The sequence below is a fragment of the Podarcis muralis genome, chromosome 6 (genome assembly GCF_964188315.1).
Source record: "Podarcis muralis chromosome 6, rPodMur119.hap1.1, whole genome shotgun sequence".
In the NCBI taxonomy this organism is placed as follows: Eukaryota; Metazoa; Chordata; class Lepidosauria; order Squamata; family Lacertidae; genus Podarcis; species Podarcis muralis.
Window position 1 is genome coordinate 78,892,639 of NC_135660.1, and position 72,089 is coordinate 78,964,727.

The following is a 72,089-nucleotide window of genomic DNA, read 5'->3' on the forward strand; positions in this document are numbered from 1 at the left end:
TAAGTGGCCCTCAGTGCCATTATCGCGCAGCAATGTGATTGGTGTATTTACCAATGCTGTTAATATCTTGCCTTGTTTTAGAATAAAGGAGAGTTAACAATATACAACAAAAAGTGGTAAAAGAAATCACAAGGATGAATAAAATCAAGCTTAGACATCAGAGCAACAGTTCCAGCTTTGCACCAGTCCCTCAATTAATGCATTTTAAAGTCCCCATATGGAGTAGTCACATGGGGGGGGGGGAATAAGCTCCCAGGAGATCTTCGACGGATATTTTTAATCCCCATTTTGAAGACATGAAGTCACATGAGTGAGGTTTCCAAAGGCTCAGACATGGGTATATCCCCAGCTTATATGTTACTTCCACCACACAGTTCTGACAGTGCTCTGTGTGAGAGATTGCTAAAGATATGAACCATGGCAATGTATGGGAAGAGCCACAGTATATTTTATCATTCCACCCATGCGTTCTGTGAGAAAGACCATACACAAACACACACACACACACATAAATAATAATCAGGAGGTGACTTCACTCTTCTGTACAAATGGGACCTTAACTTTCCCTGAGAACATCGTCGTGGTGTGCTGAACTCAAATTATTATTATTATTATTATTATTATTATTATTATTATTATTTTAAAAATTATGTACAAAGCTTCTGGGCTATACTTCAGCAATCATAAGATGCTGTTAAAATGTGGATTTATAGTATAATTAATGTGGCTTATATAGGGAGATGTGTTATTATTCTGAATGATATAACATACCCAGCACCACTGCTGTAAAAAATAATTGTCAACAGGATAATGGAAAGGTTGGTTTATAAAGAAACTTGGGAAATAAGTGATGAGCAAACTCTGGTGCCAGAAGTGCATTTGGCACCGGACACAACATATCCCAATAAGTGTAGCAAAGTGCATTCCAAGCCATTGTAGCCCATTATGCTGATTTAATTCAGATACCCCCATCTCTATTGGAGCACAAGGGGAATAGCATTTTGTTCCATTGCCACTGGTTGACACAATCCATTTCTTGTTGGATAGAGAAGATATGCAGCATTTAAGTCCTCAATTTCAAAGCTCAACAAGCAACTGGAGATAGTAAGAAAAAGTGGAGAAACAATAGGGAGCTAGATGAACCGGTGGTGTGACTTCCTGTGTTCTATTTGTTCTATTTTCCCCTACATCATAGGTGGAATCTAGACACATATAAAAACCATTTTGAAAATGCTTCTTTAAACAGCATTTTAAGAAATACATTGAATTTTCCATAAGGCTCACCAACGCCATCTAGTGTTGCATTGTATATTGCACTTCAAACACACTTAAAACATTTTATTTGCAGCTGAGTAAAGGTAAAGGTAAAGGTACCCCTGCCCGTACGGGCCAGTCTTGACAGACTCTAGGGTTGTGCGCCCATCTCACTCAAGAGGCCAGGGGGCAGCGCTGTCCGGAGACACTTCCGGGTCACGTGGCCAGCGTGACATCGCTGCTCTGGTGAGCCAGAGCCGCACACGGAAACGCCGTTTACCTTCCCGCTAGTAAGCGGTCCCTATTTATCTACTTGCACCCGGGGTGCTTTTGAACTGCAAGGTTGGCAGGCGCTGGGACCGAGCAACGGGAGCGCACCCCGCCGCGGGGATTCGAACCACCGACCTTTCGATCAGCAAGCCCTAGGCGCTGAGGCTTTTACCCACAGCGCCACCCGCGTCCCGCGTTGCAGCTGAGTAGCTGAGTCCTAAGACAGCAACACTGAGGTTAGGAAGGCCTGTAATGTTGAAACATTTCTCATGTAGCCATCCTTTCTCGGGGGTAGGATTCTTTGCACAATCGATTCTTTGCACAATTTGCTCGTGGCAAATTAGGATATTGAGGATGACATTTCAATATAGAGAGGAGCTCCGTTGCATCACAACATTCAAGCAAACAACCCCTGCAATCACTGATCTCCTATTTCTCCAATGTCCAGTTTATCTTTTTTAACTGACTGGCAGCTTGTCTGTCCAGAAGTCAGAAATGATGCAAAGAAAATTGAAATCAAATTCCATTTGTCTTGAGATCTCAGTTCAGTCTTGTAGTCAGTAGAATACTTTGGCACGGATAGCAAGTGGCAGTAATCTGTACTGACATACTTGCAGCCCGATTCTCATTGTTTTTACTCCGATATCAATGGGACAGTTCCACAAATCAAGTTTGCAGCAAACTGGCATGGCTGTCAAGGGAGGAGATGACCTTTTCTCAGTCTTTCGTGTGGTTAACAACTAAAGATGTTTCTTTAATGTGCACTGATGCCTAGAAGATGCTTGCTTAAATGAGCAGCCTATGATGGCAGTTGATGGATGGTGGTTACCAGCTACTGAACTCTGTTGGCAGGCTGCTATCTGCAAGAGCCTGAAAGACACTCCACTCCAATGCTGTCTGTGTCATTTTAAAAAATGGCTTCAGCCTGCTTTGCTTTTCAATAAAAGCAAGGAGGCTGCAGCAATCCTTGCCTGATGGATACTGATAATCTCAAAAGAGGTGATGTCACAAATCTTGTACACAGGACGTAGATTTGAGCAATGATGGGATGCAGTCAAACTATCATTACAGTAGGGTGCCCCTCAGGTGATGTGCCCATTGTTCACATCTAAATCTAATCAGGCTACTGAAAAGTTGACTATCACTACTGGTCTTCAAAAAGAAAATTCTATCAGGGAGGAGGGCTGCCCACTTATTCCCACAAAATGCAGAACCGTACTAGGTAGAGGAAAGTAAAGGCCATGCAGGAATTATGCCTTCCTACAGCCAATGAATTTCGGAATTTGCTTTGAAACGTCTATCAAGAAAGTTACAAAACTCCAGATTTCTCAGCCCAAAATTGCCCTGTTTGTGTGGCATCATTCTTTCTGCTGGATCACTTTCCTGCTGAAAATCACTGATGCTGCCAACCAGAACATGGGGTGTGACAGCATTATCTTCTCTTCCGTTTCCTTCTCTGCCTCTGGTTCCTGTTCCTCTGAGTCTCTGCTTGCTGTATTGTAGCTGCTTCATAAGTCCATTATAGGGCTCTTCTTCAGTTCCTGATTCTCTCCATCCCTGCTTGCTCAAGCAGATGTCCTTGTTCCAGTGGGCTCAAAAGTCCTTCTCAGGGCAGCTACTTGCCTGCTTGCCCTACCTGCCTAACCCAGGAGTTTTGATGCACCCAATTTTATTCCCCATCAGGGTGGGAAATGTAACTTTGCTCTCTGTCCTGTCTGCTGGAGGTGTTTTTCTTACAAATTGTAGCCGATGCATTTACTCCATCTTCCTATCTCTGTGTGACTGTGTTTTAGACAAGTATTTTAGTCCTTCCCTAAATCAGCCTTCCAGTAAATTCATGCCAGCTGCACATGCCTGAGGCATAATCTGCACTGTAAACCTGGGGAGAAAAAGCAGAGAAGCATGCGTCTTTCAGCAACACCTTTCCTCCCAAACCCTATACTGCCTTCCTTAGACCTGGTCATCCTCTCTTTATACCTTGCATGCTTGCTCCTTCCTGGGTGTTGTGTGTGACCACATTCACACATACATTTAAAGCACTAGGATACCACTTTAAACAGTGACAGCTTCCCCCAAAGAATTCTGGGAGTTGTAGTTTGTTAAGGATGCTGAGAGATGCGAGGAGGCCCCTGTTCCCCTCAAAGAGCTACAATTCCCAGAGTTCCCTGGGGAGAGGAATTGGTTGTTAAACCACTCTGAGAATTGTAGCTCCAGGAAGGGGGAATAGGGGTCTTAGCAATCTTAAGAAACAACAGCTCCCAACATTCTTTGGAGGAAGCTATGACTGTTTAAAGTGGTATCACAGTACTTTAAATGTATGGCATAAATGTGGCCTTAGTTTAGTCTTGGTAAGAATTAATTAGCAGTTAGGAGGGTGGGAAGGAGGAGACATGCACTGTCTCCAATGCCCTCCTTTTGACCACATGTTTAATTAGCGTTTTAAACGCTAATTGAATTGTGCATGGTCCTCATTCACATTGGGAACCAATTATTATTATTATTATTATTATTATTATTATTATTATTATTATATTTATTGAATTTATATACCACCCTATACCTGGAGGTCTCAGGGCAGCTCACATAAAAAGATGACAGTATATAAAATAAAAATAAAGCAATAACCCAATAATATCTCCCTGAAAAGAGCCACATTTTAAAAGGCCTGGTTAAAAAGGAATGTTTTTGCCTGGCGCCTACAGGTGTATAATGAAGGCGCCCGGTGAACTTCCCTGGGGAGAGCATTCCACAGACGGGGAGCCACCGCAGAGAAGGCCCGTTCTTGTGTTGCCACCCTCCGGACCTCTTGAGGAGGCGGCACATGAAGGAGGGCCTCAGAAAGTGATTACAGGGTCCAGGTAGGTTCACATGGAAAGAGGTGTCCTTGAGGTATTGCACTCCTGAGCCGTTTAAGGCTTTATAGGTCAAAACCAGCATTTTGAATTGGGCCTGGAAACTAATCGGTAGCTAGTGCAGTTGGACCAGGATCAGTGTAATATGCTTGGACCACCTTGCTTCTGGTAAGCAATCTGGCCGCTGAATTCTGCACCAGCAGAAGTTTCCAAACCGTCTTCAGAGGCAGCCCTGCTTATAACATATTGCAGTAATCTAACCTTGAGGTTATGTGTTGGGTCCATCCTCAACCATCCTGAGATAAACCAGAGCCACTGTAAAACATCACATCTGTCCTACTTTTCACTTCTGCTTTGTTCTTAACAGAAGGGAGGATGGGTATCCGGTCCTGGCATTACATTAAATGAGAGCATGTTTAAGGGGAGGCTAAACTACTGAAAACAGGAACTGAGCATGATGAGCAAACAGTCTCTCATGCATTGTCGATTTTTGAGAGGATATATACGGAGATCTTTCACTGAGACCCAATACTGTATCGATCAACCTGTGTGAGTTTGCAGACTTGGACTATTAGGAAAGCTGTTGATTAACTTGGAGCAGGTGAACTCAAACTATCAAGCCTAAGTCACTGAGCATCTAATGGCTCCGTTCTAAGTGACTTGGCAAAAGGCCACATTTACTCATGCACAAATTGTAGGCTACAAAAATGGTGAAAGCTTCATTGAGGATGCACCACTGAGTTGAGAAAAAGTTGAAGACCCCCAGTCTGTTACTAGGAGAAGTTAAGTCTTTAAGATTTTGCAAGTCAGCTGAAATATTGTGTCTTGCTATTTTGAGAACAAGATGCCTACAGTACAACACTGCAAGTGGCCAGTGTAAGAAACACTTTCCCAAAGAGACTTAAGGTCTCACAGGGGGTGAAATAATTCAGAAATTAAATTGTTATAACAAAAGGGAGGGGAGAAACACTATTGAAAATAGCAGAGAATTTTTTTTATTTTTTTATTTTTGCTCTCCATCGCTATCTGGTTTTGCCATTCATAATGCCAATTTTTGACTAAGGTAGCCAAGTCCTTGGTAAAACTATGCACCGTTTATGAATATGATGCTGCTGCTGCAGCTGCTGCTAGCAAGTTGGAGGCCACGTTATTTTTCATAGCCATTTAAGGGCCATGCAAGTATCCTGATTCCCCAAGGGGCAGCCAACATACCCACACCTGCAATTTCAGTCATTATAAAAGTTGGCAGCTTTCCAGCGTCATGCCATTTGCAACTTCCATCTGCACCCAGAAGTGAGATGCAGGGAAAGTTATTGCATAAAGGCAGTGCTTCCCCCCCCCCCAGGGGTACACGGGGGTACGCATACCCCAAAACATTTTGTTAATCTAAGTTTGGCCTCATTGAGAGGGAGTATTTCAATATGAGTAGGAAAAGGAGAGTACCCCTAAACATTTTTTAAGAAAAAAAAGCACTGCATAAAAGATTGTCACTTCTGCAGCCCAGCTTTTGCTGTTATGTATTTTTGATGACATAAATATGAAATCTAAGGAACTGATAACTTTAATAATTGTTGCATCCAGACCAAACACCTCACAGCAATGGAAGCCCACTGCCAACAGTTGTTTACGTCACCTTTTAATATAAAAATATGGTAGACAACTGTCAGCTCCTACCTTTCCAAAGGTCCCAGAAGTCCCAAGGTCTGTTTCTATCTGTCCACCATTCCTTTTCCCTCTCACTGACTTGCCACCGGGGTACAAACTCCACACTCCTTCTTCTCAGTCCTTCTCCTTTCCCACACTCCCAGTATTCTCTTTGTGATAGCCTTTCTTCACTTCGTAGGCTGTCCTGTTCCCCTCCTTCAGTTCTCCCTTTGTCTCTTTATTCATTCTCATTGGCAGGGTTGCATCCTGGCTGTTTGTGATACTTTTTGTGTGTGCTTATAATAGGTGGTTATCTGCCATTACATGCTCTTTTCAAAATAATAATAATAGTTTTGCTATCTGCTTTGAGGGATTGTAAGTGGGAAAGCCAACTGCAACTATTAAAAGTTTAAATATTAAAAGTCCCACTATTTCCTGATCTGACTGAGCCAAGGCTGAGCCATCTTAGACTGAAATACCTTCTCTAAGACCTTTGCCCAGCCTTAATGATGCTCAGTAGTCCAGATTCATGCTTTCCTCAGTTGGGCAATTGTCCTTCCTTGTGGGCTGATGACATCAGAATGGAAAGTACCCATGTTATTTCTCTCATCCATGTGGATCCTGTTTACAGAAATTAATGGGGGTATCATGGGATCCAGTCATACAGCTGTGGATCTCATATTTTCACAGGCATTAACTCGAATGGCATGCACACAATTATTACACAATCATGTATGAATTTACCCTTCAGAATTCAGGCTGGCTCTGGGAGAGATGGAAACTAGAATAAGAAAATGGAACAGGAACCCTTTCGACAAACTCTTCCTCATTAGACAAACAAAAAGAAGGAAACGAAATAGAGAGTCAAGGTTTGAAGCAGCTCACTCATCCCGAAGATTAAATTAATTAAGAGCAATCCTTCCTGAGTCATATTGTTCTGTGAGGTTCTGCAATCCAATTTGCTACCAATTGTCTCTTTGTAGAGTAAGAAGTTTCATAAAATTCTCATTAGAAAAATTAAACTCCCATTATTTTTTCATCTGATTGAATTTCAGATAGTTACATTTGTTGTAGTAATTAGACTCACGGCTATATTTTGAATGAACCAGAAAAGAAATTTTAAAAGGAGCCGTTTCAACGAACAGATATAAATGCTCATGGCAGTCATAGCAGGCTGCAGTTTCCCAAGGCCTTTTATCTAAAGAAGTCAGAATGGTGTACAAACAGTAATTAATTTCTGAGCGAAGGCGCTTCAAGGTTTGCTGAAATCCGCAACATGTTTTTTAAAAAGGTAGGCTTGGAAATATGCTTTCAGAATATGTAACCCTTTGGCTAAAATCCTGAAGCCGCTTTCCTATAGGGGCTTTCACAGAATTCAAGGGACTTGAGAATATTGGGTCCTAAATTGGAAAATATATTTTGTTATGCACTAAGACTAAGGGATTCTGTGTTGGTTTCCTGGTGTCACAGAGGGGCAGTTGTGCCATTGGCTGAGCTGCTCTGATGTTAGAGTGGGTATGGTCAGTGCCTTGCTGTCAACTGATGAATAGGAAATGCTGCCTTAGTCTTAACTTTAGGGAGTGTTTTAGTAGGATTCAGCACAGAGAGCTGGATTTGGCACATTTATGCTTGAGTGTTCAAGGGTAGCACTAACCAACCTTGTAAATAAGCCCATCAACATCGCTAGGCCACAAAATATTTGACTAGCCTATGAAGACACTTGTAACTGGTGTTTCTAAACTGGCCACAGAAGAGGGACAGCACCAAAATGCAGATGACCAGTGTCTTGGCAGGGTAGTAAAAATGAAATGCCTTCCACCATTTTGGACTCACAGCTGTCCACAGGTCAATTCTGTGTCTAAGGAATCTGTCTACCAGCTCCATCTGGTGCACTGGCTGAAACTCTACTTGCCTGCACACTATCTCACCATGGTGTTCTGGTTATCTCCCGCTTGGACTACTGCAATATGCTCTATGTGGGGCTACCTTTGAAACTGACTCAGAAACGACAGCTAATCCAGAATGCGGCAGCTAGACTGGTGACTGTGAGTAGCCACTGGGACCATATGACCCCAGTCCTAAAGGATCTACACTGGCTCCCAGTACGTTTCAAGTGTTGGTGCTGACCTTTAAAGCCCTAAATGGCCTCAGCCCAGTATACTGGAAGGAGGAGCGTCTCCACCCCCACCATTCATCCCAGATACTGAGGTCCAGCTCTGAGGGCCTTCTGGCAATTCCCACACTGTGAGAAGTGAAGTTACAGGAAACCAGGCAGAGGACCTTCTTGGCAATGGTGCCCTCCATGTGGAACATCCTCCCATCAGATGTCAAGGAGATTAAAAACTACACAACTTTTAGAAGACATCTGAAAGCAGCCCTGAGTGGCTGGAACAACACAGCCAAATTGGTGGGGTATAAATAATAAAATTATTATTATTGCCAAGCAGACCGTTGCAGGAGTAGTGAAGCAACCTGCTCCTCATTTGCCTGCCTGCTGTATTTATGTGATGGTTATGGGGAAAGATTTCCCTTCCTCCATAGGCATGCTGGCAGGGTAGGGACCAAAGCAAACCTCTCCTCTCCCACTTATTTATCTACATGGAAGAACTCGCCTGCATTGAATTCCTGGTCTCCTATGGCCAGCAGGTGAGTTGTCAAATAAGGCCATCATAAATGCAGACCCATTGCTGAAAAACAGCAGCGCTGCAGCAATTTCCTGTAACATTGTACATCTTGAATGTCCTGATGCCATTTTGGTCAGCCCCCCCCCCCCCCCAATTCCACACCGTTGGCTGCCACAGGTGGGGCACAGAGAAATGTGCACTGCAATAACATGAGATAACGTAAGAGGAGGAATTATATTTGCTCTTAAAGGAGCGGAGGGCAGAAATTGATGCAGAGCTGCCATTTTCAGTGGCAGCCCTGCATTCATTGTACTGTGTAGTCCTCACCTACCGGTACCTTTTTCTGTTGCGGTGCTTAAGTAAGAACTGGGGTAAAAGAAGAGATACAAAACAGTGAAGAGCCAAAAGTATTTCAAATATATTCTTCCTTAGTTGCACTTGGGCATCACAGAGCACAGTTGAGGCCGTAGGAGTTGTGCATCCAACTGCTCCCAGGGAAGAACAAGTTGAAATGTGTCAAGCTTTTTCTTTTTTTTAAAAAAAAATGCACCTTTGAGACCCCATCTCTCCTTTTAAACTTTGGTACTGGTGCTTTCTCTCCTTCTCCCCCTCTAAAGTGTAGGCAGCAATAAGCAATGTACACAGGGTCTGCACAGTGTATTTTCATATGGATTCTGCCTGATAACTTAAGCAGATCCTTGTGTGATCTTTAGGCTAGGTTGGGGAAAGCAGTTGTGGATGTGCTGAATCAGTGCATCCAAAATCAGCCTCCCCCAGCTCCCAGAAAACAAATAAAATGAAACCCTATATGATAGTGTCCCTCTTTTCCAAACAAAGGGGCTTTCAGTCCAATTTAGATGGAGTTCATAGTGTGCTTAGCATAATGTTTAATCTAGTCCCAAGTGTGTGTGTATGGGAATCCTCTTTGACTTTCTCAAGTGCATCAAACGGCATTGGATCATTCAAAGAAGTAAAGCAAACATGGCCATCTGGCTATCTATCTGCCGCAAAAGCCACAGTCTGAGTAACATACATTGGATTTTTTTAAAACACACACACCCTGTAACCTGGATTGGATCCCTTCCACCTCCCTTCCACACAAAAGCACACTTTTGTGGCTGTGGGAAAGAGATTAGCTAACCACTCTGCATTATCATTGACCTTTAAATGTTTCCGTCACTTGAGGCTGTTTACTAAATTGTCAAGGGCTTTTGTTTTCCGTGTTTGTTTGTTGATTTGGCTTTGCTTTCATTTTAAAGATGAGCTTAATTGGTTGCTTCAAGTCGGGAGCCTGTTGCCTGAGTCTCCCTTCTGCTCTTGGGTTTAGAATGACAGGGGTCAGAGCTGAAGTGTCTCTGCTGAATAAACAGAGTGCTCTGAATGTCTGGGTGCAAGAGGAACAGCTTGGCTTGTGCCTGTTTGGTTTGGATGCGACTGAATTCATACTGGTCCACCCTTCTGCTTGTTCCATGCCTAGGAAGCGTGGGTCTGAGCAGTTTTGCATTTGCCCTGAAACTTTCCCCTGGAAAATTCTTTACCACTGAATTCGAACAAATGGCAATTTGCGTTTTCAGACCCAGAAACCTCCCCCCTAAATAAATACACACTTGACTCAAATTTTAGTTTTGGTTTTTGGCAGAATTTAGGCCACAACTTTATTGATTGCAGAAAGTGAATGATTGCATAGCCTCCGGTTTGACTAGCTCCCTGCCATGCTGACCCAGGGTTCCAGCATAGGTCAGCCAAGGGTGAACACCTGGATAAGTGGAAAGCTAGGAACAGGCTAACTCCACCACCCAAATGTCCCCCTGGACTCAGGCATGGGCACAACCCCCTCTCAGGGGTTGACCAAACCATCGAGTCCCTGGATTCCTTTAACGGAATACCCCTCACATAGGGATGACGAGAGCGTTCTCCCATCCCTATCACCTGAACCAGAGCCTATCCGCAACCTTACAAGTTGTGACGATTTGCTACATGGCAGGTGAAACCCAAATAGCAACAGCCAATCAGCCAAGTGGGGAAAATTCCTGCCGTGTCCCTGTCCCAACAACAGATGACACACGGCAGCATAGCAAGGTCAAGCGCAAAGCCCTAAAAGTAGGGAGAGGTGGGCGGGTGTTCCGAATGCACACACTGAAAGAGGAAGCTCTGGGTCACGTGCATGGGTATAAATAGGTCCCTCGAACCATTTTGACTGTGTCCCATTGACCAGATTGCACCCAGCTACGAGGGACCTTCCAATCAGGTGTTGTGGGTGACCAATCGTACCCACCCACAACACAGGGTGCCAGTTTCCAGGTCTCACCACAATACGTGCCCTCTTTAAGGGAGGATCCGATTTGTGGAACACCCGGTTGCCATTCGGCCCAATTCAGTGGGAGACCACAAGTTTTCCTGGAGGAAAGCGGCAGGCCAAACGGAGGTGTCGACAAGCCCTTCCTTTTGTTTTATTCCCCATTCACTCAATGGGTTCATGCAATGGTGATGGTAAGAGCAGCAATATAGATGCAAGAGTAGAAAATAAACCAAACCACCCCAACCCCATTTTAAACATCTTCACTTTTGGGATAGTACATAAAGCCTCACTGCCTCTCCAGACAATTCAACTAAAGACAATTGAGATGAGGAAATAATTTCTAATTTAAAAACTCTCCTCACAACATTTAGTCTTGCGGGTCATATTACACATGACATTAAACACATAGCTTAGAATCCCAACCCCACTGTCCAATTTTTTTTTTAATTTAATTTTATTTATTCAATTTCTATATCACCCTTCATCATAAGATCTCAGGACAGTTCTCAGGATAAAATACAGGAATATACAAGCAAATAATTAAAAACAAACCAGCAAAACCCCTTCCCATAGACAAGTGCAAAAGGCTGTGGAATATTAATCAGCCAAAGGCCTGGTTGGAGAGAAGTTACTGCTATGAAGCTGCTATTTGCATTGGGGATTACCACACATGTGACAAACTCCTCATTCCCTTCACCAGATATGCTCCTGCTCTTGATTTAGTTATTCTAACAATGAGGAGCTGTGAATCTGGAATAAATCCATGATTTTTTTTTAGAAAAGCAAATATCCAAGGGAGGAGAGAATGCTCATTTGGAAATCTTGACATTTCTCTGAATGTTTTTACTCTTGCCAAGCACGTTTGCACATGTGATTCTTTGTAGAATCATAGAATTGTAGAGTTGGAAGAGGCCACAAAGGTCATCTAGTCCAGACCCCTGCACTGCAGGAATCTTTCACCCAACATGGGGCTCGAATCCATGACATAAGAGTCTCATGCTCTACCAGCTGAGCTATCCTAGCTCGATCTTCTATAAGCCCTATTCAGGTGAATAACCACACCCCCCCGTCATTTGGCTGGGGTACTGAACCTGATGGGCCTTTGGCCTGATCCAACAGAACTATTCTTATATGTCAGTGTCTCAAATTATTGTACTTTCTCTTCTTTATGGCCATGCACACACTTCCCACACCAAATCTAAGTATCTCCTGTATTGCACTTTCCTCTAGATAAATAGGACTTTGACAATTAGACTATGCCTACTGGCCAATGATCATTCTTAAATAAGTTGCAAAAAGAAATAGAATATGCTTGTCAACAATTTCAACACATTTTCTGAGCACTAAAACAGCTTGCGTGTTGAGTCCCACAGTTGCCACCCCCCAATAATTCACACTTCACACATCAATTTTTGTTTGGGTTTTTGGCATAATTTTGGCCACAACTTTATTTAAATACAAAATATGTGAGTGGTTGCTTAGGCATTGGTTATGACTATCTGTCCATGCCCTCAGGGACAGAGCTGGCATTCCGGACACCAGCGGAAGCCAGAGGCATTCCAGACACCAGCGGAAGCCTTAGTGGGAAACAAGTATTGGGTGAGCAAATGAAGCTGGGCATCAGTCCCTCACTACTCACCCTCATGTTCCTTTGGGGCTTGCACGGCCCAAGTCCGATGCCAGGGACAAGGACGAAAAGAATGGCAAGCCCCTGGATTCCTTTAACGGAATTCCCTTCGCATCATTTGGAGGAGTAGGCACTTACCCCTCCAAGAACCACCTTAACCAATGCCTAACCGCCAACCTTACAAGTTGTGACGATTTGCTACGCAGTAGGCGAAAACCAATGGCACCAGCCAATCAGCCAATGGCAAAATTCCTACTGTGCCCCCGCACCAAGGCAGACGACACCATGACAGGCAATAGCAAGGTCAAGCGATCAGGAAAACCTCCTATTAAAGGGAGGGAGGGCGGGTGATCCGAAGCAAAATGGCCAAGAGGAAGTCCAACCCCTGGCTCCCTATATTTATAGACTCTACCCCTCCTCTGAATTTAGCAACATATAGAACTCCCCAGCAACCCAATATTAACCCTTTAGCAGGCTTGGATTTTTTCTTTTTCAAATCTGCCTAGTCATGGCAAGGTGGCATGTTTCCCCAACCGCAACCCGTGCTCTCTGGTTAAGGAGAACACGCTTTGCGTGTTGAGTCCCACAGTTGCCACCCCCCAATAATTCACACTTCACACATCAATTTTTGTTTGGGTTTTTGGCATAATTTTGGCCACAACTTTATTTAAATACAAAATATGTGAGTGGTTGCTTAGGCATTGGTTATGACTATCTGTCCATGCCCTCAGGGACAGAGCTGGCATTCCGGACACCAGCGGAAGCCAGAGGCATTCCGGACACCAGCGGAAGCCTTAGTGGGAAACAAGTATTGGGTGAGCAAATGAAGCTGGGCATCAGTCCCTCACTACTCACCCTCATGTTCCTTTGGGGCTTGCACGGCCCAAGTCCGATGCCAGGGACAAGGACGAAAAGAATGGCAAGCCCCTGGATTCCTTTAACGGAATTCCCTTCGCATCATTTGGAGGAGTAGGCACTTACCCCTCCAAGAACCACCTTAACCAATGCCTAACCGCCATGGAGCCCACAGCTCACCGCCAAACCACTCACAACCCCAACCAAGCCCTGAGCTTGGCTACCACTGCACCCAGCCAAACCTCATTCCCTGAGGCAGAAAGATGCACACCATCGGCTCTAAAAGGGATGCAGCCTGAAAATGAATCATTGGATGAGAAATCACATCTCCACCCAGCTCAGACATCTTCCTTGCCACCGCAGAATTGATGCGTTTTCTGGCCCTTTCCGTGGCTGCCGGGCAACGACTGCCCATCCAAATGCGGCGGCGCAGCAGCTTAGACCAAAATATTTTTTTGCTGATGGTACCCATGCCCTCAGCACCTCCAAGTCACTCAAAATTGCAGCACGAAGTGAAAGACAGTCCATGGATACCAGGTCGTTCTCACCCAGCTGCACCACTATAGCCGTGGGCGGCCCTTCCAAGAGCAACTGCCTCCGGATTCGCGGCAAGAACTCTGACCAGCGCATTCCTCGTCTGGCCAGCCACGACAGCTGCACATGCGGAGGGAAGCCGAGGCCTGGACCCAGTCCGGACTGCCGTGCTGCGACGCCCGCCCAATAGATGATGCTGTGCCCCACCAACCAGATGCGGACAGCCGCTAGACCTGAGGTAAACAAAGCAAAACAATGTGAGAATCCGATTATTAGCGGACATAGCCTCGAAACGCATCCGACTTCCAGTGGCCCAAATCCTTTATTCCAGCAGCCGACAAGCCCCAATGAGCAGCTGTCGTTGCCGCCCCAATCCTAAAGGAATGAGGGGCAAAACCATAGGCCATGCCGTCACAAGCCAGAATCGCCTTTCGCATCACCTGTGCAAACTGGCGTCTTGTTAGGGGCAACCCATTTTCATGCTTTAACAGAGGCCCATCACCTGAGGGGCGCACTGCCAAGTACTTACTAACATCCTTAACAGGGCAAGGGCCTGCCTCCCCCGTAGCAGGGAGACGAATGACGGCACCCTTCTTTACTTTATTTATTTTATTCTATTGTCCACCGCCTTATTAACATGCTTTCTGGCCTGCTCGGTGGTAGTTTGTCTAGGCATTGGTTCCCGACTAGCTGCACCTGACCTCAGCAGGGCAGCACTGACGACTGGGCCCCACCATATCGTCAATACAAATAAATAGCGTGGGAGAGCAATGAACCAGGATCAGACTCAAGCTCACCCCCAAATGCTCCAGGGGACTCTTGCGTGGCCCTACCCCTTGAAAGGGGTCGACCAAAGCATGGCAAATCCATGGATTCCCTTAATGGAATATCTTTGCACATTGGAGGGGGCAGGTGCTCCAACCCCCCCCCCCCCCAGACCACCTTGAACCAATGCCTTGAATTATTTTGAGTCCAGGGAGAGCTGCCATCAACTCAATCCAAGCCCTCTTGCATGCAGGAATGCAAACTTATGCTGGAGGAAGACAGCAAACATTCTCGCCCAGCTGTACCACCAGCACTGCGGGAGGACCTGCACAGGTCACCTCGACCGCACCAAAGGAAGGATCTCCTCCCAAAGCATTCCCTATCTAGACATCCAGTATAGGTTCACATGGGCAGGAAGACTGAGATGGCACCCCAGTCCAGACTCGTCAGCGCGCTTGCCAGCCCAGTGTACAATGCTGTGGCCCAAATGTGCACAGCTGCTCCTATGAAAAAAGGAAATAACAGACAAGCATCAGCACAGACATCATTGTGACACTTCCTGATATAACCCTTGTCAGCGTCAGACTTCCAATGACCGTATTCACAATCCTGTCTACTGACAGGCCCCCAGTGTGCAGCCTTTGCAGCAGCACCTAATCGTAAGGAATGAGGCGTTCAGCGGTAAGCAAGCCGCAGGCCGTAATAACTGGTGCACGATGTAAGCACATTGATGCCTGGCTAATGGGAACCCATTTTCATGCACTAGGAGCGGGCCAGCCCCCAAGGAATAAAAGCCAAATATTCTGTTATCCGTAACTGGGCAAGGGCCCTCCTCACCTGTGGCGGGAAGCCTGATTGTGGCACTCCTGCCCACTAAGTCTGTTTTAGAGTTCCCCACTCTAATGACAAGCTCCAAAGGATAAGGAAAAGTCCTGAAGCAATAAGCCTCCAGACTCTCAGCCCCATGCTGGCTCCAACAACCATTTTCCCAACCCTCAGTGCGAAAATGCAATGGACTACTGAAAGGAGTCTCGCCTTGATCTTTAACCAGCAGACAAGTTTTAACTTGTTGCAGATACTGCATAGGTAAAAATTGACTGACTTCCTGCCCACTGTCCTATGAGGTTGGAGCCTATTCCAACCTTCCAAGGCCCTGCGCCCTACAAACTTTATACAAGGGTCTCTGAAAAATAAAGCTTCAGTGTAACAGACATTGCAGCGGACTGAATTCTGATAGTTATAACCGCATGCCCAATCTGCAGCAGGTGGACCAAATACTGCTGGATATGCTCAGAGGATGGGGGCTAATTCATCTGAATGACCGAGAACTGCCAGCTTAAGGCTAAGAAATCCATCCAGGCCTTCCCATAAGAGGTAAAAGCAGAAGGGGAAATGGAAGCTGCTGCTCTCTGTAATCACTAATTGTTGTCAATCAATCAATCAATCAACCTTTATTGCATTAGCATACAGCCATAGCAAGGATAAAACAAAAAATGCTAGAGACAAGCAACCAATCAAAATTCAAAGCGATATTACTGGCGTTATGACATTCAAATACCCTAAGACAATAATGTAAAGATTTAGTTGCCAGCGCTGAGAATCTAAAATGCGGGTGTGTATAAAGTATATAATGGCCCAAAATAGGCTCGGTACATTAGGTTAAAAGGTAGGAAGAGAATTAAAACAGGTCCAGGTCAAAATGTTGTTGTCAAAATGCCACAGGTGGTCTGGAAAAGGCTGGCAATAGCTGAGTCTGGAGCCCAGGATCTGAAGCGCTTCATCTGAAAATCGGATAGAGTGTCAGCGACAATATTAGAGGATCCCGTAAATTGGAGAGTAGAAAGCACAATATTAAACCTTAAGTGGCGCAGCTCGAAAGCTGAGTGGAGGGGGCGGAGACTGTGCTAGAGCGTGAGGACTGTTTTGCCAAGACGCTCACCACTACCTGGTTATCAGACCAAAAGCAGATCCAATGGTCACTGAACTCTTCGGGCCACATGTGAACTGCTACAATGGGGAAAACTCAAGAAAAGTTATGTCACATGATTGCCTCACCACACCAGGCTTGAGGCCATAGCTTTGCACACCAGCAGCCCTTGAAATAAAAACCAAAGGGCAAAGATCCAGCAGCACCAGCATGAACCTGAAAATCCCTGTGCGGGTTCAAGGTATCCTGCCATGGCGAACTACTATTGCATACATTCAGGAATTGCTACCATCACCTAATATCTGCCTTCACCACACTTGGTAGGCGTACACAAAGGTAAGGGGACCTCAGGCCGCAGGCAGCCTGGCCTAGTGGGAAGATTAATTAAGTGACCCAGCAAGATCGGATCTGATGAAGCATCACTTGCTACAGAGGAAGTATTACAAAATAACTTCCTTCAAGGCAGACAGCTTCTCCATAGGCAAGTGGTATGTTTTAGCAACGATATCCAACTGGATCCCTAAATAAAATGGGAATATGGGCAAAAGGTATTGAGCTATTGCTTGCCAGCTTCCAGCCCCCGCTTGGGCAGGGGGCATCTTGTGCTGCCATCATGATAAGTAAACTTACAGGGCCGACGCTGGCCAGAACCCCTAAAGAAGTCCCGACCAAGCTGCCGCCGAGCCAGCTTCCTTTCCAGACACACACTCTGTGCAATGCAAAAAACACACTCCGTGCAGTGCACACACTCTCCCTGCAATGCAACTACACACTCCGTGCCATGCAAAAAACACACTCCGTGCAGTGCACAGACTCTCCCTGCAATGCAACTACACACTCCGTGGAATGCAACTACACACTCCGTGCAATGCAAAAAACACGCTCTGTGCAATGCAACTACACAATCTGTGCAATGCAAAACACACTCCCTGGAATGCACACACCCTCCATGCAATGCAACTAAACTCCATGCAATGCAACTACACACTCCGTGCACTGCACACACCCTCCGTTCAATGCAATTACATACTCTGTGCAATGCACACACACTCTGTGCAATGCAAAAACACACTCCGTGCAATGCAACTACACCCTCCATGCAATGCACACACCCTCCGTGCAATGCAACTACACACTCCGTGCAAATGCACACACACACACACTCCGTGCAATGCAACCACACCTTCCGTACAATGCAACAAGCCACTGTGCAATGCAACAAGCCACTACGTACAATGCAACAACACACTTCGTGCAATACAACACACTTTGTGCAATGCAACAACACACTCCGTGCAATGCAACTACACATTCCGTGCAATGCACACACACCCTCCATGCAATGCACACACCCTCTGTGCAATGCAACTGCAAATCTCTCACGCAATGCAATGCAATTGCAGCCCGTGCAGCGCCATGCTCTGCAACGCACAGAGCAAACTGCACTGCAGGCATGCAAAGGTGCTTTCTCCCACTTGCATATTGCAATTTGGTGCCCGTTACATCCCTCGCAGTGAGGTAACCACCAAAAGGACCTAAGTGTCCAGGTAGAGCAATGGGGGAGCATGCAGCTGTCCCATACAGGGACCAATCCTGCAACCTAAGCATTACCGGCACTATGCGCTGACCCAGTGAAACCAATGCTTCATGGACCACATGGGAACACTATTCAGGCCGGAAACGCTTCCAGGCCATCGAATTCTAGGGCAAAGCCCTATGATCGCCTGCTAGGCCAGGCATAAATGTTTTCAGTGAAATAGCAGAGTTGAGCTAGCCCACAGCTTGTCCAGGTACCCCTGCTTGCCCTTTTAGAGGGAAGCACACCTTCAAGAAACCCAAAGTTCTTTTATCACAAATGGGCCAAACTACCCAGCAACAGAATAGCCCCAAAGGAGCAGTTTATTTTGTTTTGTTATAACAATGGCTAAGAGGGGGATATGAACCCTGTCTCCCAGGTCCTAGTCCTACACTTTAGCCACTAAGCCACAATGGCTCATCTCTAAAATGGCAGTCGCCACTATCAGGGCAAAACAAACTTAAAGAAAATAAACTTGTTCAGAAACAGCATAGTTCAAGAGCATATACAGAGTGCTCATAGTCCTTGGAGGCACAGGGAGCCTCTGGGGCCCTCTGTCTGCCTCAGATAAACATTAGCAGCAACTGGGCCTGCAAGCAGATACATTCCTATAGCGAGAATGTCATAGCAATATTAAAAGAACACAAATTAGTGCTCCCCCCAAGGCTAGCTTAAAATTTGGCCAACAGCGCTGCACACTACAGGGAGAATCTTCCCACTGGGCAGGGTAAGGGGTGGGGTGGGAACTTGAACAGGAAAAGGGGGAAATTAAATTATTTAAGGGACTAGTGAGGATTAAAAAGAAAGGGGAAATAAATAAATGTAACCAGACAATGAGAAGATTGTCCAAGCGCTCCATGTGATCCGAAGCAAAATGGCCAAGAGGAAGTCCAACCCCTGGCTCCCTATATTTATAGACTCTACCCCTCCTCTGAATTTAGCAACATATAGAACTCCCCAGCAACCCAATATTAACCCTTTAGCAGGCTTGGATTTTTTCTTTTTCAAATCTGCCTAGTCATGGCAAGGTGGCATGTTTCCCCAACCGCAACCCGTGCTCTCTGGTTAAGGAGAACACGCTTTGTAATAATTTCTTTGCAAGCAATTATTTTGAATACAGACTTACAATAGAGAGGAACTGGTTTATACAAAAATGAGCATTTTTTAAAAATAAAAAAATCAGGTGTTAAGCAGGAAGCTTTAAATACTAGTTTCAAATCTTACTCTGGGGAGAATAATGGCATCATAATAAATGGTTGTTTCTCCTGTTTTGAAAACGTGAATGCAATGATATCCTGAATTAGCAATTCAATTCATGCCTGTCAACTTTCTGTTATCTCCCATAACTTATCATTTGAGGTAGAAGGTTTCCTTTAAAAAAGGACACATTTGATTTCCTACATATCATTAGGAAGCGTAAAGGTCAATTTTTATATTGTGCTCTCCTACTGGTTTCCTGTATATCAAAAAGAATGGCTGCAGAGAGCACTCGCTTCCTACTCTGGGATGGTGTTTATACAATTTTGTTTTAAGCCCCCAAGGGAGCATTAGAAAGGGAAGCAATGTGTACTTAGCCCAGCACTCTGCTCTTGTATTTTCGAGAGGATTGTGCAGCTGGGGAAAACATTCATTCACAAGAGAGTCCAGCATTCTTTTCAGAGTTCAGCCCTGAACATTATATTTGACCAAGGAGGAAAAGGCTGCTGCTGTGGAATAAGCAGGGGTGGCAGAAGTCACTGGCATGAAATAACAAAGTTGTTGTGTTGGCATTTATATACCAGCATTTGAAACTTCATGCACCAGTAGCTCTGCAGGGTTAGTCAGTTTTATTTTTGTCACTGTATCCCAGATGGAAACTGAGTGCAGAGCAGAGGCAGATTTAGGGCATGAGGTGCAGTCACACTGTGTGTGCGGCTGAGGAGGGTTCCTTCTCAAAGCCCAGTACAGTGGTACCTTGGTTTAAGAACAGCTTAGTTTATGAACAACCTGGATTAAGAACCCTGCAAACCCGGAAGTAGGTGTTTTGGTTTGTGAACTTTGCCTTGGAATAAGAACATGTTTCGCTTCCTGTTGAGTGTGTTCCATTTGTAAATTGAGTTCCCTGCAGCTATGGGAAAGCACACCTTGGTTTAAGAATGCTTTGGTTTAAGAACTGACTTCCAGAACGGATTAAGTTCGTAAACCAAGGTACCACTGTAAGTGCTTGCCGAGGTTCGGGAAGGAGGTGTGAGAGCTCTGACAGGGTCCTAAAGTCCACCTGCCTCTTTCTCAAAACTGGCCAAGTGCTTACCAGGCTTTGGGAAGGAGGTGTGAGGGTTCTAGGACCTTGCCAGAGTTTTGCACCTCCTTCCTGTGGGAATGTTAAGGATAGTAGGGGAGGATATATTGATTTAATAGTATCCTTCCTAACTCACGCTTGTGAGTCAGCAGCAGAGTGCATTCCCCAATATATAGCAGGAAGCTAATTAGTAGATTCATTTGAATCTCTTTACTTAAGTGATCCAATCTGGCTTTGTTCAGATTGGGTTTGGTTCTTGGTAAGTCCCCTTTTATCCCTCCTAAGAAGAATAAAGACACAACAGTCTTCTTTTAAAAGTAATAAGAAGTTTACTCACCTTCAGTTCACAACTCCCCAAAGGCAAGCTTTAGCTTAGAGTTACAGAAAAGGGTTTGAATTCATCCCATATGGGAATGAGCCCATGTCCTGGTGGCTGAGAGCCAGCAGACAGCAAAATACATCCGTATCAAGAGATCATGGCATCAAGAAGAAGAAGAGTCAAAAGGGGGAGATGGCTGCGTGACAAGCCCCTTTTATGATGTCACCCAGGGTCATGGTCACCTACCTGGTCACATGCAGGGGGAGGAAGCTCCAGACCAGGTGTGACAGGAAGTCCTCCTGGCTGGAGTAACACCCCCTGTGTGCCCACTCTGGGTAAACAGAAAGTGTTGTACTTGACTGCTTATGTTACATCCCACACTTCCTAAAGCCTGGCTTAAGCCAGTGCCATGAAGGCTGGGGGAAGGCCGTCAAATGGCCTTGCACAGGGCAGCATATTAGCAAGGCTGCTCCTGGGCAGAGGTTGCCAACTTGGCACCTGCCAGTGTATATGTGCTTCCAGAGCGCTTCCCTGATGTGCACAGGGTCCACCCTCTATCCATCTTCCACTGAAACTGGGCTTAAAACTAGCATTCTCTTGTAGGAAACAAGATAGGTTACAGTGTGTGCTTGGTTGTGGTTTCCATGGTAGCTTCTCTTGTTTACAAATGTACCCACAGGCCTCAAAAGGTTGGTTACTCCTACAATAGAGTTGCTTCTGAGCTCATGTCTACTGTGAGTTTTGAACTTGGGTGTTCCTCAGCTCATAAGTCGTATTTTAGCGATGGAGCTTCACCAGCTCTTAAAGAAGCCATTCATTTTATATATTAGTGTCAGTGTTGCTGCCCTTGCCAGTTGATACAATTGGTCCTGTCCCCAGAGACAACCTCATCTTCGTCACTATTACCATATGAACAAATATCTTCTTTGGGGTCCCCAAAGATGTTCCACAGGACCTCCTTAGTGTGAATCCTTTACCTCCACTTTCAGAGACAGTGGAATTGTAGAGTTGGAAGGGACCCCAAGGGTCATCTAGATCAAATGCCTGCAGTGCAAGAATCTCAGCCAACTCATACCTGACAGATGGCCATCCAAGCAATTATCAATTACTGAGTATCACAGGTGGGAGAGGGCTATTGTGTACTTGCAGGCTTCCCATAGGCATCTGGTTGGCCACTGTAAAACAGAATGTTGGGCTAGATGTGCCTTTGGCAGAGATCTTCTTATAGAACCTCAATGCTACACCTCCATTTAGAAGGGGACACATTCCTCCATCTGCATCCCAGCCCCCAAGCTGTCAACAACCAGGTTCAGAGAATGAGGGCCAAGAAGTGGAGCTGGGCAACACTGCAGTGGTGGCCCTGCATCTGCAGACCAAATCACTGCAGAGCCATCCTGGACTATACTATACCCCTTGCCGCTTTCTCTGCTTTGGAAATTGCGCAGTAAGTTTGTCATCATTTGTTCTAGAAATGGCTTCAAGTTCTCTTTTCGTAGGAATAAATGTTGCTGTGGAAACCCCTCAAATGATTCTCATTCATTTTCACAGAAAATGATCTGATAATTTGGCAGCTAAAAAGACTTTTTAGTCATTAACCCTCTTAAGTAATTTAATGCTCTGGGTGCCTTAATACAGAAATGGCAGTGGGGAAGGTTGAACAAGTTTGTGAAAGGGCAATGGGTCTGTATTTGTCTTAAATCACGTTATGAGCAGAGGAGGAGGAATTTACACAGTGCAATCCTGCACTCAAAAGTAAGTCTCACGGAGTTCAATGAGGCTTTGTCCTAGATAAATTGAGAATATGATGCTTTTACTCCTCATCCACCATGCTCCCACCACTGATGTTTGAAGCCATGTACACATATCATTGCAAGGGCTTCCTTCCAACTCTACAACTCAGTGATTCCGTGTTTTGTATACTGAAAGCAAAATGCTGAACAGTAGAATCATATGGGTGGAATTCACCTAGAGAGCCTCATCAGTGGAAGCCTTGCACAAGGAATTTTGATTGTGCAATGGGCCTTCCCCCTCATGAATCTCCCACATCCCCTGTGATTGGCTTGGAGGGGGTCAGGAACACACACACACACACACACACACACACAACCCACCCAAAATAGTATTCAGGGGAAATAGAGGAGGATTGTTCTCTCTGGAAAGCTTGAACATTCAGAACATGCATAATAGTGCAGTGTTGAATTCCACCCTATGTATTTACTCAAAAAAATAACCCCATCTGTTTTCAATGTTTCTTGGGGTGGGTGGGAAAGGAGCAATTATGAATTCCTAAGACATTGATACCACTTCTGAGATACAACCAGTTAGTTTAGACCTCCCAAAATCCTGGGCTAATTTTGGATGAGGAGAACTTTGGAAGTACCTCTAGAAAACCCAGCCAGCACATGTGAGCTTGGTTTGCTTTTTCAAAGGTCATATTTACATGATGTATGGCCTGCCCTTGGGGCATATGTGAAGAGCCACAATAGTGCTCTGTAAATTACAAGCCCATTTTAAGGAGTTCAAATCAATTTCTGCAATGCAATGGGCCGACCAACCACCAGCACAAGCAGCTGCCTTGTTGAGTGTCTAGACTGCCTAATGCAGAACACACAGGCACAAAACGGGCACACACCGGAAAAAACATATCCTCAGTTTAAATTGTGAGCAGAAAACCATTTTACGGGCCAACAGAGCTCACCTTTGAATACATCCACATACTGAAGGTGAGGCAAATTCATGTGATGAGCCAGATGCTATTGAACTTCAAAGCCATCACTGATCATTATTTGTTCACTAACATGGTGAAAATCTTTCCAAGTACTTGTGAGAGAGATCCTTTTAATCTTGCAGAAATATCTCACAACCCATTTGTATCATCACCATCATCATCATTAGTAATAGTAATAATAATAATAATACAACACCTTAACGTTTGCTTCGCATGCCTTATATTTTCACTATCCTTATATAGTCCTGTAAATTAGGTTTGTATTATTAACCCTGCATTGCATATGGGGAATGAATAATAATGGCTTGCCTGAAATGGACAACAGCAGGGATGGGGAACCTGTGACCCTCCATGGGTTCTTGGACTGCTAGAATGGTCAATGGTCAAGGATTCTGGGAGTGTCAGTCCAACATGTTCCCCATCCGTGGCCTAGGGTGTTCATCACATCAGTGAGATTATTAATGGGTCACAGCTCCATGTGTTAGACAGCAATCCTATACACACTTAGCTGGGGAGAAGTCCCATTGATGACAATGAGACTTATATCTGAGACATGTGCACGGTTAGCCACTGCATTATTGCTGTATAGTTGTCTTTCACCTACCACATGCAGAGATCAACTTTAGAGGTACTGTTAGCCTATTCAGGTGTGTGAAGCTTTACTTTGGGAGAAGAAAAAGCTAGGGAGTAAATCCCACACATATCCAGAGTGGAGTCCCTAAGACGATTGGATGGCACCTCTATCTGGTAACTCCTGCAGTCAAGCTGCTGCAGAATGTATTGCTTGCTCTGCTTTCCTTCGGACCACATCAGTGAGGTCAGGGGGGGGGGGTCTTGTCATCTGGGCAGACCAGCACCTTTGAACATAATGCCCAGAATTGCCAACTCCTAGGGGCTGTGGTCCCTTTGGCTCCCCAAGGACCTTCCAAAAGTTGATGGGCATTGCCATTCAAATGGTGTGTGTGCACCGTCTTGTGATCAATTATGTGGGGCAGGGCTTACCTGCCCCCCCCATGTTGTATCCAAGTTGGCACCCCTGCCTGACCCCAGAGAGATGCTGCTAACACAGTGGTTTGACTTGACCCCCAGAGGCACACTCCATTGTTTCTCAGGACAGACAGATGCCAGCGACAATTCAGGTCTTCCAAGCCCCTCACAGAACTAGGCTTCTTCTGGGTTTGGTCCCCCTGTTTTTCCAGGGTTCTAAATCAAGGGTTGAACCTACATGAGGAGAGCAGGGTTCACACTGCTGAAATTTCCTTAGAAGCATGTGGAAGGTGACACAGACAGCAGTATGCCAAGATGGATCTATCCTCACTCTCCCATAATCTCCTTCAATGTTTGAGGAATTTAGAATGCCTAAAAGGGGATTCTATATTCCATTAACTGCTACCCCCATTTTGTTTTCATAGCAGTGGTGTCGATGGGCGAGATCTGTTAACACCGGCTAGGCAGTTATTGTTCTAATCAATAAATAATTCATTACCATATTTCTTTGGCAACTGTGTCTTGACCTAAGAGACTCTACAACCAGAGGCATCAGTAGCTTCCAGTCATTTTCATGACACAGAGACTGAAGAAATCAAATATCTCATGTAAATATTGCAATTTTTAAACCCTGCTGCTGGGAAGGAATATATTCTGAGAGACGTTACTCCACGTAATATCAAATTTGCTGTTTATACTATGCAATATGTAAAAAATTAAAATGAAACAAACTAGCAACTTTATAGAGGGCAAACAATCAGATATCTAAAGTTCAGGAATGGAAAACCCATAGGGAATATTAGAACGAAGCACATGAGAGCACCGCTTGTACAACATTGAGTACACAAATCCTATAGTTGAGTTATGCCTCCTAGAAATATATGATATGGGCGACTCCTAAGTCCCCCTGTGGATCACAGAGATACAATGGCAGCAGGGGAGGCGATTGCAAACCAGGTGATGCCTTTGCACTCTCGGGAAGCTAGCAGCTGTAGAACTTTGATCATGTCAGGATGACATCAGATGGAGAGAGAAAACTCGATATATCTGGGTTTTGGAGTGAGAGGAGCAGTGCTTAGTTGGAATCCTGACTCACTCAAGAGTTGTTCAGCCCTGCATCCTGTAGCAAAATATCATCACACCTCTCTATCTATCTATGGAATTTTTATTATAGTGTTTTGAGTGGGGGGGGGGGTAAGCTGTATGCCTGAGTTCCTTCTAATTCCTGGATCCAACAAGGATTCGAGTGCTGGAATAGCCAGGGAAGTTTCTTGTTAATGGTCTAAACATGGGTTGTTAAGGTAACAAAGGAAGTGGCTCTGCGCCAGAGAACAGAAACCAGAGAGAGAGAGAGAGAGAGAGAGAGAGAGAGAGAGAGAGAGAGATGTTTGACTTCTGCTTGAATCCAAGGCAGCTGCTTATGGGAGATGCAAGACCCTCTTAGAGTGTTAATGCTGTGAGCCCCTCCATCATGGGCTCAGGTTGTATATCTGTGTAAGTAAGCCATATATCCTAAAGACACCACAGTCTTTGCTGTCCATCATTCTAAAGAAACTGAAGCCTGGAACCCCTAGAATCTCACACCGCTCAGAGGTTTGGGTGGCATGCAACACTGTTATAAATTGTTTTGGGATGCTTTATGAGAAGCAATTCCTAAAATAAATAACAATGATGTTCTAAGGCCCTGTTCAGGAATTTGCTAACTGTGCCTGTGAATGGGCTGCAGGGCCATGTGGCCAGCATGACTAAACCGCTTCTGGCGAACCAGAGCAACACATGGAAATACCATTTACCTTCCCACCGGAGCGGTACCTATTTATCTACTTGCACTTGACGTGCTTTCGAACTGCTAGGTGGGCAGGAGCTGGGACCGAACAACAGGAGCTCACCCCGTCGCAGGGATTCAAACTTCCAACCTTCTGATCGGCAAGCCCTAGGCTCTGTGGTTTAGACCACAGCGCCACCTGCATTCTTGACCATGGGTGTGACTAAATACATCTTGCAAAATGCAAGTCTCTGTTCAGACCTTCCCACTCAATGCTGGAAGACTGGGGGTGGAGGAGACTAGGTCGACACATGCTGTTGCTCCTTAGACACAATCAACGAATGCCTGGCAAGGGCATAACTCTACAGACAATCATGACACACTAGCAGGAGTATGTGAGTCTCTGCCAGGAGTCACTGATTGCATGCCTGCAGAAGCATGCATGGGGCTACATCACTTTGCCTCAGTATCTACAGAGGTTATATTCGAGACATGGGAACCTATAAATGTTAAGAGTTGAGACATGAGAACAGGCAGCGAAGAGACAATAGCTAAGACTAATAACAACAACAAAAAGAGAGATAATTAACATTTATCGCCTCAGAATCCTTTCTGCTGTTTTGCCTTGCATTGCCAGGCACAAACACCCACTAGGAAACACAAATTGGGCTGTTAGATTAAGTTGCTCACTTGATAAATCCTTGGCTTTGGCTAAACTTTGTGGGCTGTGATTGGGGGCACAGAGGAGACAAAACCTGCCCCAGAGATTGGGGTCACCAAAGCAGCAGAACAGATTTTTGCCCCCTCCCTTAAAGGTTGCTCATTTTACATACACACATATACTCACAGTCATAATTATGAGTGGCTTATATATTTTGACTAGCTGCCAGCCAATAATAGATTTTTCTGCTACACAATTATTATTATTTTAAAATGACATCCACAAGCTCTTTTCTGCCCCCATCCCACCCAAGCAGTTTTAATTCAATCACCATTATTCAAACCTCAGCTTGGTAATTAAGCAAATTACTTCAAATGCGGTAATCTGATCTAAAATCTTTTTCTGCTAATCTGCAATGAAGTAAAATTTGATAAAAAACAAAGAGACTGGCAGGTCTCAGAACTCCACACTGAGTACAGAAATTAACATCTTGGCACCTTTCAATGTAATGATGTTCCCGACTTCTTGAAAAGCCTACATTCATTTCCTCATAATGCAATATTTTTTCTCTGTGTTTCAGCTTAATTACTCCTTTGAAGGATCAAAGGCACATTTTATTAGTTTCATTTGGTGCCTACAATGTGTAAATGCAAAGAAGGATGATAAAACATGCGGCTACGTGAGGATGAAAACTTCAGGGCTTCGTATGATGTTGGCAGAGGCATATTCCAATACACGCTTTCGTTTCTTGATTTTCAGCAGAGTATGCTACTAGATGGAGTTTTCTTTTGGATAGACATATGTAGGATTCTGCTGCAAGTGACCCCGCCCCAGGGAGGGGGGGTGAGGGCAGGAAGGAGCCATTTGATATTTGTCTAGATTATTGTCTAGATTATTGTCTATAATCATAGACTGTTGTTTATTCCAGGCAGAGACAATACCTTGCCTTTGGGTGAACATTTTCTACAATTGCCAAATAGAGGTGGATTTAGGGGAGCAGGATTGCTTTGGTGGCACTAGGTGCGGAGCCTTGGGGGAGCCAGAAGGGAACATCATAAATAGGATTTAGAATGGAATGTGAGAGGCAGAGGTGCCAAATTTTAGCATCACACAGGGTGCTGCTGAAATTTGAGATCCAGACACTAGCTCTCTAGACCTGACAACCTGGACAGGCTGACAAAGGGAGGAGTGTGTCCACCGCCCACCACCCACAATAGCTGGGTTCCAAGTAATTTACCTGCTGCTTTGAAGGCAGTCTTTAGGAGAAGAAAGGGCTAAGGAGTAAGCTCTACACAAATCTGGAGTGGAGTCCAGTTGAATGGTGTCTTGTACGCCACTTTCCAGCAAGCTCTGCAGTCAAGCTGGTGCCAAATGTTTTGCTACACTTTCCTTTGGACCACATCAGTAAGTCCTTGTCATCTGGGCAGCCCAGGACCTCCAGACACACTGCTCAGGCTTACACCCCTGGGAAGTCACTTTGGAACTGCTAAAGCAGGAAAAACAACACAGGAAGCAGCCACAGCAGGCGCTGTGATTCTCCAGTGGTTTAACTTCACCCCCCAGAGGTGTACTCCATTGTATCTCGAGACAGACAGATGCCAACAAGTTCAGAAATTAGCAGCTTATATTTAGCCCAGAAGCAAATAGGTAGCCAATGTAGATTTTAAAATCATTTTTGAGTTATATATATAATAATGTAATAATAATTTATTATTTATACCCCGTCCATCTGGCTGGGTTTCCCCAGCCACTCTGGGTGGCTCCCAAACAAATATTAAAAACAAATACAGTGGTACATCTGGTTACGAACTTAATTTGTTCTGGAGGTCCATTCTTAACCTGAAACTGTTCTTAACTTTAGCCAATGGGGCCTCCCGCTGCTGCTGCACTGCGCAGCTGCACAATTTCTGTTCTCATCCTGAGGCAAAGTTCTTAACCCGAGGTACTACTTCCGAGTTAGCGGAGTCTGTAACCTGAGGTGCTTGTAACCCAGGGTGTTTGTAACCCGAGGTACCACTGTACTGCATTAAACATTAAAAACATTTCCTAAACAGGGCTGCCTTCAGATGTCTTTTAAAAGTAGGATAGTTACTTATTTCCTTGACATCTGATGAGAGGGCGTTGACTCACTGCCCCAGTCAACATGCAATATCAACAGTCTATATGCAGCTGTATTCTGCAATAATTGCAGCTTTTGGACCATTTTAAGGGTAGTACTCATTTATTTAAATTCTCTCCATTTGTAACTCTACATTGCCTTTCTTAAGTGAAATAATCACATAGCCAAATCAGGCTGGCTGCAAGGAATCCTGTTCATTACATCATTACTAACTGGGTGAAGCTATGGATGAGATTATTCCAAAAAGGAAAAGGGAGTAGCAAGTCAAGAGGAAAATGGTGCTAAATCAGTAATCAGGGAAAATTGTGGCGCTGCATTTGGGTGGAAAAGAGGAAAGAGTTGTTGTACCTTTATTAGTGGTGTGGAAGAGGGAATTTCAGGAGGTGCAAACTGAAATGCAGCTATTCTTCAAAACTTGACTCTGAATTTTGTGATACAGCTGTCTACCAATAAACATGTTAAAAATGTGTACATTAGCAGGAGATTCAAAGAAAAAATGTGTGTATTCCAGAGAAATGCAGCAATCACAAGGTTCCCTTTGTATCTGTAGCATTTAGGAGCAGCCTGATCTGTTTTGGATGCATTCTGTGTCACTCTGATTAGATTCGCTGTTCAGGAATGAATCTGATAATGCTAAATCGAAAAATCTTTTTTTGCCCCGACTGACAATAATGGCACCTTCCTTATATCTGGGATGGTCCTCCTCTTCCATGGAGCACTCAACTTTGGGAGGGATACACATGGAGAGGTGAGGGAGGAAGAGGACACCCGCCTACCCAGCCAGATCAAAAATTGGCTATAATTCCTCCCCCCCTTTGCACATAAGTGGAGGAAATATGTAAGAAAAGGAACCCCTCAATAATGAAATTAAACTTCCCAAATTTTATATACGAGCATGGCATCTTCCAAAGCAATCCTTGAAATTATTGTTTTAACTTGATGAGGTTGATGAGAATTGTCCATTATAAATTCCTAACCACTCTCAAAGAACTAGTTTCTAGGGCTCTCTTGGGTGAAGAAATGTCCATTAATCCACTTTTACTTCACAGTGTAAACATCTTTAGTCATTACATAACAGCTCTTGAATAACATTCTATGATCCATGTAGGATTGAGATTACACATAAAAGTATGCTCAGTACGCTCAGCTATTTAATTTGCCACTTTACAAAATGTGGGACAAAATATATTAGTGAGTTTATAAGTTAATTTCATCTTTTTTTCAATTCCATACCCAGAAATTAAAATTCTGTAAATTTTCAACCCATAGCTTTAGAGAGGTAGTCCACCCATTCCAAAATGTACTAGCATTGCTGTTATTCTATATCTAGCACATTGCATATTATAAATTTCTTTTATCAGTGTGTTCCTTTGATGTATAATGAAGCTTTGAGCATATTCCTCCACCGGAAAAGCTGAATTAATGAATCACAAAATTACATAACCTGCACTGGAACTCCCCCTTAATATTTTCAGTAAAACATGCAAAATATCCCACAGTTCTACATTTGCATTAAAATTTATTTTAGGCAATCTGTAAATCAGTGGCAACTCTACACGCAATATTGCAAATGGATGTTAACACACACACACACACACACACACACACACATTATTGACATATAACTAGCTGGTACAATGCAATATGGAAAGCATTTGTGCTGCATTTAAGATGCATCTTAATCGTGGTGTCACAGTTAGGGAAATCTACTTGATTTGGTGGGAACATGATTACTGAAAGAAAAATTGTTTTACCCCTCACCATCACAAAATTACTGATCATATGTCTGCTGCTCTAGAACAGCGTGCATGAATTATGGATGAATTGGGGGGGGGGTGAATCAGTCTCCTACAAAAGAATTTCTGTTGGCGTTCTGTCTTAATTATTGTTGCTGGCACCGCTCAACCCTGCAGGAAGCAGGATTTAACCCCAGCTGATCAGCCGATGTGGGGTGGGTCCAATCCTCCTTGGTTTGACTGGGTGTGTGAAAATCCTGCAGGAAGCTCCCAAATTGAGCTCAACCATTCAGAAAGCAGGATTTAACTCTGATAGGTGGGAGTGTGTGCGTGTTCAATCCTGCTTGGTGGACTGAGTGCCCATGTTCCTCTGCTCAACCTTACAATATAAAGGAGGTGCCCAAACAATTTTTAAAAACAACCTCATCAATTGTGCACTGTTTTCCAGCTTTTATACAGCACTGTTGTGAGCCCAATTGCTCAATTGAGTCACGTTCCTGATCATAGATGAACACAAGAACTACAGCAATTTCTGCTTCTGCGTCCATTTGCAGGGGATTTCCCTGAAACAGCTTGTTCTCAGATCACAAATAGATATTTAAAGGGGGAGGAATTCCTCAAGACTCCTTTGATTGTAAGAACATTCACATTTTCCAAACCTCTTCAGTGCCTCAGTTTCCTTCAGTTGCTACAGTGTTGTCATCCGCCTGCACAACCTGGGTTCTTACTCTTTTGATTTATTTCCAGAATTAGTCAGACTGGGAGGGGGGATCCCAACCACACAAGGATCAAGTAGTGAATGGGATGGCATCACTGTAATGCACAGCTAATCAACTTTGATTGTTTAATTGAGTTCTTTGGACCTCCATGACACTAAGTGAGAGACAGAAAAAATGGCTATGCAAGTAAATGTAAAAATATTTTCACAAGTTTTTTTTAAAAAAATGTCAAACTTTTTAACAAACTTTGGTAAAAACAATGAATACTTCTTGAGTCAGTTGTACAAGTTAAGAGCTGCTTTTACCTCTTCTAAAAAAAAAAAAAAAAGTGAAAGCTTCCTTCCTTTACTCTGGAGATGGAGCTATGAGGAGACTCAGAACAACAAAGGAAAAGTATGTTTAATAAAGATAAGCCAAGTCGAAGAATCTGCAAAGTTGAGTACAGAAAGTAATATTAGCTAATGGAGGCATGTTGAACTGTCCTTTAATAAAACATGGAATCTGTCATTGAGAAAGTCTTGACTTGCTTTGCCCGAGCCTGTCTTTCTTTCCATGGAAAATTGATGGATAAAGAGGGAATATTTTTAACTATGTATTTCAGATCTTCAAAGACAACTCATGAACACGACATTGCATTGTAAAATCCCTGGAACTATAGATTGGATTGCATTTTAGAATTTTCAAAGTGAAATTTAACCCATTTGAACTTTAAGAGGAGAAAACTTCAGGGCATATGGACTGTGCAGGAACTCACAGTGTGTGATGTCATGTGTTATCTGGGCCATTCGCATGTACATTCATATATCTGTACATTATTATGATTTGTTAAATTTGTTAGTTGCTTGATTTTGCCCAGGGCAACCCAAAGTGACTTACAAACCAGATAGACAATAAACCACACAGATACATTAAAACCAAGAGGAAAGAGAAATACATGAAAAAGGCCAAATATAGTTAAAGGCTAAAGGCCTGGTTATGAAGGAAGGTCTTTGCCTGACGCCTAAAGATGTGTAGTGAAGGTGAGCATTCAACAAATGGAGAACCACCGCAGAGAAGGCCCATTCTGGTGTTGTCTGCAGCTGGGACTGCCTCTTATCCAAGGGCAAAGCAGCATAGGGATGGAATGTTGCATAATGGCCAGAGGGCATTCCTCACCACTTCTACAAAAATCCAGGCTGCTTGAAAGGCCGGATTCCACTAAATAATTGCACTAGCGGAAGCCAGCTCAATGATTCCCACTTATGCAATGGGGTTTCCACCTTCTTCTCACAGCCCCCTTTTGTCCCCTAAAGCCAGCTGGGGCAGGCAGAACCCCCAGAACAGCTAACAGGGGGAGGGTAGATTGTTCCACCTGGCAAGAAGAAATGGTTACGCTGGTGGAATGGTTGTATTAGCTTTATGTTGAATTCCACCGTTTGTTACCATCTGTGACCCAAATGCAGCAAGCGTCCTAGCTGTGGTTTCTGAGCTGCATTCCTGGGAATTCCTCTGTGAAATGATCAGCAGTGACAGACAGCTTCCTTAAAATATAGCTTGCTGCTAGGAGTGCAGAATTACTATTGGAAGAAAGAACCCGCCCAGTCAGGCTTGGAAAAAAGATTTTAAAACAAACAAACTTGGGCAATATCTTGGTTTATTCCAAGTCTGATTCCGAGCCCAATTTCAATCTCTGATGATGTCATAAGGAATGTAACAGGATCTGTTCTGTTCCTGAACACACCCCCACCCACATATGAGCTCACAGACAGTCAGAATTATACTAACATTGCTATGACAGTCATTGGTTCTCTTGACACTTGCCTGTCTTGGCATAAAAGAGCAAGCCAGGAAGGGCTGGCCAGGGGAGTGCAGACAGTCAAGACTGCCTATTGGAGGAAGCTATAAACTCCTATAATCAATCTAAAAGTGGTGGAGAGGGTACATATTCTCTTTAAGGGGACCTACCTGGATTCTGAGGTTTTAGATAACTACCACCCATTATTGACTCTCTGCACTTGCCCAGCCAATCCTCCCCTGATTTGCCCTTTTTTATATAAGCAAACATTTTTCATTATCTTCCACCCTGAGCCTTATGATCTGTGGAGGAGACCCTACTCGTGCTTCTGCCTATGGCTGTGGTTTGCAATTCAGTGACCTGGGATAGGACCTTATTTTCTGCGGCACCCTGGTTGTAGAACCCTCTTCTGTTCAAAAGACCGCCCTTGTGTTACCACTGCTCCTTCAGAAAGTGAGCTGAGAATGATCTGCTTTGTCTTGATTTTTAGTTGTATGTGTGTACACACACACACACACAATTGTAAGCAATACACACAATTGTGTGTATTCCTTACAATTTGCTGATCTGGGATCTCCTTGGGATGAAGGGTGATTTAAAAACATAACAGAGGGATAGAACATATTAGAACATATGCTAATTCACCATGAATACATTGTGCATGGGTATTCTGAAGGCTGCGTATCTCTCATCCATAATGCACACAATTTCCCTCCTGTCTGTAATAGATAAGGATCTGCAGAGCTCCCTTGAGAAATGTCACTTACTGAAACTATTTTTGCTTCCCTTGAAATTCCTTGGAAGTCCCTTCATGAAGAATGAGGCTTTGAGGCTGCAGGAATTTGTTGCTCAGAAGATAAATGGGACTCACCTTCTCTGTATCAGAACCCACTTCTTTGCAGTGAAGCTGTTCCAGTGTCAGAATTGCTGCTGCTGCAAGGAAATCTCATAGAAGAGGCGGGACAGGGAGGAATAAATTGAGCACAAAAAAGGACACTCACCTTGGGGATACAAAAACTTTGAATGGATGGTGTTCCAAAATCATCAAGTGTTAGGGGAAGAAGTATTCTGAGATGCCTGGTCCTTGATTCTCAGCTTGCAAGTAAGGGCTTCAGCCAACCTGAGATTTATACATGTGCACGCAGAAGGTCCCATGTCCAATCCTTAATATTTCCAGTTAAAGAAGATCTGATTGCAGGACAGGGGTAGATCTGTGCCTGAAACCTTTGAGAGCTGCTTCCAAAGTAGGCAACATTGAATCAGATGGACCAGTATTTTGACTCAGGGTGAGACAGTTTCATATGCTTGTTTCATTAGCCTTTTGTGACCTCACACACGGGTGTGTAGAGATGTGGTTGCCTAGGTAATATTTGTGTACCTTACTTATGGAGGTTTTCCCAGAAAAGGATTGAGCTGTTTGGTCCTCAGAGAATTCTGCTAAGTTACATTTTTCAAAAAGATAAAGTGTTTTCTATGTTTTGATCAGGAGCCTCAAGCATATCACCGTAAGTAAGGTTAAGTGTATTAACACAATAGTTGCATGGAAAACTTCCCTTTGTAACTGCATGTGAAGACTCACAAATGTCACTAGATCTGTAGCTTGGGCTAAGATGATGATGATGATGATGATGATGATGATGATGATGATAACAATGTTGTTGTTGTTGTTGTTGTTGTTGTTGTTGTTGTGTTGTTGTTATTGTTTTTTTTGTTGTTGTTGTTAATACCCTGCTCATCTGATTGGGTTGCCCCAGCCACTCTGGGCAGCTTCCAGTTTATATATAAAAAAGTAAAACATTAAACCTTAAAAAGCTTCCCTATACAGGACTGCCTTCAGATGTCTCCTAAAGGTTATATAATTACTCATCTCCTTGACATCTGATAGGAGGACATTCTGCAGGGTGGGCAAAGCTACGGAGAAGGCCCTATGCCTGGTTCACTTCTTGCAATGAGGGAACCACCAAATGTTATCTGAAAGGTAACTGCATTCTGATCCATCCACATCTAGGAGGTGTGGATCACACCAGTTTTGTATGAGAATTTGCTAGGGACAAATCCCTCGATGATCCCTAGTTCCCAAGCAGTCTCCCATCTGACTGGCCTGAACCCTACCCATGATTGCCTATACTAGCTACGAGAACTAAAGCTCACTATTAGGTGAGAGTCTTCATTGCACATATCCTTCCATAGGAGGACTGCAAGTGAATCACTAATGGCCTGAGAGGTCACCAACCATGTTTGTCATGTGCTTAGCTGGACAAAGAACAGTGTCTTGGGCAATTTATTTGCATTGTATATTTGCAGGCTCTGAGGCACACCCATCAGTAGTTTAATTGGAAATGGACTTGACTCATTGTCTATCTTATGGCAATCACATGGCTTTATAGAAACGCCTTGGCCAGTAACAATACAAATAAAGTCAAAGGTAATTCTTATCAGTTACCCTGTTCAATAGTTTGTGACTGCCATTAGTTTTTATTACACAGAGAAGTCACTTTGGAAGACTGCCTATATATCTTGTAAATGTGAGGCAGTTCCCTGCCTTGCATGTTGATTTGGTGGCCTTGGTTGCTGTCTATTCTCATTGCTTCTTTCTTTCTTGGTCACTATGGTGTGTTACACAAATCAAGGGGCAGGTGCCTTTTGATTTTGTTTCCTAACTCCCCACTGCTCTGCTGGAAACCAAGGACTAAAATTCTAAATTAGAATTCTAAACCAAGCCTCATGAGGAACAGTTGAAGGAACTGGATATGTTAAGCCTGGAAAGGAGACTGAGAAGAGATATGATAGCCATCTTCAGATATATCAAAGGCTGTCACAGGGAGGAGGGAACAAGCTTGTTTTCTCCTGTTCTGGAGGGTAGGGCTCAAACCAATGGCTTTGACCTACAAGAAAGGAGATTCTGAATGAACGTCAAGAAGAACTTTTTGACAATAAGAGCTGTTTGGCAGTGGAACAGACTCCCTCAGGAGGTTGTGGACTCTCCTTTCTTGGAGGATATTAAGCAGAGGTTGGATGGCCATCCGTCATGGATGCTGTAGTTAAGATACCGGCATTACAGCGGGATCCCTTCTAACTCTACAATTTATGATACTATGATTCTATGAAATCTCCTGACTGATGAGGAAAGCACATGTTTTTAAGATATAAACCTTGATACATGTGGCATTTCCATTCACCAATCCTTTGGATTTGGCATGGGGCAGTGGCTGTCAAACCTTGGCTTTCAGGGAACACCTCTCATATTGACTTGTTGGCCAAGGAGCTCCTGTGCATCCATCACAGAAATGTGGATTCTGGGAGATGCTTCAGGGCACATTGCCATACATTGTTGAGTGGGCCTCCCTGGGACCACATGTGGACTAAAAGTAGGCTCTCAACAACTGTACATAGGGGAAGATAAGAATTGGCATGGCAAGCTGGCACGAAGCTTGTCCTTTATTAATTTATTGCAAATTATGAATAACTTCCCCTCAAGAATTGCAAGATGATATAACTACAAAAACATACTGTATTGGCCTGAATATAAGCCTCACTCCCCCCCCCCCCAATTCTGACCATGAAAAGTTAAAGTGCGGCTTAAATTCGCGACCTTACAAAAATTGGCTTTTACAATATCGCTGCTGCAACAGACATACGATAAAATGGAACGGGTGTGAGTGCCTGCAGAATTTCAAGGGAGTGGCTTATATTCGGGTATTGTCTTTTTTTTATCCCCCCCCCCCATGTAAAAGGGATAAAGAAGCCTGCAGTTAAAAGGCTTGTTGAAAAAGTAAGGTCATCAATGGGTGTTGCAAAGACAACAGAGACAGAAACTGACTGATATGCAGCAAGTTCCAAAGGCAGGTGTCACAATCTTGACTGTGAATTCTAGAAGACATGTTCTCTGCCTTGCAGGCCTTTTCCCACATGGCCTGGGAGTGTGGGGTCCTGACTGACTCCAGGTACAGAAGCTGAGGCTGCTGAACAGACTCTTGTGTTGGGGTATTGCTTACAGGGGGCAGGGTTGTTGGGGAGGCTGTTGCTGTTATTGATATAATAATAATAATAATAATAATAATAATAATAATAATAATAATAATAATTTATGCCCGCCCATCTGGCTGGGTTTCCCCAGCCACTCTGGGTGGCTCCCAACTGAATATTAAAAACATGATACAGCATTAAACATTAAACATATATTTTTTTGTATATTTAGTTTAGATCCTATTATGATTTATGTGGAAATTGTTTGTTTGGTTGTGTATTTTTTGATGTTTTACTTATTGCATATGACTACTTTTGTTAGGCTGTAATTGTATACTTTTTCATGTTGTAAGCCGCCTTCAGCATGGATTGAACTGTGGAAAGGCAGCATACATATGTATGCCGCCACATGAAAGGTCAAATTTTGCATGGAACAGACCACTTGGTGAGATAGTATCTGCAAGAGGCCTTATGCTGCAGTGCAGGGTTTGGTTGAATGTTTGAGGCAGTATTTTAGGTATCCTGGTCCCAAGCTGATGACAAAAATGTCCCGATGAGTAGGCAAGGCACAGCATTTTTTCCTACTAATCTTCTCATCCAGAAGCACAAAACATTTCTGAGAAACACCAGGAACCCATAAAATACTATGACTATTTTCAATGGCTTTCCTAATGCACTTTCCCTCTTAAATAGTGATCTTCTTGTAGGTTTTCTTTCCAAGAAACAAACAAATAAAAGAAAGACAGGACCCCAGAAACCATTGCATTCGATTTGGCAATCTCAATTCACAAGGGAATGAGAGACAGAGCCTCATAATTCAGTTGATTCGCATTTCCTGCCTATAAATGGCTCGGGCCAGACAATGGGAAATGGATAAGGACAGGATTGTGGAGGGTGGGTCATTTCTTATCTGCTAAATGTAACATTGTTTAGCTCTGAGTTGATTCAGCTGATTCTGGGGAGCATACTATAATATGTGGTCTGAAGCATGGTTCTGATTCCCCTTGTCACCTGAACTAAATGGTATCTCTCCTGGAAAAGCACACCTTGCCTTTTAAGCAGGTTGTACATGCCACAATATAAATCGGGTCCTCCCTTAAAGAGGGCACGTATTGTAGTAAGATCTGGAAAACTGACACCCTGTGTTGTGGGTGGGTACAAGTGGTCAGCCACAACACCTGATTGGTAGGTCCCTCATAGCTGGGTACAATCTGGCCAATGGGACGCAGTCCAAATGGTCTGAGGGACCTATTTATACCCACAGCTTTCTGTTTCAGCACGTGCATTCGGAACACCCACCCACCTCTCCCTACAGTTAGGGCTTTGTGTTTGACTTTGCTATGCCGTCGTGTGTTATCTGTCATTGGGACAGGGGCACAGCAGGAATTTTCCCTACTTGGCTGATTGGCTGTTGCCATTTGGGTTCACCTGCCGCGTAGCAAATCGTCACAACCTGTAAGGTTGTGGATAGGCTCTTGCTCAAGTGATAGGGATGGGAGAACGCTCTCACCATCCCTATGCGAAGGGAATTCCGTTAAAGGAATCCAGGGACTCAGGGGTTTGGTCAACCCCTGAAAGGGGGTTGTGCCCATACCTGAGTCTAGGGGGACATTTGGGTGGCAGAGATAGCCTGTTCCCAGCTTTCTGCTTATCCAGGTGTTCACCCTTGGCTGACCTATGCTGGAACCAGAGCCTATGCAACCAGTCACTTTCTGTAATCAATAAAGTTGTGGCCTAAATTCTGCCAAAAGCAAACCAAAAATTTGAGTCAAGTGTGAATTTATTTAGGGGGGAGGTTTCTGGGTCTGAGTACCCAAATCAGATTCAAGAATATGTAACTCCAACAAGGTATCCTTGTCTGCGCCACTATCACCTCTTTGTAGCATGTTCAGTTCGTGAAAACTCTTGCTTGACACACTTCCAAAACCTGTCTTTAAAATGAAAAGTTAATGCATTCTTAAAAGGTGGTGCTTCATATTTGGTTTCAGGCAGAACTCTCACTTATAGTGCATCTTTCTGCTTAGTGTCTTCCCTCTCCCCCTGCAAAAGATGCAGTTATTATCTTCCTTATTCAGTGAAAGAGGGGGAGGGAACTTTGTTTTTAAAGCTTAAGGCTTCGAGGCATTATGAGGTAGCCATCGATTGCGTTTGCATGTGTCCCTGCTTAAAATATGGCTGCCTTCTAGACCTCATAGCTTCCTGAAAGCCCCTGAGAAGAGAGGACCTCAAAGTGCAGACAACCCTGGAGGCTGTCTGTGGAGTGCGTTATATCTGGTGACAAAGGTTAAAACCAAATGGAAAGGAATTCCTTTTACCTTTTTTATTTTTTAAAAAATGTGTTGCTCTTAGGCCCCTCCACAGGCAGTCTCTTGGGCTGTCTACACTTTGTGGCCTTCTCAAATGCTTGCGGTAAATGCTGGCAGCCAGGAAGGCTGCAGAATACAGCACAAGAATTGTTTTTAAAATTCAGACAAGAATGCAGACACACAAAACTTTGTTGCATCATAATGTTATGGAGACTTAAGGTAAATGTGAAATCTGTGCACCCCCTGAAATTTCCTCCCCAATAGCAATGGTATTTTCTTTTTGCCTCTTCTCCCTCATAAATGGTCTAAAAGTGAAACATATTGGCACAGGCTTAGTTTTGCTCATGCAAATCCAGTAGCTGCATGAGCAATATACTCAGGGCTGCATGCCTGGCGCACAATTCTCCAAGCTTGCTACTTGCCACAAAATCCCATTCCCTAAGAATCCCAGGTGCTTGTGCTTGTTTATTGCTTTTTAAATATTCAGATTTTTGAAGATCTGTGAAGATATCCATGAAAGTGTAGGGACAGCACTTGCTGAATCTCAAATCTCAGTTCAATTGATAATAAAATTTCCTGTGGCCTGAAGGCAGGGCTTCACCGCCTTGTATAAGTCCATGTTCCCTTTCCACATGCCTATCAGCAAAATAGTAAAAATAACAAAATAAGTTGCACAAACTGAGAGCAAAGCATTTCCTTGATTTACACAACATGCATGCATTGAATAATTCACCTTTTGAATTGTTATAGTGCAGAGCACACACAACTTGCGTATAAGATATTTATTGTTTTGGTCATCCGCTGGGCTTTCCAAACTGATGACAACATGCACATGACCTTAAGGGCACTTACTTGGAAGAAAGGTCCAATGAGGGCAGGGTATACAATATCATCTTTGTGTTTCTTAAAGACACAATAAAAGAAACATATGAGAAACCTCTCAAGATACGCATCAGATACTGTCAAATTCTAATAGCTACTGTGTGTGTCAGCTATCAAGTAGTGTCAAATAGTTGAACACTACATAGGAGATATTGTTGAATACTGACTGCTGCTGTCTGTCAGTTATCAGATACTGTCAACTGTTGGCTGCTAAATGTTGGGGACTGTTCAATACTATCTGTTGACTCCATTATGGTTCTTCAGGTTCCTTTCAGTGTCGACTGCTACAGCAAAGTACTGATGTGGAATATATCAAATATCTACCCACTATTCTTACATCCATAGGACATTTGCTTTTTTGTTTTTTCCCCTAATTCTATTTATTCTTTTCAGATATATGCATTTCATTGATTTTATAGTCATTTTGACATTTTAAAACTTGACTTCCTTCCCCCCCTTTCTGCGGTTCCTTAAATTAATTTTTAATATCTTCTGCATCTCCAAATTAACTTATCTTACTCATTTATTTATCTTCTTTAAATATATACTCTCATGTAACTGCAGGTTATTACAACAATCCTGCCAGTGTTTTTATCTCTTTACAATTTGTCTGTAAATATTCAATAAAGCATTTCCATTCTTTTATAAAAAGTTTGTTATCGTGATTCCTTATTCTTCTGGTAAGTTTCGCCATTTCTGCATATTCCATATTTTTTTGTATCCATTCTTCCTTTGCTGGGACTTCTTCTTCTTCTTTCCATTTTGGGGCAAGTAACATTCTTGTCTCTGTGGTCGCATAGATGAATAAATTTCTATAGAGTTTTGGGAGTTCTGTCCTTATAATTCCCATGAGAAAGGCTTCTGTTTTCTGTTTTAGTTTTACAAACATTATTTTAAACACCCATAGAACATTTGAATAACATTTCTTATCAAAATTTTCAAGGTAGAATTTTGAGGAAATGTTTGGAGGGTCTTTAGCATTGATGGTTTTTTGTTATGCTGCATAGATGCAAGAGACTTTACTATACAACAATACAGCTTTCAAGGAGGACAGTGTTTCTTATGTTTGCACCTCTACACCATTGTAGCACGTCTTATAGAATGTGACTCCACCCCGCTGAAAATGCATTGTGTAGCAACAAGCTTTCCATGTGGAGGCCTATATACATAATTATTTCTCCCCCCTTCCAATAAAGGGTGGGTGGTACGAACTTTCTCATCTTATGGGATATTTGTGTTACTTTGTACTGGCAGAGTACAGGAGATGAGTGCATTGGCTGGTTAAAAGAAATGCTTTCCAACTCTTAATTTGAGATTTGAGAGGGAGGGTGTGGGAGGTGTGGTGAATGACTGAGAATCACCTACCCGCTCTTCCACTCATGCAAACTTCTCCTGGATCAAAGAGCCTTCTGCCAGCAGAGGGACACAGTTGGATACAACCTTTACATTGTGCTACATTTGAGTTTCATTCTTCAATCCGAAATACTCTCCTCTGTGTGTATTCTGGGTGAGTTTCCAGGCATTGTGTAAGATGCTTTCATTCAGAGCTGGGTCTGGTGGCTAGGGATGGGAAAGGATAATTAGCATGCTATTTCCCATCCTGAGTCCTATGCTCATCTATCAGGGGAATGGCTGATTTCCTATTTATTGTGTCTCTCTGTATGGCATTGTTTCCTTCTCCAGGGGTTCCTCTGACCCTTCTGAGTGTCTTTTCAGTGGCTATGAGGGACTGCAACAGATAGCATCACTGGGAAAATCCCCTTGCATACTTGAATTACTGCATGCTGCCCATTCTATATCCTTTGCATATGAATTACTGTGCAAAGTCCAAGTGTCAGGGACTGTGCTGAGGAGGACTGCACTGAGGAGGAATGGTGGGAGCCATCCCCCTCCCCCTGGTCCTGCTCCTGGTCCTGAATCTTCCCAGGAGCAGGAGGACAGTATAGATTTGGAACAGTGGTTTGCAGAGGGGCATAGTTCAGAAGGCAGAAGCTGGGAAATACTGGATGGGGAACAGCTAGGAGAAGTGACACTGGAAGAGAGAGGGTTAACAGATTCACAGTCACTGGAGAGCATTCCTCCGATTTCCCCAAGGTCACGAGGAGCTCAGAAAGTTTCAGAACGGAAAGCACCAGAGGGTACAAAATGTAGGAGTGAGCAGATTAAAAGGGACGGGGTGGGTGTAAGCTTAATTGGGAGCGCTACCATTCTGGGTGGACACTTTATTTTGTCCTTCACTGTGTTTATTAAAGAAACTAACTGGTAAGAATTCCTTTCATTTGATCTGCTCATTTATGACCACGGGGGAGGAGCCGATTCCCCAAAGCCTGACACCAAGTAGGTAGGCAGGTAGATTTGTGAACCACATTGGGCAATGTAGACATTCTTAAAATAAATACATTTGTGTCCCTGTGGTATCACAGATTGCATATGAATGTCCATCCAGATGCACATCTGCATCTCAATGAACATCTGGATCTAAGTCACCCATTGCCAGCCTCACTTATTTGGCAGAGTGTTGATACAGAGGAGGCCTGTTACTTCAGCTGCCGACATTTTACCCTGCATGGCATTCTGCAAAGAGGCCAATTCAGTTGCTGCCTCAAGGACATTCCTGCATCCTCTAATCTCTGCTTATTACATACAGTCCAATGGCAGCACACATTAGCCTCCATGTTAAAAACACCCTAACATGATTGAGTTCCTGCAGGCAAGTGCAAGTTGTCACTTTGGATTGTCGGTTCTTTCAGCAGCGACTCTTCTGCGGTTTGCTCTGGACGCATGGCAAACTGTTTCAAGGGACAGGAAGTTTACACTTGTCATGGTGTTTTGGCAAGGAGAGACTTGATCTAGTAGCAGGGGAAGGGTACAAAAGAAGAGCGAGATGTACCCTTAAAAATAAAAAATAAAAGCACAGAGTTCTGTTTTCTAATAGACATATGACCTTCCTCAAAGGTAAAATCCATCTACAACTGTCTCCAGAGGACAGAAGCAAAAAAATATTCTGAAGCACTTAAGTAGTGAGAATTAGAACTTTGGCAGCCTGCTATTGCAGGTGAGCTAAGTAATTTATGAAGACTATGTCACCCTGTTATTTTAGGCTGAATAATTACTCTGACATTCCAACATCACTTCTTCTTTTTTTTTAACAGAAAGCAGCCCTTTTAAAATTATATCTGCAGCTCTTCATCAATCTCTGAAAAGCCTGGTGGGATGAGAACCGATTGCTGAATTAAAGCATGTTCCTATTTAAAATGATTTTCATTCAAATGTTTTTGGCACATCATTAAGGATAGCCCTTCTCATGGTAGTGCAAGAGAGTTTCCACCCTCTGTGATATTCCATATCAAGTACATTATGACTAGTGCCACACTGAAATCTCTCCTCCAGTTTCTCAAAAGTTTTCTTCCCCTGCGAAAGAGGCTTCATTCCCCCCCCCCCCGCCCACGTCCTTTATAATTTATTTAGGGTTGTGAGAGTTTGAGCTTCCTTTTTCATTGTGAGGTGGTTGCAGAGAAGCCTAAACAGGTCATCTAATTATTTCATATATTTCTTGATAGACTTCAGACCAGAACAATGGAAAAATGTCCCCCAGAGCCCACAGCCCCACTAGCAATTCTGTTCTGACTGTGATGTGACATGAGACATCTGCCCAGGTATATGATGCCATCTATGCAGAATTCTGAGGGAAAATTACCTCGCATGTGATGAAACAGATTTGTCAGGCTTAGCTGACCACACAGTGATTTCCCCTGAGATTCCTCTCCCAAGAAGATTTAAGGCCCATGAAGGGACCAGTCTGTAAATAATAGAGACCAGTTCTTTGCCTTTGTGATGCAATGGACTCAAATTAATCAGAAATCCATTAGCCTGTGCTTTAAGTAACTTAGCTGCCAATATGTGACAAAGTTGATAGTTGATTGTAGTCAATTTATGACCAAGTGGGAATAATGGTGAGCCAGTTGAGGAAAGGCATTCTTGCCAATTCTTCCAAACCTTAAATGTGTTTGTTTGATAATTTTTGAATGCAATTTATTTTCTCATTAATAGAGGGGTATGCGTTGTTGTTGTTTTTCTTGTTGCTGTGTGTTTTAAAAAAAATTATTAAAACATACAGCATGCAACATTTACACAATTACAAAAAAAGCAGTAAACAATTGTGGTTAAAAAAAAATACAGGAGATGTGTGTGGGGTTTCTGGCAGCACTATTTATGGCAGGCAATGTATTCACAGGGGCTTATGCAACCAAATAAGGTAAAATGAAGTACATGGTCTGCTGCCACTTTACACACATTGCAGTATATTAGTGAGCTTTAGCACTTACATCACATGGACTGATTGACAGCAAATGACATTCTTTGTTTTTCATCATACATCATTTTGTCATACACTGAGAGAAGTGAGGTTATAGGGAACCGGGAAGAGTGCCTTCTCAGTTATCATGCCCGCCCTGTGGAACATCCTCCCATCATATGTCATGGAGATAAGTAACTATGCAACCTATAGAACAGTGTTTCCCAACCTTTTTTGGGCAAAGGCACACTTGTTTCATGAAAAAAATCTCGAGGCACACCACCATTACAGCCCCGTGACGTCAGCGCGCAGCGTCACGCCGGGAGGGACGCACGAAAGTGTAAGTTTCAATTTTCCCCCCTCCCCCTTGCCTTCCTTCTGTGCCAACCGCCAAAAAGCCAAGAAAAAAGCCAAGACTTTAGGGCAGCAGGTCGACACGGAAGAAGCTCCTACCTAAGGACAGGTGCGACGGCCGTGTCCTCTTCTGCCACACTTGGCAGCCCTGCCTCATGGTCGTGACTCCCATCGCCGCCCCCTCATGCGAGTGGACCTGCCCGGAGTGGTGGGCCGGGGGAGGCTCGCTCTCTGTGGGGATGTGGCCCGCACGCGCGGCCCCGCTTCCTCCTGCCCAGGGCTGAGCTCCTTACCCGCGATCTCGGTCTCGCGCACGCGGATCCCACTTATTCTGAAGCTCGCACCACTAGCCGGGGCTCTCACACCGTGCCAGGGCGAGGCGGCGCGGCCCACTGACGTCATCGCGGCTCGCCGCCGCCCTCGACTTCCCTGTTCCCTCCCCTCCCTCGGGTCGCCGTGGTTACCGAGGACTGCAAGCTGCTCGGGCGAGCGTGGGGCATTAAGTGGGAGAAGGAAAATTAAAATTAAAACTCGCCTGAAGGCCGCCTCTCCGGATACAGTGGTGCCTCGCAAGACGAAATTAATTCGTTCCGCAAGTCTCTTCGTCTTGCGAGTTTTTCGTCTTGCGATGCACGGTTTCCCATAGGAATGCATTGAAAATCAATTACCGTACTTTTCGGACCATAACACGCAGTTTTTCCCCACTAAAAGATAAAGGGAAATGTGTGTGCGTGTTATGGAGCGAATGCAGGCGGGAGCAGCCGCTCTTGCTGGCTTTTCTGCAGCCTCTCCTCTTCCTCCGTCACTGGGAGGCAAGCCGCCAACAGCTGAGTGCAGCGTGTCTGCCTGCTTGCCGGCTTGCCTACTCTATGGCTTTTCTGCAGCCTCTCCTCATCCCTCGCTGGGAAGCAAGCCGGCAAAGCTGAGTGCAGCGTGTCTGCCTGCTTGCCGGCTTGCCTACTCTATGGCTTTTCTGCAGCCTCTCCTCATCCCTCGCTGGGAAGCAAGCCGGCAAAGCTGAGTGCAGCGTGTCTGCCTGCTTGCCGGCTTGCCTACTCTATGGCTTTTCTGCAGCCTCTCCTCATCCCTCGCTGGGAAGCAAGCCGGCAAAGCTGAGTGCAGCGTGTCTGCCTGCTTGCCGGCTTGCCTACTCTATGGCTTTTCTGCAGCCTCTCCTCATCCCTCGCTGGGAAGCAAGCCGGCAAAGCTGAGTGCAGCGTGTCTGCCTGCTTGCCGGCTTGCCTACTCTATGGCTTTTCTGCAGCCTCTCCTCATCCCTCGCTGGGAAGCAAGCCGGCAAAGCTGAGTGCAGCGTGTCTGCCTGCTTGCCGGCTTGCCTACTCTATGGCTTTTCTGCAGCCTCTCCTCATCCCTCGCTGGGAAGCAAGCCGGCAAAGCTGAGTGCAGCGTGTCTGTCTGCTTGCCGGCTTGCCTACTCTATGGCTTTTCTGCAGCCTCTCCTCATCCCTCGCTGGGAAGCAAGCCGGCAAAGCTGAGTGCAGCGTGTCTGCCTGCTTGCCGGCTTGCCTACTCTATGGCTTTTCTGCAGCCTCTCCTCATCCCTCGCTGGGAAGCAAGCCGGCAAAGCTGAGTGCAGCGTGTCTGTCTGTTTGCCGGCTTGCCTACTCTATGGCTTTTCTGCAGCCTCTCCTCATCCCTCGCTGGGAAGCAAGCCGGCAAAGCGTCGCTGGGAGGCAAGCCGGCAACAGCTGAGCGCATTCAGATTCTCAGTGTCTGCCTGCTCTATGGCTCTCCCTTACACACATGTAAGCAGCTCTACTTTCTTTACAATGAGCCGGAAGGAGGGACAAAGAGGGCATCCCTTTCCGTCCATCCCCCAGCACCTCACCGGTAAATTCAAACAAAGCGGCTTACAAGGCTCGTGTCCCTGTGTCTCCTCCTCCTCTTTTTGCTCCCATTCGAGGCAAGGCAGCTGCACAAATGTGAGTTCCCCCCCCCTCTCTCTTCCTTCCCTCCCTCCCTTCCTCTTCCAACTTCAAACAATATTGGGGGGCAGCCAGGTAAGCCCCACCTCACATACCACAATGGGGGGTGGGGGATGACTCCCTCAAATATTCACCGTAATGGGGGGGGGGTGAAGGCACCTAGGCCCATAGGAGTTGGCTGCTTTGCCTAGGAGAAATGTGAGCTCTCCCTCCCTCTTCCAACTTCAATAAAATATTGGGGGGGGGGGCAGGTACAGGTAAGCCCCATCTCACAGACTGCAATGATCTCAAGACAAAGTGCATGCACACTGGTACCTTATATGAATGGCAATGCCCATTGGCATGGGGGGAGGATGACTCCCTCAAATATTAATGGGGGGGGGTGAAGGCACCTAGGCCCATAGGAGTTGGCTGCTTTGCATAGGAGAAATGTGAGCTCCCCCCCCCCTTCCTTCATCACTGTATTGGAGATACCATACATTACTGACAGTTCCTTCATCATTTTCTTGCAGAAAACTGTACTGGTATTTTCTTGCAGAAAACCTCCCCTGTTCTGATAAGCATGATAAAGCAGAGAAGACTAGTATATAAGATTCCTTTTAAACTAGAGGTAGTAAAATATGCTAAGGAGCATGGAAACAGAGCAGCAGAGAGACATTTTGGGCCACCTCCAACAGAAAGAATGATAAGAGATTGGAGGAAACAGGAGGATCAACTGCAAAAAGCAGATAAAAATAAGCACACTTTTCGTGGACATGCTGCAAAGTGGCCACAGTTGGACGTGGCCATGAAAGAATGGATCACACGTCACCGCAATAATGGCTTCACAGTCTCCACAAAAATGATAATATATGAAGCCAAACGCATTGCTTTAGAGAAAGGCATTCATGATTTTACTGGCTCACCATCATGGTGCTACAGATTTATGAAGCGATGTGGCCTTTCTATGCGCACGAAAACTAGAATTGCACAAAAAATGCCAGAAGAATATGAATCTAAGATTCTGTCTTTTCATAAATTTGTAATTGATGCTAGGAAGAGAAATGGATTTGAAATTGGCCAGATTGGGAATATGGATGAGGTCCCGCTAACCTTTGATGTGCCATCTAATAGGACTGTTGATCTGAAAGGTGCCAAAACTATTGCTGTGAAAACCTCCGGACATGAGAAAACCCACTACACGGTTGTGTTGTCTTGCTGTGCAGACGGCACCAAATTGCCACCCATGTTAATTTTCAAAAGGAAAACATTTCCAAAAGAAGTGATTCCACGAGGAATTGTTGTACATGTTCATGAGAAAGGATGGATGGACGAAAATGGAATGAGAGTATGGGTTGAAAAAGTGTGGTCCAAACGTCCTGGAGGGCTTTTGAAAAAACCTGCCTTATTAGTACTGGACCAGTTTAGAGCACATATTAGCGAAACTACAAAAAAGTGCTTTAAAGAAGCGAAGACTCATCTAGCTGTAATTCCTGGAGGTCTTACCAGCCAGTTGCAACCTCTCGACGTTTCCATCAACAAGCCATTTAAGGTATTTATGCGAGAAGAGTGGAACAAATGGATGGCTGCTGGTAATCATGATCTGACACCTACAGGACGAATGAAGAGGCCCACTATCACTCAAGTTTGTGAATGGGTGAAAACATCATGGCACTCGGTGAAGGAGGAAATCGTTGCACAGTCATTCAAAAAATGTGGCATTAGCAATGGTTTGGATGCAAAAGAAGATGAGATTTTATATGAAGATGGCGAAGAAAGTGATGCCAGTGATTGTGAGGAGCTGAACTTCATAGATTCTGACTCTAGCACTGATGAGTTCTTGGGGTTCACAGAAGACTATAAGAGTACTCGAACCTAAAATTCTCTCTTCATTTGTTAATGACAGTGATGATGATTCTTAATGCCACTGTTGACTGCTGTTCACTTTACATGGTTGTAATATGATTCTGATATACTGGTTGTTTATTAAATAGTTTAGTACAACATTTGATTCAGAATATTTTTTTTCTTGTTTTCCTCCTTTAAAAACTAGGTGCGTGTTATGGTCAGGTGCGTGTTATAGAGCGAAAAATACGGTAATGCGTTCCTAGGGAAACCGCCTTCAGACCAGGTCCGGGGACAGTCTGTCCCCCGACCTCTTCTGAAGGCTGGGGGGGGGGGACAAGGGCTTTTCTTCCCACCCCCAGCATTTTAAAAAACCCCGGGACAGCGGAGTACTTCTCCGCTGTCCGGGGCAATCTTAAAATGCTGGCGGGCGGCATTTTAAAATCGCCCGGGACAGCGGAGGACTTCTCCGCTGTCCGGGGCGATTTAAAAGCCCCTGGGAAGGCAGGCAGGGGGGACAAAGATTTTCGCCCCCCACCCGCCTTCAGAAGAGGTCCTGGACCTCTTCTGAAGGTGGGCGGGGGCGAAAGTCTTTGCTCCCCCCTGCCTGCCTTCCCGGGAGAGCGGAGAAAGGCAGCGCATTTCTCCGCTGTCCCGGATGGCTTTTGAAGGTCCTTGACCTCTTCTGAAGGCGGGCGGGGGCGAATGTCTTTGCTCCCCCCTGCCTGCCTTCCCGGGAGAGCGGAGAAAGGCAGCGCGTTTCTCCGCTGTCCCGGACGGCTTTTGAAGGCAGGCTTTTGAAAGCCGTCCGGGACAGCGGAGAAACGCAGCGCGCCATTCCCGTTGTCCCCCGACTTGGCTAGAAGGCTGGCGGGGGGAAGAAGCCTGCTCCTCCCCGTCGCCAGCCCCGCAAACTCGGGGGACAGCGGGAGAGGCACAGCGCGCCATCCCGCTGTCCCCCGACTTGGCTGGAAGGCTGGCGGGGGGAGAAGCCTGCCCCTCCCCGTCGCCAGCCCCGCAAACTCGGGGGACAGCGGGAGAGGCGCAGCGCGCCATCCCGCTGTCCCCCGACTTGGCTGGAAGGCTGGCGGGGGGAGAAGCCTGCTCCTCCTTGTCGCCAGCCCCGCAAACTCGGGGGACAGCGGGAGAGGCGCAGCGCGCCCTTGCCGCTGTCCCCCGACTTGGCTAGAAGGCTGGCGGGGGGAGAAGCCTGCCCCTCCCCGTCGCCAGCCCCGCAAACTCGGGGGACAGTGGGAGAGGCGCAGCGCGCCATCCCGCTGTCCCCCGACTTGGCTGGAAGGCTGGCGGGGGGAGAAGCCTGCTCCTCCCTGTCGCCAGCCCCGCAAACTCGGGGGACAGCGGGAGAGGCGCAGCGCGCCCTTGCCGCTGTCCCCCGACTTGGCTGGAAGGCTGGCGGGGGGAGAAGCCTGCTCCTCCCCATCGCCAGCCCTGCAAACTCGGGGGACAGCGGGAGAGGCGCAGCGCGCCATCCCGCTGTCTCCCGACATGGTTTGGAGGCTGGCGGAGGGCTTCCTCCTCCCCCAGCCCCGCAAGCTCCCAGAGCGATGCCAAAGCTGCGCGCAGCTTCGGCATGGCTCTGGGTCCCGTTCTGGGGGAGGGGGAAGCTCGGGTTTCCCCCGCCCCAGCCCCACGCCTGGCGGTGGGGGAATAATTTTTTCCCCTTTATTCCCCCCCCCCCGCCAATTTTTCCCGCGGCACACCAGACAACGTCTGGCGGCACACTAGTGTGCCGCGGAACACCGGTTGGGAAACACTGCTATAGAAGGCATCTGAAGGCAGCCCCATATAGCGAAGTTTTTAATGATTGATGTTTTCTTATGTTTCTGTATATGCTGGAAGCAGTCCAGAGTGGCTGGGGCAACACAGTCAGATGGGCGATGTACTACTACTACTACCACTACTACTACTACAACTTATTTATACCCCACCCATCTGGCTGAGTTTCCCCAGCCACTCTGGGTGGCTTCCAACAAAATATTAAAATACAGGAGTCCATCAAACATTAAAAACTTCCCTAAACAAGGCTGCCTTCAGATGTCTTCTAAAAGTCTGGTAGTTGTTCTCTTTGATATCTGGTGGGAGAGTGTTTCACAGGGCGGGTGCCACTACCGAGAAGGCCCTCTGCATGGTTCCCTGTAGTTTTGCTTCTTGCAGGGAGGGAACTGCCAGAAGGCCCTCAGCGCTGGACCTCAGTGTCTGGGTAGAACAATGGGGGTGGAGATGCTCCTTCAGGTTTTATTATTATTATATTATTTCCACAATGCACGGTAGCTCTGGTGAACATTTCAGATTGACCAGTAGGTAAGGGAAGGGAGGAAGGAAAGACAGTTTTCAGCAATTGTGAATAAATGAATACCCTTGGCTTAGTTCTACTCAGAGCAGTTTGTAAAGTTGAAATGCTACGTTTTCCTGGTGACTAAAGAATAAAACCCCGCTTTCACACTCACAATATTCTAAAAGGCTTGAACTGTATTAATTGATTCATCAACAAAGCTAATTGAAAGGCTACATGCATAAATGGCTTTGGGAGCCTGACATAAAGTGGCTCATTAACTTTAGCCATACAGAGTAGCTAATGTTCTAAAAGGAACATCTCCCACTACCGGCCCCAGAGGAACGCTTCCATCCATTTTAAAAACTGGCATACAGTACATGCCTATGTGGAAATTGTAATGAGATGCTCACACACAGGGAGAGGGTCTTGTGCAAGGATCATGTAGTTCTGAAGCAGAGCTAAACTGCAGGAAATAAATATGGCCGAGATGTATGTGATGCCACAGTGGTGGCTGGTGCCCATTAGAACTGATAGACAGGTCAACAGTGAGTGGAGCCAGATCCAATGGCAGGCAGAGTCAGTTAATTCAAGCTTTGTTCTCCTCCTCCTCCCTACAAGGGCAACATTGAGACTACAAGGAGAAGGAAGCTGCCAGGCAGTGCCCTGGGCTAATTGTAAGAAGGCAGGCAGGCAGATTGGGGAGTGGTGTGTGTGTGTGAATGAAGGCAGGCTGAATGCCCCATTTGTTCCAATGCACTAGGCTCCACTGTGATGCAAATACCACAATGGTGAAGGATGAGGAGGTAAAGTCGGTTATGATTCATTGGGCTAAAGATTTTGGGTATAATATAAAGCTGAGTGATTGGGAAAAAATATGGAAAGAGGGTTTAAAGTTTACTGCATGCAATGCCTTAAAAGAAAATGTGATGAAAATGATGTATAGATGGCATATTAGACCTGTTAAATTAGCTAAAATGTATAAAGTTAGCAATAAATGTTGGAAATGTAAAGAAAAAGAAGGAACATTTTATCACATGTGGTGGGAATGTAAAAAAGTGATAAGCTTCTGGGAAATGATATACAATGAGTTGAAAAAAATGTTGAAATATACATTTATAAAGAAACCAGAAGCATTTTTACTGGGCATTGTAGGAAGTGATATAAACAGAAAAGAATATAAGCTGTTTTTATATGCAACAATGGCAGCAAGAATATTATTGGCACAAAAATGGAAGCAAGAAGAATTACCGACGAAAGAAGAATGGAGGATGAAATTAATGGAATATGCAGAACTAGATAAACTAACAGGAACTATTTGAAATCTGCGGGACCAGAAATTCACAGAAGACTAGCGTAAATTTACAGACTATTTCAAAAGTAATTTTGATGATCACACTACGTTTGTAGGTTTGCAAGAAGTTTTGTGAGGTGTATTATTGGAACTATTGCAAAAATGGATAAAGGGGAGGATGGTTAGTTAAGATAATTAAAGGCAATATGAATTTAAGAAATGCATAAGAAGTGGTCAAAACGGTGTATCAGTAGAAGTGCTGATGGAAGTTCAAAAAAAAAGATTGTATAAGTGGTGAAGTTTTGTGGTATGTACTATAAGTTATATGTTAAAATTAATAAAAATTATTATTAAAAAAAAGCAAATACCACAATGGTTGCCCTCAGGGACTCTACAAAATTCCTGTAAGATAGAAGAGAAGACCTCATATAAGGAATATTCTTAAGACTAATTAACACATCAGTGGCAGACTTTGGTCTTTCATATTTCAGTGGTGCCCCGTGCAAGCTCCAAATTTGGCACCCTGCATCTCTCACCTTCCATTCTGCTCAATTCACTATGTCACATTTTTGCACATCTTATATTACCATTTGTGCACATGCTTTCCCCCTAATGTGCATGTTTGCTTTTGGGTGCGAATTCCTTGGTTGGGGTACTGCAACAAAAAAATCCAGAGAGGTGTGATCTTCGAAATATAAGCTCTGTTCATGTGTTGGTTTGGGATGTGTGAGTTAGACCGACTCTGATTAAAATGCAAACTGTATGAGTTTCTCCCTCATCTCTGCCCACTATCTGCTTCATCTTTCACTGGCATCTTTGACATGTGCAAAGCCTCATAATCAGACCTTAGCACTGAGGGGCAAAATGAATGTGTGTGTGTGTGGAGTAACATGGAGGAACATGGCAGTCTGACCCATTCTTTCATTCCTAACCAACCTCACCCTCCCATTGGGTGCAGGTCTTCATGTGGGACTTTGAAACCCTGCCCATTATGTTGGATGATGCTCTAGATGTTCTCTTCAGAGCAAAGAGTCCCAACCCAGAGCCAAGGCTAGGCAAAGGCAAGATCATAGTCTCCTTTCCCCTTTCGGTGTTGTTGAATAATGAGAAAATATGCTGCAATGCAGCATTTCTTGTTTGTTACACATAGCGAACCTCTTTGGCATATTTGGAAATATGCTTCAGACATCCCTGGACGTTACGGTAAGGTTTTTGCCATTTGCAGGAAAGAAAGTTCCCTCCTGCCTTTATGGAGTGTGACATCAATATTGCATAAGGATCTTTGTGAATGAAGCAGCAACTGGAGAGACAGATGACCCATTCATGAAAGAAATGGAGAAATCAGAACCTTCCCAAGGTATTGTATCAAAATGAAATGAATATTGCAGGAGGCAGTTAAGCACTCCTCCCCCCTGAAAGGCACTACCCGCGGTCTTTTTTCTTTTTTTTACTCAGCCTACAACACATTTAACCCAAGACCTCTCCCTGACCGCTGAAACCTTTTTATAGTGCAAGAGGGAGGGGAAAGGAAAATGCCATCTGTCTCTTTGTGAATGCGCATTGGTATGCCTGAGAGCGTGGGGGGAGAGACTTGCTGGTACAATCTCTCTGCCTGACTATGTGAGATGATGGCAATTTTAACCAAGAGATGAAGATTTGGATTTAGAACAGATTAGAACAGGGGTTGCCAACTCTCAAGAGACTGCAATCTACTTTCAGAATTAAAAACTGGCAGGGATCTACCCTCGTTCTGGGGGCGTTCAGCTCAAAGCTGTTGGGCTTTTTTGGGGAAGGAAAACCTTGTGGGGGGGTTTCAGCTCAAAGTTGTTGAGCTTGTTTTACAGAGGAGAAAAGCCCCGTTTTGGGGGGGGGGCAGCTCAAAGTTACAGCTTTTTTGGGGGAGGAGAAAGTTTCATGGGGGGGTTAAAGGCAAGGGGCAAAGGGGTAAAGTCACTCACAAAAAGATTGCTATGGATCAAAACAGCAGCACAGAGAAAGCTTCGTCTTCCCTTCCATAGATCATACAACAATGGAGGGCAGGGTGGGGCAGGAGTCAGTTTTAGTGACACTAAGGAAAGGGAGCCAGAGATCGACCGCAATCTACCAAAACCTCATGGGGATCTACCAGTAGATCACGATCGACCTGTTGGACATCCCTGGATTAGAAAATGTATTTGGTGCAGTGGTGGAGATTGCCCCATTGCTAAGACTGGCCCATCTATGCACAACATTGCATGCTCTAAGTGGCAGTCTCTCACCCAAGCCCGAGGCAGGGATCTTTCCAAATGTTTATTACATGAGATTATTTTAAATTGGGAGGAGGAAGAATGGCAGATGCAAGTAATGGACTACATGGAATTGGCGGAAATGACTGGCAGAATCCGAGACCAGGGAGAAGAGTCGGTGGAAGAAGATTGGAGGAAATTTAAAATTTATTTACAGAAACATTGTAAAATTTTTGAATGTTGATGACATTGAAATGAAATGAAGGGGTTCTAGCAACAAGGTAAAATGTAAGATTGGGTTGATAATAGATGAAAATTCGAAGCTATAGTATGTGAGGAAAATAATTAAGGATAAATTTAAAAGGATATGAATTTGCTGAACCAATTTTCTAAAAGGGATACAAAAAAGGGAGGTGTGAGGAAGTCAGGAAAATAAGTCAATCAAAGTTGAGAAATTAAAAAAGAGGGATTTTTGTTTTTTGTGTATTCCCCCCCCCCCTTCTTTTTCTTTTCTAGGTTAAATGTTTGTATTCTTGTATTTTGTAATTTTGTATTTTTGTGTTTTTATATTTTTCCTGTGTTCGTATTTTTACTTTTTCTTCTGTTTGTTGTTCTAGAATTTTTATTGTTAAATTTAATAAAATATTATCATTAAAAAAAATATTGGGAGGAGGGAGCTGGTGACCCATCAGTTGTTGCTGCATCCCATAATCATTGACCATTGGACATAGTGGTTGGCACACATGGGCACTGTAGTCCAAAGTTTCTGAAGGGTACAAGGCTGGGAAAGACTGATGGGGAAGGCTGATCTTCTGTTTTCAAAGCAGGTATTGATGGAGGGAGAGAGAGAGGAAGGGATGAAGAATTCCGAAGAAAAACCAAACAATTTATGAATAACATACAGTACTGTCCATTCAATTAAGGCTGCAACCCGTTGACAGAAATTTTGATTGATTAATCATGTGAGTTTTAGTCGAGTAATGAAATATGCACAAATGTGCATATTGGGTAAACAATATTTCTGAAGTAAGAACCATACATTATTTGTGCCTTAGAGGAGGAACTCATCTGTATGAGAAAATGGAGGGCACCTCTTTTACAATGGTGCTTGCCACCTTCAGTTTTTAGAAGCATATATAAAAAACTAAAACGCTGCTGTCTGAATAACCAGAGCAACATCTTAGTCAATTAAAAATTGTTTTAATGGACTAATCTAAATGGTCATTCAGTTGAACATTACAACTCTGATTAGAATATGTATACCTGACATGTTTTAAGAGATTTGCTTTTCACAAGGAAAAATAATGTTGCACCTGTAAATGGCAATAATAAATTATTCCCAACGAGCCATAAAGCAAAATGACATTGTAAGATTTTACTGTGTATTCATAGGATAGTCGTAGGCCATCAATTATGTCAAAATGTGCAGGCCACTTTTTCTGCCCAAAGACATGCTCAGAGTGGCTAACAAAATAGGTAAGGTAAAAGGCACATGGCCTAAACATTTGGAAAGGGACACCATGTTTAGGTATTTATTTTGTTCCCACTGGAGGAAAAATGGGATGTGCAAACAATAAAGAAAGGATTTTGTGGTGAATAAAATGTAAGTTTGTTGTTATAAAACTTTGACTTATACCAAATAATACATTTATCTATACTAGATTTTGGATCCTTGGCTTCAATATCTTTATATCAGATATATTTTTTTTAATGCTATAGTCCTTTATGCAGAGTGCCTGCTGCTTCTCTTTGCAAGTGAGTGGAACTCCCTGACCCAGATTTTCCTCCCTCCACTACCAATGTGAACTCAAAAGAAAAATTAACAATAAATGCACTTTGCTGTGGATGTAGTTTTTTTTAATCTTGCTGCGTTCTCTTTTCTTTACTATCTTATAGCATACATATACATTTATATGGTTCTGGTCTGCCTAGTGAATGCTAATTTTAGTCCACAGATTGCAAGCTTTTGCTTCCTTCAAGGTCTGCATTGCACAGACCTAACTCCAGCTGTATCCTGTTGGCTTTGATGTTTAGTGGAGAGCCTAGGGTAAACATAAAGAAACAACCAAGCTTTGGAACTGTAAGGAAAGTCCAGGTTCTCAGGCCACACGTTAGCACTTTGCTCTGGCAGTCTACTCTACCTTCCATAAGTTGTTGATACACTTCCAAGGTTCACAGATGTGGCACTAGAGTAACTTGGCAATATGAGTTTCGTACAGCAGTGGAGAGTCAGATGTTGTTGGGCTCCAACTCCAACCAGCCCCCACCAGCATGGGAGTTGTAGTCCAACAATTTTTGGAGAGCCACACATTCCCCACCACTGGTCTAGTAGAAACCCCCTACAAAGTATAGTACAGCTGTACAATAACATACAGTGTGATAGTCTGCTTTTACCCATAGTAAACCACTGACATCAATGAGCATGACTACATTAGAATGCCTACACAGCAGTGCCTTCTCCTATGGTCTTCCACCAGTAGCACATGTTGGGAACATTGCTGGAGGGGAGAGGGCAGCGCAAGACTAAAGCTGCAGGCAGTGAGAGGCTTGGACAATAGGTACAGCATCTGCCATCTCCTGTTTTGCCCTTGCAAATGGCTTCTTTGTAACAGACAAGCATTGCCTTAATTTCAGAACATGTAGTTTGGCCCTAACCTCTGTCCATTATCATCAGCTGGGTCAGACCTCAACTATCTCCTTCAGGAGCCTTTGGAACCAAGAGCGGGTTTGTCAGTATCCTAAAAGCCAAGGGAGAATGGCTCTGGTATTTATTTGTTTATTCCAGTGGGTTTTTTCCTGGGGGGACACAGGGGTACGCATACCCCTAAGCATTTTGTGAATCTAAGTTTGGCCTATTGAGGGGCAGTATTTCAATATGAGTAGGAAGATGAGGGTACCCCTAAACATTTATATTTTTTTAGGGGGAAAGCACTGGTTTATTCTATATATATACTACATTTATCCTCCCCATTTCACCCTCACAACAGCCCTGTGAGCTAGGCTAGGCTAAGAGATGGTGGCTAGCCCAAGGTCACCCAGTGAGCTTCATGGATGAGTGGGATTCGAACCCTAGTCTCCCAGGTCCTAGTCCAACACTCTAACCATTATGCCATGCTGGCTTTCATTGATATGTAGGATCTGCAACAATATGCTGCTGTCTGGAGTGTTTATCCTCAGGATTCCATTCCATTCCCTCTCTGTGTTTTTCCATTTTCACTCTTGAGTCAGCATTCTATGCCCACTGAGCATGCTTCGTCCTCACTGAGCTCTTTTAGTGGTCCTGCCCCCCCCCCCAAGCAAGGGTTCCCCCATTTTTGCCATTCTTCTGTAAACTTTGCTGTTTCTCCAAGTCCACTGATGTCTGTTCCTTGGATATGAGTGGTGATGTTCTGGCTTCATAAGCAACACCATTCATAACCTGATCATTGGAACTAGAGGGAGAAACAGACCTCCCTAGGAAAGGAATTCTATAAACATATCTTAGTACCAATGTTATGCCCATTTTGTCACACGCACCCCTTGTTGTTCCTTTCCTTCCTCTGCCTCCATGGCTTTATTGTTTTGCCCTTTTCCAATATATGTTGTTACCTGTTGTTCATTTCGAGGAGGAAACCCTGTCAACAGACACAGATTTCAAATAATGTTTGCTTGCTTTTCTGGAACACAGTGTGGGAGATTAAAGCCCAATCCCTGCCTTTATTCTGAACATCCTGGTTGTTATCAGTTTAGGACAGATGTAATGCCATTTTGAGGTAGCTAGCGCCTGTCTGTGTTATACCTTGAATTAAGCTTTCATTCCATTGTCTTTTGAGACGTTAGTAAAAAAAGAAGTCTAATTTTCAGGAATAAGGCTTTTAAAAAAATAAATAAATAAATGGTCTGATGAATATACTCTTTGCCCGATAATTTGCTCCTTTAAACTATTTGTAGAAAGTCAAATTTATTTTCTTTTTAATCATCTGCCATTTGTTTACATCCTCTCTATACTGGAAATGGTCCATCTTTGCAGCCATGTGGCTTCTGATCAGAAAACATCACATTGAAATATTGCTTTCTAATGGAAACAAGGAAATCTTTTGATTCCTTTCCAACATAAATTCAGTACTGAAAGCTGGTCTAGTAGCTAGAGATGTCGTATTTGCACGAGAGCTCTGTAATTCATTTAATCCTTCCTTTCTTTCAAGATGTCTGCTGCATCCACAATAACATCATCCAGTTCAACATTGGAGGGCATTGCACATAACAGCACTCTCCGATCCCCTCAGCCCCAGCAAGCCTCTGCCATATCTGAGGCTCATAGATCCTCAAGGCCTGCTGTCATGTTTCTTCTGGTAAGGGCTCCATTTGTGGCCTGGAGAAAAATGTCTTCAGAAGCCACAAGCCAGGAGGACTCGCAAGCTCTGACCACACTATACACCAGGGGTGAAACATTTTTTAGCCAAAGTAGGTACAGCAACAGGTATGACACTTACCTCTGTGCATTTAGTTAGGGGTTTCCATGCATATCCCCATGCTCACTTTCTCCAGCCTCTCCCATGGTTGCCATGGTGCAGCAAAGATGTGGTTTGGGCCTCTTGAATTTCTGCCTCTGAGAATATTCGCCTTTTTTCATGGCCAGTTCACTCCTCCAGCCTTCTGCTGTTCTGGTCCTCTTTTTTACCCCATTTGTTAGGGCTTCTTTTTCTTCATTATATTATCCCTGCCGATCAGGGACCATGTGGTGATTTTGATGATGCCACAAAGCTGCAAAACAAACCATCATTGGCTACCTTATGGCACCTTGAAGAGCAAACAAGGCTCGTTGATAGTGAACAATTGTTTCTGGATCATTAACACCATCACTTTCAACAGGTCAACATGCAGGTCACTTTTAGAACCAAACTGAAAAATCAACCAAGCAAGGGGAGCTATTGACCAAAATGCCTCACTCTTTTGGCTCGGCCCTTGTTGGATATCCAGATAAGGATATCTGCATGACTGCTGACTCAGAAAACAAAACATACAACATACAAGTTTACCTGTGAGACAGGTTAAAAAGTGCAGAAAAACAAAATGCTTCTCTTACCTATTTAGAAACCAAAGCGGGCATGGCAACATATCAAAAGTTCACTCAGTGCTTAAGGGTGTGAAACGAAAGGGTAATAGATAGATGTGTGGCGCATCAAGGGGGTTCTTCTCACAGCTTAACCCTTGGGGCAATCCTCTGATGAACTGGCAGTCACTTTTCATAACATGCATAGGGATGAATGATTAAGATGATAATCCTGACATGAATGTTCATGTTGCAAAGCCTAGTTGCTGAAAACCATTACAGAAAAGGTTCGCCTTGCTTCTTTAGCTAGGGTGCATTTAAATGAGCATTTTGTAGGTGGGTATATGAAGGATGGGGAACCAAAATTTTTCAGAGGAAAACATTCTTCTGAATTATATACCTATTGTATGGAAGCTGACAACTGGACAACAAAAGTGGATTATACATGTCCTAATGGTGGCCAAAAGACTGGTATTGAAGATTTGGAAGAATAAAGATATGATCCCCTTTAACCAATGGATTGATGACATGACAGCACTCCCAAAATACGAACAGACTGCTTATAGATGCAGGCATTGTTTGGACAAATATATTGACATTTGGAAAGAGTTTATACAGAATATAGTAAGTTATAAATATATGTCATATGACAATAATATTGTTTATTTGTTGTTGTTGTTGTTTAGTCGTTTAGTCATGTCCGACTCTTCGTGACCCCATGGACCAGAGCACGCCAGGCACTCCTGTCTTCCACTGCCTCCCACAGTTTGGTCAGGCTCATGTTTGTAGCTTTGAGAACACTGTCCAACCATCTCGTCCTCTGTCGTCTCCTTCTCCTTGTGCCCTCAATCTTTCCCAACATCAGGGTCTTTTCCAGGGAGTCTTCTCTTCTCATAACATGGCCAAAGTATTGGAGCCTCAGCTTCAGGATCTGTCCTTCCAGTGAGCAAAGACTCAGGATTGCCTCTGGCACTTACAAGGTGTGACCAGAAAGTTTGGTGAATGGTCACAGAAATTGGGCAGCATACAATCAGAAATATTTGAGCATACAGAAATATTTGAGCATACAATCAGCATAGGAAACCCACAAAATGCTCACAATTGCATACGGAGATGAAGCTGTAACTCGAAAGACACTGTATGAGTGATTTAAGTGTTTCCGTGAACGGCGGCAAACCATCGAAGATGACCCTTGGTCTAGCAGACCATCGATGAGCAGAACAGCGGCAAATATAGAATTCATGAGTTATTGATGCAGGATCGTCGGAAAAATTGCATATTCCACGTGAAATCACTACTGAGGTTACTGAGTTGTCTCACCCTCCATATTCTCCCGATCTGGCCCCACTGGATTTTTTTTCTTTTTCCAAAACTGAAATCTGCACTGAAAAGGCACAGATTTTCCAACATTTCATACGTCCAAGCTGCTGTGATGAGGGAACTGAAAGCAGTATGAAAAAAGGATTTCTCCAGAAGTTTCCAACAGCTCTACGAACGTTGTCAGTGGTGCATTGTATCAGAAGGGGCCTACTTTGAAGGCCTGTAAGGTATCTATGTTCGAATATTTCTCGCTGTCCGATTTCTGTGACCATTCACCATACTTTCCAGTCACACCTTGTAAAAGCTGGCCAGTCATCTTGGACATGTTCCTCACTTTTAAAGAAGGTACAATAGCCACCAGAGAGAGGCAACTCAATGGCAGGATGCACACCTTCACCAGTAGCTTTGTATGGTGGTAGAGACAGGATTGATAGGGTTGGCAGTGTCCAGGTGCATGGCTGCAGAGGGGGCAGCAGTTTCCTAAGTAGGCCAATGACATCAAACAGTCCACTGGTGGTCACTTTACACACACACACACCTTTGGGGCCCACCAGTTGCACTCAGTGGCGTTGGTCATTGACTATCACTCTACTTGCTCTCCAGTCACTTCTGCTGGCTTGCTGATCTCCCTGCTTTAGGTGTTCCAGAAGTTCCAACCATTCAGTTCTCATCCTTCTGAGGCTGCAGCAGAAGACCAATGTTCCAGTTTGTCAAAGGCTCGACAAGCCAAGATCTTAGGCAAGCTGAATAATTCAAAAAGAAGCCACAGGATACAATCTATTCCCCAACACAAGTCCACCAGCTTCAATGGATTTAAGATTAGTTCTCCAATGAATAACTTTGAATGCCAAATGCGATAATGAAAAAGAAAAATCTGCTCACAGCAAGTGCATGAAAGAAGGGGAACTGTATTTAACTTCATCTAGGGGGAAAATAGTGAGGAAAAGATGCAAAGGCTATAATAATGGTTGGATCTGACGGGAAAAAAATTATGAAACTCATTTATGCACTTCAGTATTACCACAGTGTCAATTTGTTTCCTTGTGTAAAACTCAGAGCGTAAATTATACATTGTCACCCTCATTGTTGGTGACACGATTGTCCTGCATTCCAGCTGTGCGCTTTAATTTTAAGATTTATTTTGACATGAAAACACTGATCCAGATAAGGGGACCAGAAAATGTCAAAGCAGAAAATAGCGTGATCACACACACACAAAAAATGAGGTTTTCAGAAATATTGGTCACAGTGGGTAGACAGACGTATAGGCAATTCTGCAGTGGCAATATAGAATAGTGATATCTCTGAGGCAGCTTAAAGCAAGCATGAAATGATTCCTTTTTTTGTAAAGAATAATAGCCATAATTTCATCTCTAATGGAACTTACACACAATAAAAGTTTCTAAAATAGAAGAATGTCACTGGTTAGAGCAGTTGAAGGGTGTGTTATGTAGAATAAGCATTATTATTACTATTATTTTTTGAGGAACTGACAAGACCTGGGGGTTGAAGCTTCCAAGACTGTATCAAGGCTAGAGCCGGTTCTGAACCACCCACTTTTGCTACCTGTGAAAATGTTTGCTTTTTCTTATACTTCACTTTCACTGTCATCTGCAGTGTAATCATAAGAAAGCCATATCTTATCGGCATTATAGCACTGTGACATCATACCACTCACTGCATGGTTCTTGGCAGCATGAGGTCACCCATGTGATCCACGAAACATTGCCATCACATTCTGCCAGTGATAACATTATGCAAACGGATCTAATTGGCTACCATATTGTTGTGATTTCATCCTGGCTGCTGGATGATCACTGGTGGTGTAGCATCACCAACAAGGCCAATCCAGAGAGGAGGGAAAAGAACCATATGGCCAATCCATGAAGGAGAGACAAAGAAATGAGACAAAAGTAATAGAAAATATTCACTGAGTGGCACTGAGAAAAGTTAATATTTGACACAATTTCTATTTCCACCAGAATTGTGAGTATTTGGTTGCTGTTGTTTTTTTTTAAAAAAATGACTAGTGTAACCACAAGATTAATGTTCTTCTGAGTAGTGAATATATTTCAGACCCCACAGGGTTATGGGTTTAGTTTTAGGTTTTTAATCAGACCTTGGGGAGCAAAAACAGTCATAGGTTTGGATCCTACTAACTAGGCTTCTCTAGAGGGAGCAACCTTAGAGTCCTAACAGCAGAGCAAGAGAGGTGATTTTTCACTAATTCTCCCTTCCCCCTACAGCTGCTTTTGCACCCCCAAATCTGTCCTGGAGGGTTGGGGGAAAGGACCAAAATGATACAACATTAAAGGACTCTGTCTTTTATAGCCTGAGAAAATGCCAAGGCCTTCACATGGCTTGCTTTCAGATAGGAGCCACCCTAGAGTAGCTTTAGAGTATCTGCCCACTGGGGATGGGCAGGGTAGAAATAAATTATTATGATGATGATGATGATGATGATGATGATGATGCTTGAAAAGATTAGATTGCTGCTCATCATCTGCCTCAGTTCTGCAGGCAGAAGGTAGAAGGACCTATTGAGGGAGCTCAATAACTGGGCAGGTTCTTCTGTATATTAGGGGAATTGTATACAGATGTGTACATTAGGAGAAATTCACTGATAAATTTTCATGAGGATGTAAAAAGTAAAAAATGATGTGGAATTGTGGAGAACTGAACTTAAGACCGAAAAAAATGAGCAACAGAGAGAAACTAAAATGGACAAATTCTCTCATCCCTACGTGGGCGTGGACATGCGTTGATATAGTGTATAGTGAAGTTAGGCACTTCCCCCTTCATGATCAGTAGCAGGATACATATGTAATTATTTTTTTTCTAGGAAAGAAACTAACCAGTACCTTGGGAATGTCACAGTGTACAAAGTAGAACACTGCCCACTTGATGTACCTTCTGGGGTGGCGGGGGGGGATCCCCTCTAGCCAGGTTTAAATAGCTACTGTCACTCGGCAGAGTAATTTGAAAGGATAAAACACCCTGAGATTTGCAAACAGACTTATGTTTATAGCTATTGTGTTTGCAGTTGGAATATCGCTTGTATTACCTTACTGGGAATTGAGAATGCTAAAAAATAATAATTATAGATTGATATTTAACTTGGCAGGTTTTTGTATTTCATCATCAAGATCATGCTGGGATCTAGATACCTTGCCAGGTTTTGTGTGTGCGTTTGTGTGTGTGTGTGTGTGTGTGTGTGTGTTTTTTAAAAAAAAAAAACATTTGTGGGCATCAATATCCTGTTATGCAGCTATTAATCTATCATTTCTGAATCAGACCTTGGGATACAGTGGTGGGATGTGTGTTTCACTAGCAGTTAAAGCTATGATTTCCCCATAGTTTCTTGCCTGCCTTCCTTCCTTCCTCCCTCCCTCCCTCCCTCCCTCCCTCCCTCCTTCCTTTTTTCTTTTCATTGAGATTCCATCAGTTACAAAATAAAGAACAGCTAACACAGGATACAGGTTGGCATGCTGAGCATATTAATACCATCTGACTCCTTACAGCCGTTTCCCTTTTACAGCATCACTAAGCTTTGACCTTACTTGCTAAGTAGATTGGACCAATAAAGAACCCTGAGCGCCAGGAGACCAACTTTCACCAGCCTGCCCAATGACAAATGTTCTAAAGGCATGTCAGTGTGGGTGCTAGCTGTGTGCCAGGCCCAGATAAGGTCCTTTATTAAGGTCCCATCTTTATCCATTGCTAAATGGTACAAGAGAATAGGACCCATGCACTGATAGCCTCTGGGACGCTGTGGGTAAAACCTCAGTGCCTAGGACTTGCTGATTGTAAGGTCGGCGGTTCGAATCCCCGCAGCGGGATGAGCTCCCGTCATTCGGTCCCAGCTCCTGCCCACCTAGCAGTTCGAAAGCACCCCTAAGTGCAAGTAGATAAATAGGTACCGCTTTATAGCGGGAAGGTAATGGCGTTTCCGTGTGCTGCGCTGGTGCTGGCTCGCCAGCTGCAGCTTTGTCACGCTGGCCACGTGACCCGGAAGTGTTTTTGGACGGCGCCGGCTCCCGGCCTCTTAAGCGAGATGAGCACGCAACCCTAGAGTCGGACACAACTGGCTCGTATGGGCGGGGTATCTTTACTTTTACTGATAGCCTAGTCCATCCCATTCTGTTTCCAAGTTAAAATGACTTTAGCTTAGGGCTCATCTACATTTCCGCTTGTCCCATGCCTAGAAAGCACAGGTGTGAGTGGTTTTACCTTTACCCTGCTGTTCTCCCCTGGAAAACCATCTCTTTTGCACTTTATTGGAACAAACAACAATCTACAGAACACCCCATTGTCGGGGAACACAGTGACTTGCCACCATTGATCTGCTTGATAAATTATTTCAGAATTGAGATACATTAACTGAGAAATGATTGACTAGACATTTAGAAAGCATGTCAACTGACAAATGTTAGGGCAGGCCAAAGGCATTTGGCCACTCAAAAATAAGATGGATGGTTATTTGTCAGCAATATGAAAATTGCTGAATAGGAAGCAGTTCATAAGAACGTGGTGGAAATGATAATCTGCTATTTATTTATGAAATACAATTACAGTGTGTGTGTGCTAAGAGTAAGCTACTTGCAGTAGCAGGCAATGGAAGGTTAAAGTTAGGGGAGCACATTTGTGAGCACTTCCTGATGGGACATTTCAAAGTTTAACAACCTATATTTCTCGTGATTTGCAAATGCTGCACATATTTTTGTTTTAAACTCTGCTGGGGGCTCTTTTGACTAGAAAGTGAGTCAAGCCCCATGATTGTTTAGAATTTGGGCAGTTAGCCATTTTTCTTTTGTGGTTTCCCCCACACATGGGACTGCAGGACTAATTTGGTCTTCCTCAAGTTATTTCCCAACAGAAGAAGAAGAGTTTGAATTTGATATCCCACCTTTCACTCCCCTTCAGGAGTCTCAAAGCGGCTAACATTCTCCTTTCTCTTCCTCCCCCACAACAAACACTCTGTGAGGTGAGTGAGGCTGAGAGACTTCAAAGAAGTTTGACTGGCCCAAGGTCACCCAGCAGCTGCATGTGGAGGAGCGGAGACGCGAACCCGGTTCCCCAGATTACGAGACTACCGCTCTTAACCACTACACCACACAGCACGGGGCTGGGCAGAAAGAGTTAAACACAGCCCCACAATGGGATTGGAAGTTGTCTCCTTCCCATTCACTGGACTGATTATCTGAAGAGCCAGAAGGTGGTGATAACCACATGCATGTATCTTGTATATCCGAGTGTATGTCAGGATAGCCACAGTTGCTATAAGCATACAGCTGCCAACTGATTGCCAAGAAAAATGCAGCTCCTGGCCCCTCGAAAGGTTAGCCAGCCTTGAGTTAAGAGCTACAGTTACTCAGGCTTATTTGTCACCATGCTTCTTATTTCATCCACTTCTTCCTCCCTGTTTCCCTTGTCAGATTGCTTGGAAAAGTCAAACGTATACAGCAAAAATGATTGATGGAGGCTCATGGGGCACACAGTTTTGCATAGCTGGCTCTGAGGAGGGTTGGCAAGCCAGCTTGACAGCAACCAATCAGAAAGGCTGATTGTAAACAGGAGGGAGAGAACCCTTGTTTACCATAAACATGGTAAGACTTACCATTTAACATGGGAGACTTCAACCATGTTGAACTTAAAACAGTGCTCCCAACGCTCTATCAGCATGTGAAATGTCCCACAAGAGGGGACAAGACACTGGATAAAGTTTATTCGAATGTAAATCACGGCTATAGGGCTTTACAGCTGCCACACTTGGGCCAGTCCGACCATATGTCTCTGTTCCTGGTACCAGCATATATCCCACTCAGGAAACGGGCTCCCACAATATTAAAATCTGTTAAAATCTGGCCTGAAGGTGCTATTCACCAGCTGCAGGACTGTTTTGAGAGAACCAATTGGGATATTTTCGATCGTTCAGACCTGGAGGAGCACACGGCGGCAGTTCTGTGCTATATCAATCACTGCACAGACACTGTCACAGTAAATAAATCCATCCGGTTTTACCCCAATCAGAAACCCTGGATGAATAGAGAGGTCCAGTGCCTGTTGCGGGAAAGGAACAGGGCTTTCAGGTCAGGCGAGGTGCAGCTTTACAGTGTGGCAAGAGCAAACTTGAAGAGGGGTATTCGACGGGCAAAATTGGATTATAGGCTGAGGATTGAGGATAATTTAAGGAGCAACAACACAAGACAGATGTGGCAGGGGATTCAGCATATTACCAACTACAAACCTAACCTTGGTGCTGTCGACGGTGACCCTTTGCTGGCGGAGGAGCTTAACCTCTTCTTTGCTCGCTTCGAGAAGGAGCCACCTGAGACGCCGGTATTACAGCCACCAGCCCATAGGGGCCCCTCATTCACGGTAGAGGAGCATGAGGTGAGACAGGTATTGAGGATGGCGAATCCGAGGAAGGCGGCTGGACCTGATGGCATCACTGGAAAGGTGTTGAAGGGCTGTGCGGATCAGCTGGCGAGGGTCTTTACTAAGATCTTCAATAAGTCCTTACACCAGTCTATTGTCCCACCCTGCCTGAAGTCGTCAACTATTGTCCCTCTGCCTAAAAAATCCACAATCAGTAGTTTGAATGACTACAGACCAGTTGCACTGACTCCAATCATCATGAAGTGTTTTGAGAAACTGGTGCGCCGTCACATTATTTCCTGTCTTCCATCAACTTTTGACAACTACCAGTTTGCATACAGGGCAAATAGATCCACAGAAGACGCTATCACCACCACTCTCCATGCTGCTCTGTCCCATCTGGAGCAGCCGGGGAGTTATGTGAGGCTGCTGTTTGTGGATTTTAGCTCTGCTTTTAACACTATCCTCCCCCATAGACTGGTGTCCAAGCTAGAGGCGATTGGACTCTCCAACTCCACCTGTCTCTGGGTTTTGGATTTTTTGTCAGAACGTTCTCAGAGGGTTAGAGTAGGGTCACATATGTCCACAGCCCTTAGCCTTAACACCGGCTCACCACAGGGTTGTGTGTTGAGTCCCCTGCTCTATGCTCTCTATACATATGACTGTACAGCCATCTATTCCAGCAACAAAATCATCAAGTTTGCTGATGACACTACGGTGGTAGGGCTCATTTCAGGAGGGGATGAGTCCGCCTATCGGGACGAGGTGGAGCGGCTCTGTGTTTGGTGTGGAGAGAACAATCTGGCTCTTAATACGGCTAAGACCAAGGAATTGGTGGTGGATTACAGGGGGAAAAAGGCGGACATTCAGCCCTTGTATATCAACGGGGAACGGGTGGAGAGGGTGGCGGAATTCAGGTTTTTGGGAGTAACTATCGATCAGGGCATGACTTGGAGCGCAAATACCACTGCTCTGGTGAAGAAGGCCCAGCAGAGAATTTATTTCCTCAGACTTTTAAAGAAGAACAATCTGAGTGAGAGACTGCTGGTGTCCTTCTACCGAGGCTCCATAGAGAGCATTCTTACATACTGTATTTGTGCTTGGTTCTCCAGTTGTACAGCTAGGGAGAGGAAGGTGCTCCAGAAGGTCATAACCACAGCCCAAAGGATTATTGGTCATCCTCTCCCATCTTTGGAAGAACTGTACGGTTCCCGTTGTCTTAGGAAAGCAAACAACATCCTGCAGGATTCATCTCACCCGGGACACAGTCTGTTTGCACTACTGCCTTCTGGCAGGAGATATAGAAACATCAAGTCAAGGACAAATAGACTGAAAAACAGTTTGTATCCAAGAGCTGTGGCCTTTTTGAATGCTGTAACTCGATAGTGTGACCTGGGAGTTTGATGGGTGTTGGTGTGGGTGTGGCTGGAATGTGGTTTGTTTGGTTGTTGTTGTTGTTTTGCTTTTGTTGTTTTTAAGGGATGGCATCCAATTTCGTTGCACTTGTGCAATGTTGCACTTGTGTAATGACAATAAAGAATCTATTCTATTCTATTCTATTCTATTCATAAAAGAAGGCAGCAGAGAAGCAGAGGCAGTGGGGACAATGGATCAGGGGGAGGCTGAATTAACAGTACTTGCTCCCCTATTCCATTTACTGCCACTCAGCGGCTGCTGTCCCCTTCCTAACTTCAGAAAGTGGGGTGCCATGGGAAAGGCCTCTAGTGATGAGGCACATAAATAGAGCACATGAACATCAACGGATGAAGGCTAAGACATTAGCATTTCTGGAGCAGACCCAGAACTCCTTGCCTTCTAAAATATTCTAGAACACTGCTGGGCATGCATGGTCCATTGCAAAGGCCTGTTGGCATAATAAAGTCTTCAAGAGACACCTGGAAGCCAAAAGCAAGGATGCCTGCAGAATCTCTGTTTGCAGAGTGTTCTGCAGCATGGGAGCAGCAGCACTATTCACCCAACTTCTGACTGAGGCCTATTGGGCTTCTATAACTTGGGGACTGATCAACTTCTGGATGCTCTCAGTGATTGGGTCGGGCAGTCCTTAAAGTATCTTGGATCCAAGTTGTTCAGGGCTTTGTATGCCTACACAAGAACTTTGAACTTGGTGCAGTTACCTTTAGAGAGTTTTGCAGCAATTGTCTTGGTAATGTTTGCAGCAAGCCTGTACATCAACATTTCTATTCTCTTTCTAAAAACGGAAGGAAGCAATGAGGCTGAGAGAAGAATAATGGCTCACTTCCCCCATCCTCAACTAGCTTGTGGGAACATAGGAAGTTGCCTTATACCCAGTGAGTCCATTGAAGCTTCACTTGACTAGCAGCCGCTCTCCAATATTTCAGATTGGGTGCATACTCCCAGCTAAACCTTGAGCTGCAAGGGAATGAACCTGGGACCTTCTGCATTCAAAGCATGTGCTCTGCCAATGCCCTGTTGTCCACTGAGCTCCCTTTGCAGCTGAGGAGAGATTTGACCAAGGCACTCTTCCCACAGCAGAGAGCACACCCTCTTTGTCACTCTGCTGCTGTATCAGCTCTTGCTTTGCAAATGAGATCCCTTCACCCTGAAAGTTCTCAAACCAATTCTTGGTTGATCTTGTAGCATCCTTGCCTTCTTTTGTAAAGTTGGCACATTCCCGGAGAAGTAATTAAAGTGCCTGTTTTTTTGTGTGTGTGCATTTTGATTTACTTATCCAGCACGAGTTTTTTCCTGAAATGAGCAAAGCCTTAATGACATTGACAATTGGAATATGCAAGAGATAAGGCAGTTCAGCGAGACATGTGGATGGAAAGCTGTGGCACCCTGGCTTATCTAGGGAAATGCTGAGAAGCAAATCCCTGGGAGGTTGGTGATTTCAATTAGCCCAACCAAAACAGCTCCAATTTATCTTTTCCAGAGTGGATCTTCCAGAGACTTTGAATTACCAGGTACAAAGCGGGAACATTTCACGAGTGCTTGAGCACAGGGCCGTCAATTTGGGAAACAATCTTATCTTTCCTACTTTGCATACAACAAACCCTACTTCATTAAAGAAATCTTTATTTGGAAAGAATGAGGTTTAAAAGGTGCTTTCCTAGCAGAAATAGTGGGTGGCGAGTAGAATCAGAAACCACCAAAGGTAATGTAAGGTTTCAGCCAGTTTGAGCTGATGGATTAACACCATTCATATGATCAAGGTTTCAGAATGCTTTGCTCTGCTTCCCTTAGTTCTATATGTGTAAAGGTAAAGGTAAAGGGACCCCTGATCATTAGGTCCAGTCGTGACCGACTCTGGGGTTGCGGCGCTCATCTCGCTTTATTGGCTGAGGGAACCGGCGTTTGTCCAAAGACAGCTTCCGGGTCATGTGGCCAGCATGACTAAGGCGCTTCTGGCAAAGCAGAGCAGCACACGGAAATGCCGTTTACCTTCCTGCTGGAGCGGTACCTATTTATCTGCTTGCACTTTGTGCTTTCGAACTGCTAGGTTGGCAGAAGCTGGGACCAAACAACGGGAGCTCACCCCATCACGGGGATTCGAACCGCCGACCTTCTGATCAGCAAGTCCTAGGCTCTGTGGTTTAACCCACAGCGCCACCCGTGTCCCCCGTGTCTATATGTGTAGACCCGCTTCCCCCGCGTTTATATGTGTAGCATGACTAATAGGTGGGATCATCTTAATAGATGGTCCTGGTTGCGGGCAGGCCCTCAACCCGGTCCCCCCCACCCTGGCATGGGTGGAGCCATTACCCTCATGCCAGGGTGGCACCATAATCACCCAGGGCTATTGCCTAATCAATTTGAAGGGGTGATCATGGGGGAATGTATAAAAGCAGCAGCGTGACATGTGCCAAGCACCTGCTTCGCGCGGCCAAACACCCGCCCACCCTCCCTTTAAGTGTCCTTTGGCCTTGCTTTGGACTTTGGTTGGTTGCCCTTCTTGGGTCGGGGACTGGGTAGGAATTTTTCCATTTGGCGAATTGGCATGGGCCACTTGGTTTTTGCCTACCTCTTAGCAATTTTCACAACTTTGTAAGGTTTGGCGATTAGGCACTGGCTTATTGTTGAGTGGAGGAGGGGACGTCGGCCATCGCCTGCCCCTCGATTTCAAGGGTATTCCATTAAAGGAATCCAGGGCCTGGATCTTGTCCGAAGTCTAGGGCCATGCCAGGCCTCTGGGAACACCAGGGGAGATGCAGGCGGGTTCCCCTGAAGCAATTTCCCTTTGGGTGGTTTACCCTTACAGAATTCCTGCAAAGGGGACAGGAGTCAGATATAGTCTTTTGCCAATGCCTAAGCCAATACCGCTCTCATTTCCTGTAATCAATAAAGTTGTGGCCAAAAAATTTGCCCAATAACCTTAAACAAAAATTCTGTGTCTGTGTGAATTTCTTTATGCTAATAGGGGTTAGCTTGAGGGTCTTGCCACACAACCACTGCTAAGGGTCCTTCTCCCTAGTCTCATAAAAAAAGAGACAACACTAAGCTAGTTGCCATTCTCACCAAAACTTGAGCACTTCCAGACTGTCCACTATTTTTGGGTGGGTTTCAACCACACACCCATAAATTCAGGGTGCAATCCACTAAAGAATGGGAGGTTTTTGTGTAAGAAATGGTTTTCCCCCAAAGTTCAGATTTACTGTGTTAAAGAAAGGGGGGATGCACTGG

At 44.4% G+C, this 72,089-nt stretch overlaps 1 pseudogene; it reads right to left on the reverse strand.

Moving 5' to 3' along the window:
* Positions 1-13,064: 13,064 nt before the first annotated feature.
* LOC144328105 (uncharacterized) lies at positions 13,065-43,023 on the reverse strand (annotated as a pseudogene).
* Between the last annotated feature and the right edge of the window lie 29,066 nt (positions 43,024-72,089).